The following is a 72,089-nucleotide window of genomic DNA, read 5'->3' on the forward strand; positions in this document are numbered from 1 at the left end:
TTCTTGCATGGTGCGTACATGCGTCTCTGTGCTGAGTTACCTAGCCTGTGTACGCGATCGACCGCGAAAAGAAAGGAAAAAAGGATTGACCGAGACGGTAAATGTCGTAAGCTACCACGCACCATGCATGCATGCATGTACTCGCTTCGTTTTTCTTTTAAAAAGCCAGCAAACCCGGTCTTCCCTGCCACATCATCAAATCCACTCCTAAAAAGCGATAAGGTTAAAAACGACCGGAATTATAGAGGACAGGGTACAGACTTCAGGGATGTGGAGGTGAAGGTTCAGTCTCGACAAACTCTACAACCTCAAGGTTTAAATCAGACCTCACTCTTGGTTAGAGGAGCCATCGTTGTCATCACGTCGGTGCTGGGTCATGGGTTGACTCAAGTTCTTTCTCCCAGTCCCTGATTCCAATTTCCCTGCCCGGCCGCCGCCGCTTCCAACCGATCTCCCGTCTCACATCAGCCCCTTCCTCCCTCTCCCCGCTGCCCGGCCGGCCGTCGATGCCCACATGTCCTGGACGCCGTCTCCCAGTAGCGACGCCATCTCCCGCAGCCCCCTCCAACCTTCCAGTAATGCATACTTGGCGGGTCAATAGCTCCTGTGCGACATCTTTGAGGTGCAATGGAAGGAGTGCTACGTAGTTGACGAAAATAGTTGTAGTACTACGTTTCAGAGGCCCAAATAGCCAAGGCCCACTCGGGCAATTAAACTGGTCGTCAACGGGAGTGAGGTTATGTTTAAGACATGTGGGTCCCACTTGGCAGTGCATCTAGTTACGGGCCCCACTTGGCAGTGCATCAGGTGAAACGTGTCCCCGTGCCTGTCTGAACGTGTACTCCTCCCACCCCCTACTCTTTGTTCTCGGCGGTGAGCCGGCGCCGGCGCCGCAGATTTTGTTCTCGGTGATAGCAGTGCGGAGGAGCTTTCGTTCTGGGCGACGGCGGCGGCTGTGGTGAGTGAATCTGGAACCCTGTCTCGTTCCCCTCTGTGTTGAGCTAGATCTCACCGCATCGCCTCTGTTTCCCTCTATTTTTGGTGTTTTTGGTCGATTTGATCCATATTTGGGTGGGTGGGAAGGGGGCTGACCGCGATGGAGCCGCCAGAGACAGCAACATCGACTAGATAATCCCTTAATGTGCATCCTTTCCAAGCTATGCGATTTGTGCCTCGTCTGCTTCCGCTAGCTCACCTCACACTGCCCCGAAACAGGGGGATGTTGCTCGGACGTTTGAATTCACTGTGGAATTCCTTCCTTCTAAGGCGAGGCTAGGTGATGGTAGCATGCGGGACATAGAGAGAGATACAATTGTGAAGTGGGAGATTGATTTTGCAGAGATTGATCCACAAGAATTACAGAGCATGGAAGAGAAGGCCGTGAAGAATGTGGTGGAGAAAATTGGGGAGAGCCTTTTTTGGGGTCCAGAGCAAGAGGTAGCATTGTTACGGTTTGATAATTGGAAAGGAGAGTATGTGAGAATTGAGTATGGTGAAGACATGGTTGATGAAATCGATCGACAAGATGGCTGGACAACCAAACAGACTATGTTTCATGCAGAGCTTGTTGATCTGAAATCAGATTCTAAGGTTGGATATGTGCCCTCAAAGTTAGCTTCACAGATGGTAGATGATGATTGGGCTTCAGAGAGGCGATAATGCCCATGTGTACAGGTGAAGTGACAGTATTACCTGAGGGGGTGATGCAAAAGAGGGCTCTGATGGTGTTGGAAGGGTTGTTTCTGTTGATTGGAATTCAGTAGAATTAAATGACCCAACTGATTTAGTCATTGCACCAATGGATGACACTGAGATGGCCAAAATTTATGGCATTCTAGTAGCTGATGAAGATAAGGAGGAGAAAGATGGTGAATCTAGTATGCCTACTGATACTGATGCTAACAGAGATAGAACTGAAGATGTGGATGGACAGCTGATGGAAGATGCTGCAGATGATGTAGATGATGCACATGATGATGAGTTGGTAAATGTGTATGACAAGGAAAACCCTGTTATTGCAGTGGGGAAGTTGTTCCCAAACATGGATGAGTTTAGAATGTGTTTAAAGACTTATGTAGTCAAACATGAGTTTGATGCCAAGACTAAGTGGACTGATATAAAGAAGTTTTATGCAAGATGTAGAGGTTTTGATGAAAGTGTCAAGCCTTGCAAGTGGTACATATCTGCCAGACGCCAACCTGATGGAAGTACCATTAGGGTGAATCAAATCCCTCACCAACATACTTGTATTACAAGTTCACAGAGAGTATCAACCATGACATCACAGCTTTGGATTGCAGAAAAGATCACTCCTATTCTAGCCAAGAAACCAAACACTACTGCAAAGAAACTTAAAGTAGACTTGGAAAAGGAATACCCCATTAAGGTGAAGTATAACACGGTGTGGAAGGCAAAACAAAGGGCAATGAGACAATTATATGGTGACTGGGCAAATACTTTTAGGATGCTTTATAATTTTAAAGCAGAGGTGGAGAAGAGGTCACCTGGTAGTGTTGTGGAGATAGATACTGAGGTAACAAAGGATGAAAGAGTCCTTTTCTCTAAGTTTTTTATGGCATTAAAGCCTTGCATTGATGGCTTCAAGGCAGGGTGTCGTCCATATTTGAGCATAGACTCATCATTTTTGACTGGCAAGTGGGGCAGCTTGTAATGCTTTGGATGGACACAACTGGATGCTCCCTGTTGCTATTGGCTTATTTCAGTCGGAGACAGAGGTCTCGTGGACATGGTTCATGATGCAGTTGAAAAGATGCATAGGGCCAGTGTCACCTTTGGCAGTCCACACAGATGCATGCAAAGGGCTAGAAAACGCAGTGAAGAATGGTTTCCCCCATTGTGAGCAGAGTGAGTGCTTCGGCCATATGTGGATGAATTTGATCAAAAAATTCAGAGGGGAAGAATTTGGTCGCATGTGGCCAGCAGCAAGATCTTACACTAAACAGACACATTCATATCATCTTGGTAAGATAATGACAGCATGCCCTGAGTTTGGTCCATGGGTGAACACCTACCATTCTCTATTATGCTATAGGTCAGGATTTAACACTGCCATCAAGTGTGATCATATCAACAACAACTTGGCAGAAAGTTTTAACAACAAGGTGAAGCAGTTAAAAAATTTGCCTGTGCATGACATGGTTGACCAAATCAGGATCATGATCATGTGCTTGTGGGAATTGATAAGAAGGATTGGTGATTGTCTACAAGGGGATAAGCTTCCTGCAGTGGTACAACAGGTGGTCAACAGGAGCAGAAATCTTACACATTTATCTGTTGAAAAATCTTCTGTGTGGGGTGCTGAAGTTAGAGATACCAAAGCTGGTAGAAGGCATATTGTTAACACTAAAATGCATGATTGCACTTGTTTGGACTGGCAGCACACTGGGAAACCATGTGATCATGCCATACTTTTCTTGGTCTCCCGACCGAAGATAAAAATGCACCCATATTTGCACGAATATTACTCAGTAGCAAGATTCAAGGCTGCATATGCAACTCCAATTCCAGCACTTACAGATCAGTCTCAGTGGCCTGAAGTGGAAATTGAATTTTCCATATGTCCTCCCCTAACAAAAAGAAAGGTTGGCAGGCCTAAAGAGAGTAGATTCAAGGCATGGTTTGAGAAAGGTGGGAGTAGTAAAAAGGGCAAGGGAAAGAAGGATGCAAAGCCAAAAAGGTCCCAAAAAGGTAACAAAAATAGATGCAAGTTGTGCCAGGAACTTGGGCACCGAGTTGGATCTCCCAAATGTTGTTACACTCCTGAAAGGCCAAAGTATGTGGGCATATGTTTGCATTGTTTACTATTTTGTCGCAATTTTTAATTACTAACCAGTTGACATGCTTTATCTTTTTAGGAGGAAGCGTGCAGGTGAGCCCCTTGTTGTTGAAGAGTGCTGGCCAAATAAAAAGGCAAGAGGCAATGGCTCTAGAAGAAAGAGAAGTTTTGGTGAAACAATACACATTCAACCAGACTTGGATGGTGTGGTGCAAAATGAGCAAGACTTGGATGTGCTGCTGCAAGATGAGCAAAATTTTGATGTTCTGGTGCCAACTGAAGATATGGGTACCTCTGAAGATATTCCAGCTGATGTTGTGCAAGCCGAGCCTATGTTGGAAGTTGAGTTGCCAACTGAAGATATTCCAGCTGATGTGGTGCCAACTAAACCTATATTGGAAGTTGTGTTGCCAATTGGTGATATTGGGTCCGATGATACTGCAACTGTTGTGGTGCGAAATGAAGCTTGTGTTCCAGGCAGTCCAGTGAAGAAAATCAAGAGCTTGAGTGAACTGGGTGTTGTACAACCAAAAACAAGCATTGGTAATAATAAGAAGAAGAAATCGAGTGGTAGGAAGAAGCAGAAGTGAAAATTTGTTGAAACGTGTGCATTGCTACTATGCTGTAGTAATAAAACCTTGCCTGAATTTGTGTAATGGTATTTTTACTTTGATATGATGTGTATTTGTGTAATACTATTCAAGTTTGAGACAAAATTCAAATTTGAGCCAAAATTCAAATTTGAGCCAAAATTCAAATTTGAAGTTATTTGGTCTGTGGTATTGGTGTTACAATGATTTCTGGACTATTATGCATGTTAGTTGATTAATCGGAGCACTTTTATTATGTGAAACTCTGGACATGAAAAATGTGCTCCACATGACCTCCAAAACCCCTCCAAAGCTAGGGAAAACAGACCCATTTGTAAACAAGTATTTTTTTCGACCTTCTCTAAATGAGCCCAAAAAGGAAACTTGACATCTAGTGTGTGTATATAAGAGTCCTTCCTGATATTGGATCGTTTCGATCAAGTATGACATGTTTAACACTAAACCCTAGCTCACTTCTCTTCAAAACCCTACAACCTTGTTCTTGATAGCCATCTTTTGTGAAGGTTTTTTCATGAAAATATCCGTAGTACAAGTTTCTTATTTTTCCTAGATACTTAGTCACATAGAACGATGACCGGCATAAGTTTTATATTTTTTTGATTTTTTTTGAATTAGTTATGCTCAACCCTAACCGTTGAAAACCTCTCAAAACCCCTCAAAACCCCATCAAAACCCAATCGAAACCCCGCACTCCTCTGGGCCATTGGATCACTGTGAATGGACGGTTTGGATCAGGCACTAGGGCTACGTCAGCGATCCGTGGGCTGCACTCTGATTGGCTGATTCAAAGATGCTGAATATTATAACATGCAGCATTCTGGACCATTGGATGGATGTGAACATAAGCAACGGTCTGGATCAGGAGCCACGTCACAGATCCGCATGCTGCGCTTTCATTGGCTGGTCGTTTTAGCCCTTTTTCACGTTGTAAGATTGAGCAGGCCTGCCATGTGTTGTTGGGCTTAATTAAAGCGGCCCACCCATTGGACCGATGGACACGACGCTGCATTAGGCCTGAAAAGCATGCACGCGCTCAGCCCTACCGTGGCCGCCCTTGCAGCGTTCGACGTTGCATGCATGGCATCGAGCACGCCCGCCGACACCCTCGTTGCAATATGGCTATTTACTCATTCTAGATGGGTCTAGATGCCCGACCATCACTAGCCGCTGCATGCATGGCATCGAGCTCATCTCTCGACGCGTTTTTAATTGCTAGAGTGCTACGCGGGTCGTTGGCATTACTACCACAATGCATGCGCGTGTACACACGGGTTGGCTCGGGTGACTCGATGCCACATTGCTCGTTTCCCATGCCATTACGAGGGAGAGGAAAACAAAATGTTAAAACGGTGTACCTCGGCTATTTAAGCACACCCAAGCCTACATCTTCCTCTCACTCTCCTTCATCTCCCATCTTCCCCACAAGCCGTCCCAAGATCCACTCGAAGCTAGCAAGCAAGATGCAGTTCACCGGGGCTACCTACCGTGTGCCGCCCCCCTTCACCGAGAGGCTCTACCCTGCCGGAGTCCGGGTGGAGAACACCCTACGGGTGTGGGCGATCTCGAGGTGGAGGGGGCAAGGGGGCTGACCGAGTTCTTCCTCTCCACCGGCTACCGCCACCCCCCGAGGGGCTCTCCGGCCATGTTCCGTGTCGAAGAGGTCAGTAGCAATGGCCATCCTATCGGGCTCATTGTGAGGTTCACCAACCCCTTCGACGCCTACTACCTCCTCAGCCGCGTTTTTTGGTGTGGATGCGAGTTCATCGCATTCACCATGTACAACATCTTCACCGACTTCGACAGCGCCTTCCCTGCCGATGAGCGCATGCACACCCTCCCGTACCCCACCGGCGACGACGATTGAAGGAGTTGGCCATGGAGAAGAGGAGTTGGCCATGGAGGAGTTGGCCTTGGAGCAAGCAAGCAAGCCGGTGGTGTTTTATTATTGTCGTGTTGGGTTGAACTATGAACTATCTATGTTGTAATGGTACTTATGCTACTATGTTCTATCTGTTTTTTTTCTATCTAGTTGATATTGGTTAGTTGATATATATCGTGCTTGATATTCTATGGGTACCCATGTTCTATATAGTTGATCTATGTCTTACTAATAAAAGGTAGATTCCACTACAGACATGCAAGTGTATGGGTACCCAAATTTTTTTGCAATTTTTTTTCATATCTTGGTGTGCTGCATGTGTGCATGCATGTATCTAGGCCCTGGCTAGTAGGTGTACGGTGCAAATTTTTGTGCAACCATGGACATGCAACTAATTTAGTTCATGCAAATAGGGTCACCCTAGCTAGTAGGTGTACGGTGCAAATTTTTGTGCAACCATGGACATGCAACTAATTTAGTTCATGCAAACAATTATTGGATTAACTCAAATGCACAAAAGAAATATTTCTATGCTCCTAAAAATATTGGTTTGAATTTTACCTCTGGCCAATATTTTGTGCAACCGTGGACAAGCAACAAATATGTAAAGAAAAATCTGGCTAAAGAAAAAACAAGTAAAGAAGTATATGTTTGTTAAAGGTTTATTTGCCGAAGCAACATTTTATTTTGAGTTTTTAGTCGAACATTTTTTTCTAAACATGGGTGCCTCTATGCTATAAAACTGGGCTGATGCCCCTACGCGGGTGGGCTTGTCTCTATTTGGGCCTCGTTATTTTTTTCACAGCCCAACATCTATTCGGCAGCAAGATTTTTTTACTAGAAACTGAATTTGGGGGATGTGCACTCTGTTAACTGAAGAACAAGAACAGAGCATGAACACTGAATATTTCCGCTTTCATTCAGTTACATGAACTTGGCATGGTGCACAGATCGCATCCTCTGCCCTGGCAGACCTAAATGCCCCCTCTAATGACGGATGAACAACAAGTAAAACAAAAATAGAGCAATGACACAACAATAGAACCCCCTGCCATGATATTTGCTTGCTTCTACAAATCGATCATCTCCATTTGATTTTTCTTGATCTTCTTAGTTCCTCGGTTAGTTCAGACTCCAAGTGCAATTCAGCATTGCGCGCATACCTCGCCATCGGCACGACTCCGCCCGCCCCTCTGTCCGAGCTCGACCCCAAATTCTCCATCTGCGGCACCCCACCCCCCAAATTGAGCTCCCAGGTTGCGGCCCCGCTCGAATCAATGTAGCCCTCGAACTGAATCCTCTCAACATAATCATCCATCCACTCGAAATGTGTGCATTTCTTCAGGATCTGAAAACAACAACATGAACCCTAAATTCCAAATTCGAGGGGGGAAAACAAAATATGAAGAAATCAGAGCAAACGGCAATGAAAGAACGGGCTAAAAACTGAGATCTAACCTTGCCATCCCTTCCCGCCATTGTTTTGCTCAAGCACTTCACAAATTCCCGCCGAAGATTTCCATTCTCATCAGTCCTACTGACCCACCGTTTTAGAGGCTCTGGGCGTGGGCAGTCAGGGCACCTTGTGAGCGGCACTGGACCATACTGACGCCATTTTGAGTGCGTGGCGAAGGAGGTGGACATCTGCACTAGCTCGCTAGAGAAGAGGAAGAATGGGGAAAGGGGAAGCAATGGGCGGCGGCGGGCGGATGGGCATGGGCGGTCGTCGCTTCTAGCTGCGAAGAGGTGGGTCCCGCACTTACTGGACAAGTAGTGGGTCCCGCGCTTACGTGGATAAGTTGTGGGTCCAGCCCATAACAGCTAATGAGGGCATCAGTTCAGCTTAAGGGCCATGTCGTGTCTGGGCTATTTTCTCGCTCAAAAGTGTCGCCCCAAAACCATTTTCGTCAACAACGTCGCACTCCGTCCAATTCCCACAAAAGATGTCGCACAGAAGCTATTGCCCCATACTTGGTGGCCACCCCCTTCCAGGCGCATCCGGCTCCACGACAAGCCCATGGATTACTTCGACGACCTCGCCGAGATGTACGTGGGCAGGAACGTATCCCCCTGGCCTCTACGGCTGGGTGTTCCCCAAGTGCGACCACATCGCCATCGAAACCAGCACCATCACAGCGATGTCCGGCCGGCTTGAGCTGCTGCAGGTTTGAAGAAAGCTTTTTAGATCTTTCCCCCTCATTATTGGTGAGAAGTGATACCTAGGATTCAAAATTTAGGGCATTTTAGATATTAATCGATGGGGAAAACAGGATACCTGGCCACTTGCGCATATGGAATCCATTTTCATTGAACAACTCTGAGATATGTCGTTGCTTGGCACAGATTTGGAGAGTTTAATGTTTGTGTTTGCAGGCAGGAGAGAGAAGGAACAAAGGAAGAAGTCAGTGAGCATTCTCTTCTTTCGTTCAGTTTATTTCTCTGATGGGGCTGAAAACTACTATGAAGGGAAAAGCTCATTGTTTCTGCTTTGAAGCGGCATACATTTCTGCATGATTACAACGTGGTTGAACAGGACAGTAGTAACCTCATACTGCTAAAGTTGATTGCTCAGCCCATGACGCCGGTATATGTTTGCAACTAGCTTTACTTAATTGCTGCATACTGAGATTGGGGTGATATATGCAGTCACTTTTCATGTCGCGATATATGTAGTCCATACAGAGTCATGAACGTGGATGTTGTTATCTATACAGTTGGTAAACTAAATTGATATATTGGGTTGTACTCCTAACAGTTCAGGAGGTCAACATTTTTGTCATATTTAGCGGACTTTTAGGATGTTTAATTCGCATTCTCATGGTTGAAATTCTCATACATAATCTGAGGAGAGCATGTGTTTTGTTTGAGTTAAATTTCTCAATAGATGGATGCATGATGTAAATAGCATAGCATCTAACAGTAATATTTGCAGGTTTCAGAAAAATTGCTATTGATAACTGAAAGTCTCAAACTCATTTTGTAGTTTGAGGAGATCGCTAACTGCCAGTGCTCTTAGTTTAAGCCTAAAATCACTCTGAATTCAATGTATTTCTACAAAAATAGATAGTTTCATTTATGATGAATCTTAACAAAACAAATGAGCAGTTTATGCTAAGTCAAAGAGGCTTGCAATAATTAGTTAATTCAGCAAATATGAGTTCAGAGGATTAAATATGACACTTTCTTCTACTGGATGGTACACTTCTCTTCATTGTATTTTTCTGTATCATGCAGACTATTCTTGGTGCCCTCCAGATTTTCTGGTATCAAGAGATATATATGGAGGAAATGACTATGTAATATATTTACAAAAATACTTCCAAAACCATAAGGTGGACTAAAGGTACCTAAATCTTTCGAGGTTTTCATCCAATTCTGCACTCAATGGTTTTTTGAAAAATTGCTCTTTTAGTTTGATCAATTGTTGTCCACAACTGTTCATAATTTGAACCCAAACCATCAATGAAGTGGTGGTTTGCTGCGAACTGCTTATACACAAATTGACCTTATACCTAACATCTATTTAGTTCCCTGTTTTTCCAAATATTCTCTGTGTGACATGTCTGCAAATTAAAATGTCAGATAAAAAAATACGAGATTCTGAATAAATCTTTTTCCAGTTTATCTGAACAAATCTGTATACATGTCCAATTGGAAAACTAAGATTAACCATTTTCTCAGAGTCCTCTGAGATGTATATACCGTTATTTGCTCTTCCAGAGACATGTAGCTCTACCATGGTTTGATTGGAGTTTGAGTAAGTAAATTCTTTTCTATCGCCTGGAGTTCACTTTCCTTATTTTGTCGCATATGTATTGTGTGCAGAGAGATGCAGGGAAGATATAGATACGATCACATGTGAGCACTGATCAAAGTTGAGATTTGATGAGTCACACAGAAATGTATGTGCAAATTTATTTTTCAAAGATATACATGAGAAATACATGTTTCTTGCTTAACAACTCATGCAAACTTCTGTTATTGCTACTACCATTGATTGTTTTAGTTGTTGCAATCCAATGCAGATTATTTTGATAGAAACTCTACAATTTTTCGATCTTTTGCAAGGCGATGTTGGATTGAGTGTTTTGAATTGGAGTGATCCAGACGTCAACAACAGTCGAGGATCTCGAAGATGGGCATGAACAACCTACCACACCGATGGGAGGAAGCTCAAAGAGGCAAAGAAATTTCAGCGATTAAAGACTGGACGTTGGATGCATAGAGATAACTGAGGATTCAGTCATAGGAGTCGACCAATCTCTTGCTTGTTATTGGAAAGAATCCATGATTCCTATAGAAAATATGCTATATGCAAATTTGGTATGAAAATATATTTCATCATGAATCTAATGAAGCAAATTTGGTGTTGTAGATGTTGATATATTTTTATATAGACTTGGTTAAACTTGAGGACAAACATAGAACTTCACTTATTTTGGAATAGAGAGTGCAAGTAACTGAACCATAGACCGGTACTGAGCACAAGAATAAATAAATTTTCTAGTAGGAGCTAGCCAATATATTTGTGAAACAAATTTTGGGCAACGTCAGATACACCTCCCCTCCATCGCTCTTATATTTTACTTTTAATTTTTATTCTGGCCAGTGAGCCCTGAGCCCCTGACCCCTGAAGGCGCTAGTTTGGGCCGTGATTAACATCTTGATACCACACGGAGCAAAGTAATTGACATGCCATTGCAGTCCAAAACATAGATGTACAAACCATATTGGCGCTATTATGTTTGCATTACTCACTTTGGTTGCAAGTGTTATTGCAGTATGTGTTACACACATATATATATAGTTTGGCTAAGGTCCTCCCTTTCGTTACAAGCACGACCACACCTAAACCTAACAGCAGTGAAGTGACATATCATCGTCATCAGTTTCAGTTCTTTGCAAGCAGTCGACGACGAAACTCTCCAAGAGCCCAAATGGGGTACAAGTTGCGATAATTGCCGTAATTAAAGTATATGGAGCAGTTGAAGCATCCAACGTGTTCCTGTCATCAAAGGTGAAAGTTCAGATTGCTTCAGGGCAGTAACCACGGCATGATACTGAAATATATGTATATTAGTATAACAGGTCCAAGTGCTGACAATGTTATCAGAGGATTTGACAGGATCATGGTAGGGTCATTGATTAAGAAATATTATACTACACGGGAACTATGTATAAACTATTGATAATTTAATACTTCTATAGGCCTAAATTTTGTAATACTTACTTGCTGGGGAAACTCTCCCGTCTCTAGTTGCATATTGATCAACTCTTTTGCAGCATGATATAGTGGCGTAGGATCTCGTTCAACCTGAATAGAATGACCATGATGATAACACATGGAAATTAGAACAGTTTAAAATGATATATTAGCTGCTTAGAGTCAATTCAAATTAATGAGGAACAAACATACCTGCCCAGCATAAATTAAAGCCAACATTGCCCAAGCAGTGTTCACAGCATGAGGACTAGTGGCCTCCACATAAGCCTGTCAAATAGCAGAAACCAGACTTGCTTTCACTAAATTTGACTTAGTGGGACAATATATCGATGGGTCAAAAGGAATAGCATTTAACAATTGTGAGTTATAGCTATGCTAATCGGATAAGCATTGTGCGATTAACAGTAGAATCTAAGAACTCAAGTTGGTATCTTATAAAATGAGGGCTTTACAGTGAAACAATCAGGCTGGTAAGTTAAGCCCAATATCGACAACGAAATTAGAATGTAAATATTTTTTGCCACCATTTCCCTATCCTTCTGCCATTACATCAACTGACGTGACTAATTTCTCTGTTCATGTGAACACAGCATTGTTAATTGATTATAGACTAATAATCAGTAAGAATATTATGTGTGCAAACTGGAATTCCTCTGAGAGCATAGGAGTTTTGGGGTGCTGAGTTAGGCATATAGCCATATACAACTAGTACCTACGAGTAAATAAAAATATGCACATAAACCATGACAAAACAGCTAAGTTGGGTTCAAAAAGAGGCAGGCAGTTGAGCCCTAGGTGACCCCCTAGCTAATCTGATTTTAGGGCTCCTTTGTTTCCAAGGATTTTCATAGGAATTTTGGAGAATTAGAATCCTTAGAAAGTTCCCCTGCATGACCTTACCAAACCCTGAATAGAGCCTGCGTTTAATACAAAAAGACACAAGAATTACCTCAGTTTCACTAGAAAGATAAGATTCTCCCCATCCACCTGTACTTAATTGCTTTGACAACAGAAAGATGCATGCTTTCCTTATGGAAGAACTATTTTCGTAAGTTCTTCCAGAAGCAATTAATCCTTTTACACCAAAGAACGTTCCATAAGTGAAACATATACCCCAAGTGCCAAACCTGTTAGATGGTAAATAATCCAGTCATTGACTGCAAATTTTAGAAGGTCAAATAATTAACACCAAAAGACAGTTTTAGATACCATGAGCCATCCTTTCGTTGTTTATCCTCAATAAACTTGGAAGCATTTTTGACACATTTTCCTATCTCTTCTTTGCGGTACCCTGGGTAAAGCTCTTTGAACATAATTAGGGCCTGAAGCACGGATGATGTACATTCGACAGATCTATCAATTAGTTGAAGGACGTGAATTAGCACTTCAAGTATATGAAAGAAAAACAGAAGCAATGATATTTTCTGCAAGAAAGAAGATATTTTCATCCTTACGGATAATCGACAATAATGTTCAGAAAACTTTCAGAAGGGTTGAGAACCTATTGCCAAAAACAATCCAGGTTAGTGTATGTATAGTCACGCAAAACATGTTAAAACAACAATATTATTTGAACATTCTCAATAGATATATGATACACAGGAGGAATAACCGATGAGCGGAGAAATCAAATGTCAAACAAAATGAAGCCTGCACATTGCGAATTTGCAATCTGAAATTGTTTGGCTTGATTGCAAGATTATTTTGTGTACACATGGTTTCTTAAACCTGATCACATGTAGAGTCCCCAAATAATTGGAGTACTTGGTTTTCCATACGATAGAAGTAAAACCATGAAATACTCACCTCTAATAGAGATGTAGTTCTCTTACACTCATATGTAGAAAATGTGCCATCTTTATTCTTCAAAGGAGAAAAAAGTATGATCAGCGATGACTGATGTGAAGTAAAACTTAATCATTCTGACAGATCGGATAAACCATAGATAAGAATTGCAAAACAGAAGTACAACTATTTCAGTAGAATAAGAAGATGGTGATGTAAGACAGCAGAGAAACTTATAAAACATACATAAGCAGAAAGAAAAAAACAGTTTCAGTAGATAATAATAATTTATAAAGGACTGATTATGATTCATATGATTGTATTTTATGCAGTTGACGATCTCTGCATCTGTCACAAATGATTCATAATACAAACCAGAGTGCTGGATGCACAAAAATCCAGGAGAGGAGGAAATTGATAAAAGTCACAGCCCAACCAAGCCTAGCATATAATGCCCCTGTAAACGCTCTTATATTTCTTTACGGAGGGAGTACTTACCAGAATGAACAAAACAATTAGCTGGTGGCTGATGTGGCACTGGTAGGGGCCCTGGGTGACCTCAGACACACAGGAAGGAAGGCACAGGAGGCACTTGCATGGGACAGCGGTAAACCCTATTTGCCGCACACTGCGACAAATTGCCACTCCTCTGCACAGACGCGAGCGACCCAGCGAACGAGATGGGCTGGCCCATTTTAGCAGATAGAGAACATTCTCAGGACCTGATTTTGGGAACTTTCTAGAAGGTTCCTGGCCGCTTTTTCTGTTTTTCTATTGTCCCCAATAGCCAGCGAACATTCGCTGAGAGGGGGTGGCATTTGTGAACGTTTTAGTTCGCAAGTTCAATTATATGGGGTTGGCAATTTCTGGCAACAACAAGAAGAAAGCCTTTAGTCCCAAACAAGTTGGGGTAGGCTAGAGGTGAAACCCATAAGATCTCGCAACCAACTAATGGTTCTGGCACATGAATAGCAAGCTTCCACGCACCCCTGTCCATGTCTAGTTCTTTGGCGATACTCCGGTCCTTCAGATCTTTGTTTACATACTCCTCCCATGTCAAGTTTGGCCTACCACGACCTCTCTTGACACTATCAGGACGCTTTAGCCGTCCGCTATGTACTAGAGCTTCTGGAGGCCTGCGCTGAATATGCCCAAACCATCTCAGACGATGTTGGACAAGCTTCTCTTCAATCAGTGCTACCCCAACTCTATCTCGTATATCATTATTCCGGACCCGGTCCTACCCCCGTCCGACTCTCATCAACTAGCACCACATCATCCGCAAAGAGCATAACCCATGGGATATCTCCTTGTATATCCCTTGTGACCTCATCCATCACTAAAGCAAAAAGATAAGGGCTTAAAGCTGACCCCTGGTGCAGTCCTCTTTTAACTGGAAAGGCATCAGTGTCGCCATCACTTGTACGAACACTTGTCACAACATTATCGTACATGTCGTTGATGAGGGTAATGTACTTTGCTGGGACTTCGTGTTTCTCCAAGGCCCACCACATGGCATTCCGCGGTATCTTATCGTAGACCTTCTCCAAGTCAATGAACACCATATGCAGGTCCTTTTGCTCCATGTATCTCTCCATAAGTTGTCGTGCCAAGAAAATGGCTTCCATGGTCGACCTCCAAGGCATGAAACCAAACTGATTTTTGGTCACGCTTGTCATTCTTCTTAAGCGGTGCTCAATGACTCTCTGGGAAGAAAAAAAATTGCAGCAAAAAAAAGGCAGGATTTGTGATCGCCTACCAGGTAAAGTTGCCACAAAAAAAACGTTCACTTGCCATCCGCCTCCCAGCTGACGTTCGCCAGTTACCATTTCCGTTTTCTTTTTACCTTTTTTGGTTTTTCTTTTCGAACGGTTTTTGATTTTTCCTGGAAAAAATGTTCATGTAGGCAGCCTTGCTGCATAGGCTGGCCCTGTCAGGGTGCGCCCTGTACGAAGGGGCGACCCTTTTTGACGCTTAATGCGTCACATAGGAGTCCCCAGGAAGGCTCTTGGATATGGGTTGTCTAAGCATCCTAGAGGGAAATCCCTAGCGGCATCAGATAAGCAGGCCAAGCCCATCTTTTGCTATTGACCAATGACCATTAGGTGCATTGAGAGCGAGTTTATGACACAGCAACTATAACGCCCTAGCCAAACCCACCGGTTCTTAGCCGGTGCACCTTAGATCTTGACTGGTTCCACAGGCCAACACTAGTCTTTTCTGCGCACTTTGTCCTCACTCGTGCCCACCCGGGATAAACTTTGAGGTTCCTTTTGGATGGGCTTCTGAAAAAGAAGGTGCACCTTGTTGATATGAGTAGTCTATCATTCGTATTAAGCTGGGATGTCACATATACCTCCCCCCCCCCCCTCAAAGGAACTGAGGGCCCCGTGCGTGCCACCGCCAGCATCCACATGCGCCCCATGTACGCATCAAATAGCTCCAAGACAAACATGCTTAACTTTGAGGTTCCTTTCGGATGGGCTACCAAAAAAGAAGGTGCACCTTGTTGTGTTGATATGAGTAGTCTATCATTCCTATTAAGCAAGGATGTCACAGCCATGAGCCCAACACCCGGACTCGACACCAAAGAGCGGCAACGATGTCAAGCAGATATACCTTGATAACCATGATAGAATCATACTATAGTGATGCTTTGAAGAAGAAAAAACTCTACAAGAATTTGCCTCATATTACAAGATAAGCATTTTGGACTATTAGCTGTATATTTTTATCAATGTTTGCTAGTATTAAAAAATGTAATATTGTATCACCGACTTCATAAATTAATTAGGATTAAAGCGTGTCAAATATATTTACAGTACAAGCACACAACAAGAGGTAATGGAACGAGCAACTGAAGAGCACGGTATTGACCACAAGGTCCCAAACACCTTTAGACCCACTTCCGCTACTCTCTCCGATCCATATTACTTTGTTTTTCTTGCACTCTGCCTCTTCTTCTATCAATAAAAATTAGCTCTTCTTCCCGGTTTCTAAAAAGCTAGTTGTATTGTTTGTGTTAGAGGAGCAACTTATTTGTATTGCATGGCCCAATGGGCAAATATATAGTAGAAGGGACTTGGAGTACAAGTAAGAAAATATAGACCAATACAAATACATACAGAGATCATGAGCAATACTAACAGTCTAACACTAGTAATGCCCCTTAACACCCGGCCTCAAATGCAAAGCAATACTAATAGTCTAACACTAGTAATGCCCCTTAACACCTGACCTCAAATGCAAAGCAATACTAATAGTCTAACACTAGTAATGCCCCTTAACACCCAGCCTCAAATGCAAAGCGTAGGTGAAAGAGCATGGTGCCCCCATGTTTGGTTTTGGTAATTAATGACAATCCCTATGGACTAATGGTTGCTTTGAGTTATACTTGAAGGGTTTGTCCATAGGCAATGCTTGAAGACCATTTGTTGGCTTCAAGGTTGAATGTAGAAGATCACTTGATGAACAAGGTGTTATTCAAGGAGTTGGTCATGTGAGAGTTGAGCCTACTGCAAGCATGTCTTGAAGAAGATGACTAGGTGGACATTCATGTTTACCTTGAAGACAATATCTTAATGAAGAGAGAAGAAAAGATACAAGGTTGATCAATACTAAGTGCCAAGAGTGGATTCAAGTTGATCAACACTAAGCGTAGATGCTGTACCAAGTGTGATCAAGTGGTTTCGTGGTATGGTAAGCAATTGTCCATTACACTGTGTACTAACCCATGATCTATGTGTCTGGTGTTTCTATGTGGGGTTAGGTATTTTTCCATGGGCTTGCATCAAAAGGAAGATTTCATATATCCCATGAGAGGATGGCATCAAGTGGTGATCATCGTCAAGGTTGAGTTGTGCAAGTTCAAGAGGAGCAAGAGCATCACGAAGAGATCACATGCTTGTAGGTTGTCGTCCATTTGGTGATAATGTCTTGTGAAGGTGTGCCTAAGAGTGGCTCTTCCATAGTCGATTATGGCGGAGCAATTTGTGAGTCTTCCATGCGAGCTCTATGAAGAAAGGTGTTCCAACTTGAGGAATGATCGTCATCATCTAGCTCAAGTGGATTATGTGCAAGACAAAGGTATAACCTTGATAGGTTTTCTATTTTACCGGTCTCATGGTGTTAGTGGGGGACCGGGTTAGATCGATAGCCGTACTATCAAGTTGAGCTCTCGAGTGAGTAGCTTGATCGTATCATTCATAGGGAGCTCAAGCCTTTGCATACTTGGCATCATATCTCTTGGTGTTTATTTGGCTTTTCTCTAAGTGAGGTTTTAGAGCTTGTGGTCTTCTTCATGACAAGCTCAAGTTCATCGAAAATGGATTTCTTATGCCTCTTCTATTGCGTTTTTGGTATTGGAGATTTTGCCGGTTCTTATTTGAGGAAGGGTTCTCACCGTCCTCTTATTGGTATTTTCCCTCTTGCTAGTTCTTAATATATCCAACAGCTTGAGGTCATTGATATCGGAGTTCATTTGCAAGAGTTATGGCAGTTTTGGTTTTACATGTTTCTGCAGTTTTTACCTGGCCCAATAGTACCGGTCAAGGATCCGGTAGTACCGCCCCTTTCCTTGAAGAGGCACTACCGTTCCTAGTACCAGGCTACTACCATAAGGGGGTCACCCGGCTCTGTTTCTGGTGTGGTACCGGGACGGTTCCACCAGCCGATGCTACCGCTCCTGGATCTTTCGTGTGCATCTGCTTAAATGGCTAGCTGTATCTCAGGCTGCGGTAGTACCGCTCATTGAGCGGTACTACATGAGCGGTACAACCGGTCAGTGCGGAGACTCTGTGTGTAACGGTTGGATTTGTGAGGATCTATTTAAGTGGGTCTTCTTCCCCAATGGTCCTCACGTTTTTTAGCACAGTTTTCTCCGTCATTGTTGACCTCCAAAAGCTTTGCTTTCTCTCTATTCCTCTCATGAATCTTGCATCTTTTTGAGGGAAAAAAGAGAGGAGATCTAGATCTACATTTCCACCAATCCACCTCTCCTCTAACTGAGGGGAACCTTGTGGATCTAGATCTTGGAGCTCTTTTGTGTTCTCCTCCCTTGTTCTTCCTCTCATATTCTTCCATAGCACTAGTTGCTTTGGTGGAGCACTTCGTGTATTCTTGCCATTGCATTAGTTGCATCGGTTTGACTTTTCCACGGTGATTCGTGGAAGTGAAAGTTGAGAAGCTTATTACTCTTGGGTGCTTGGTTGTTCCTCTTGGGTGCTTGGGCACCCTAGATGGTTGGTGTTGTTGCGAAGCTCAATGATTGTGCTATAAAGCTTCTGGCAAGCTTCGGGAGCCTCCAATTAAGTTGTGGAGATTGCCCTGGACAATTTGTACGGGTTCGGTGACCGCCCTCAAGGGCCCCTTAGTGGTTCGAGGCAGCTCCCTTCGGTGGGAAGGCTCGAGGAGAATACACTGAGCCATTGTGGCGTTTGGGGAGCATTGTGCCTCCACACCGCTCCGATGAAGATTAGCATCCGGAAGGGTATGAACTTCGGTATACATCTTCATCTCCATGTGCCTCGGTTATCTCTATACCCGAGCTCGTTTCTTATGCATTTACTTTGTGATAGCCTTCAAGCTTAAAGTTATATATCTTGCTATTACTTATTTGTTGCTTTAGCATAAGTTGTTGGTGCACTTAGTTGAGCCTACCTTATTTAGGTTTTGTGCTTGACAAATAAGCGCTAGTTCTATTCTACATTTATTCAAGCCAAAAACCGTAATTGTTTTAAATCGCCTATTCACCCCCCCCCCCCCCTAGGCAACATCCAGGTCCTTTCAGTAGGCAATAGCATAGCATTTGAATAAGTATAACACTAAATAATAACGAAAATCCAAAATCCTTGTCTTCGTAGTGTCGTTGTAGCATGAAGTCTTCGAAAACTTGTTTAGTCAAGCCAATGGGGGATAGAAGAAGCATGTCCCGAAGATCATAGCACAATAAACCGGTGGTCGAAAAAGCTAAGCGGCAAGAAAATGGGGGTAGATCAACGACAACGCAAAGGAGGCCACGAAAATCATATAGAAAACAACCAGGACCAGAAAGGCCACACAGATTGTATAGAAAGGATCAGGACAAAAAAAGAAGGTAGACAAAATATTTGGACTCGCATGACATCAGAAACATGAAAAAGCAACGAACTTCGTGGACATAACGTAAATAGAAAGCTAGAATCTAGAAAGCACACACGACAATGATGCAGGAGCCACCATGTCTGCAGGGGATGTTGCATAGGAGGTCATGCATATGAGATACCAACAAGTAGCAGCCATGAATTTGTCGACGGAGAACATCAACTAGCGGCCGAGGAGAAGCGCTAGGAGAATAGTACCTATTGTGAGGAAAGAAAAAAGAGGTCGCTCCCGCGGGCGACTCAGGGAGCCAACCCTAGCGCCGCCGCTCCCCAGCCCCCCTCCCCGGCCTCCCTCCCCTCGCCGCCGCCGGTGGCGTCGCCAGCCAAAGGCCGCGCGGCATAGGCGGCGGCGGGGCGTCTTCTTCCCGCGCGCGGGATGCGGCCTTCGGGCGGCGGTCGTCGGCTCATCCACGGGCTCTGCTCCCTCCCCCCGGCGTGCTGGCGTCCCGGCGGTCCTGCCCCCCCCCTTCCCCTCCATGCGGCGGCTCTTGGGGCTCCGGGGGCGGGGGCCTTGCCCAGATCCGGGTGGTGGCGGCGGCGGACGTGCGGGTGGCAGCGGCGACCTGGCTAAGGTGGTGGCGGGGCGGCCGGCGGTCAGGCTGCTCCTTTCGGGGTGGAGGGGCGATGGGCGTCCATGGCCGGGGGGCGGGCTGCGTCTTCGGCGGCGTGTCGCAGCTGCTGCAAAGTGGCTCGGCGCTGCTCCTCGGGGTCTCGGCGTGGATATGGGCTGCCACGGCGTGGTGGTAGCTCATGGTGGTGGTCTGGATCGTTTCATGGCGGCGGCTGGTCTCCTCTGGCGTCGGCCGTCGGTGAGCGGCGTGTTTCGACCTTCGATTACTCCCCTCGTCGTCCGGGCTTTACCCTCGTCATAGGGCTGGACCGCTCCCAGTTGCGGTCCATTGCTCGTCTCGCACCCGTGGCTGCGAGACAGAGCTCGTCTCGCGCCCGCGGCTGCGAGATAGAGCTCGTCTCGCGCCCGGCTGCGGGACCGAGCTCGTCTCGCGCCCGGCAGCATGACCGAGCTTGTCTTGCACCCGGTGCAGCAGGACGGGTGTGCAGCAGGACGGGTGATGGAGGCCAATTTTGGCCGGCCCTTTGGGTCTCGGCGCGGGGGGCCGCCCAGGGGTGTGAAAAGGAGCAGCCTTTCCACTCGTCTCTTTGGTTGGGGTAGCGGCGGGTCCCGGGTGAGGTGGTGTCAAGGTCTTGGATGCCGGGGCGGCGGCCCTGGTGGTGGTAGCGCGGTGCTCATGGGCAGAGCCCATGGCTTGGTGCTGCCCGGTGACCATGGCCGTGTGGGCGGCATGGTGGCAGGGGTGTGGCGTTCGGTGGCGGTGAGTGTTTGCTGGGGTGAAAACCTGTTCTATCTTCGGACGGACCGGCGGCGGCGTAACGTGTTACCTTCTTGAAGGTGTCGTCACGGCTCTCACCGGTCATCATGTCGCTCCAGGGGAAACTCTGACCCCCGGGTCGGGTGGTGGCGGCGCGTTGGCGTCGTAACCTTCTTGGAGGCGCCGCCTTGGAGCTCACGGTTCGTCATATGCGGCTTCATCTCTTCGCGGTGGCGTGTTCACGGTGGAGGTCCCCGATTGCTCTTGTAGTGTTAGGAGTGGTGTTGCTGCGCTCAGCGCCTATGTATCCCGCCTTGGGTGTGTGCGTGTGTTGTCGTGGGGTGCGTTTGTATTTGGGCTGTGGTTGATCTTTGCTTTATATATAAAGCGGGGCGAAAGCCTTTTTCAGTGGAGAAGCCGCTAGGAGAAGAGCGACCACCACTGCCTGTGGAAGCCACTGGAGGAGGTGATGTAGAGCGACCATCAAGGCCCGCGGAAGCCGCCAGAGGAGTCAATGTAGAGCGATCACCACCACCACCCAAGGAAGTTGTCGAAGGAGGCAACTAAGCAGGCGGACAGTGCCCGGACAGCATTGAAGAGAAACAGTGTCCGGACGAATGAAACAGTGCCACACGGGCAGTGGCAGAGCTACAGGAAAAAGGCTAGGCAGGCCAAGACGGGCCGGACTAGGAAATTATGATCAGTAATTGCACTTAAGGTCCATATTTCCTCTCATCCTTCCCTATTTTCTACTAGGTTGGGCGAGCCACAACCCAATTTGGCCCCAACGTAGCTCCGCCCTTGCGCACGGGGGATCAGCACCAGCTGGAGGGGTATAAGGGCCAGCAGGCTGGAACGAGGTGGTGGACAGCGAGGAATCGACGGCGGTAGTCGAGAATGAGGTGGCGGCAACGACCTGAGACGGTCCTGGACTGGTGGGAGGCGGTGACCGGGGCAGCCTGGTAAATAGCGGCAACAACCTTGGGGACGGTGTGCGTCTTGGAGAGAGCCGGCACCATCGTGTGGGGGAAAAGAAGGCGTGTTGGGCGGCAGCCTGCTCGATCTGGTCGAACGCGGGCGGGATCACATGGAGTCGGGGAAACAGACTGACATCAATCTAGAGGCAGGGTTGTGCTCGGGGAATAGCATGTGGAGCCAGTGGTTGGTGCAGGGCATCAGACAAACAAGGAATGGCTGATGGAGGCATCTTGGTGCTGGGCGCTGGGAAGAACTAGTGCAGGGCGCTGACGAAGACAGCGATCCAATTGGAAAGAAGCCGTCGTTGATTTGTGTTGTCATGTGGTGGATCAATCCGAGAAGAGGGGATCAACAGAGACCAATATATTGATTGGAGGACTGAGAAGAGGACACTCAATCGTGGGTTTCGATTAGGAGTATATGAAGTGGGATAGGAATCGATTAGAGAAAGCGATGTTGAGAAGGAGACCGAAATAACGAATCGATCGGAATTGGATCAATTGTGCATCCAGGAGAAAACCCTAGGCTCTAATACCATGTTAGAGGAGCAACTTATTTGTATTGGATAGTCCAATGGTCAAATATATAGTACATGGGACTTGGAGTACAAGTAATGGAATCTAGACTAATATGAATACATATGGAGACCTATACCGATACTAATACTCCTTAATATTTTGTATCTAATCAATGCGTGCATAAAATCAAATATTAGATCTCGAATCTTGGTGGGTTGTTAGTTCATGGTATTAAATTGTGACATAAAAAATTCTAGGTTGCTAGAGATAGATGCTCGATAGTTTGTAGCCAAATGTTGGATTGAATAGTTTTGATTTATTTATAGCATCTCTAGGCATGAGTCATGGCCACACATAAGCTTTATTTAGACGACCACATAAGAGATGAACAAAGTGGACTGGATTAAGTATCATTTGTCTATAGTACCTCACAAAATTGACAAAAGTAAATAAGTTGAGTCATACCATAAAAGAAAGTAAGCAATCCACTGCATCATGCAACCTTTCTCCTTTTATGGGATCCCCCACAAGATTAGGAGAGATCTTCGACAGCAACAACAATGCCTAAAGAAGAGTTATTAAAAAAACAAGTATGTAATTAGTGACCTATCCATGCATTATAAAAGACTGCAAAAAATTTGTGTAGAAGGATGATAATATGCGTAAAAGGGAAAACAAATTAAAACAGTCCATATTGTTTATGTGCATGAGTCTTGGCTCTGTTCTTGTTTCATATGTGTAAACCATAATGTTTGCAAAATGCACCTATTAAGTTGATTACTCCTTCTGTAAACAAATATAAGAGCGTTTAGATCACTAAAGTGGTGATCTAAACGCTCTTATATTTGTTTACATATAAGTGATCACTAAAGTGGTGATCACTAAAGGGAGTACATAATTGTTCCAGTTAGAATCAATGATGAAGTGCATATAAAAAAGGGTATGTCTGGGGCACATCTAGATGTGCCCTAATTATTGCACATCTAAGTGACTAAATCACGCTAGAAAGAGAAAGAAAAAAAGACAAAAGAAAATGTTTGCAGGAATCTTAGCGTAAAATCAATGACATAGGACTTAGATGTGCAATACTTAGAGCACATCTAGATGTGCTTTAGCAAAACTGTATAAAAAAGTACTATGCTCAGTATATCAGTGTTTTAACAGCAAAGAACCTTCACATTTCCAGATTAAAGGGAATATTAGAAGTAACTTGTCTTGACCTTAAGTGCTTCTGCAGTACAATCGGATACAGACCACCCATTATCCGCTGTTGAAAGTGTCCATGAACCTTTTGATCTATGACGGTAATAAGTTTCGCTGTTAGGATGGTTCTCAAGAACCTTCCCGTGAAAGAAATGCATGTCAACATTTAGTATGCAAATAAATATTATTTTGCTTACAGTATATATGGTTATGAGATAGAAGAACATTGAACCTGTGAACTTTTAATGAATTCATGGGCTTTCCGAAGTGTTGGGCCGAGCTCATTGACGAGGTCTGTCGAGCAATATGCTTGAACAATAAAAGCAAGCTCCCAGCTTTGACAACCATCATAAACCTGTTATAAAGTAAGTAGGGGATAAAGGTGTCTAATACACATGCCTCTTCACATAGCCCACAAATACTCGATACTTCTTGAAATTGAATAAAGAAAACATGTATTACACAAGTGTATGGAATGCAATTCTCTTGTCAAAGACAGGGAAAACATCTTCTCGGATATGAACATAGACGTATGGAAGAACCATAAAAGACAATGTTGTGGAGCTTGATGGAAAACTAATTACTAGCGCCCCCCCTCCTCCCGGGTCGCCCCGCGCTCGACCGGGAGGAAACCCTAGCCGCTGCCGGCGGGGTCGCACTCCTCTCCCCCCCCCCTCCCCCCCCGCTGCCGCCAGAGGGTGCGGCCAGGCGAAGCCTGGTCGACACCGGCGGCGGCGGGGAGACCTTGCCCCCTCGCACAGCGGGCTCGGAGCGGGCCGAGGCAGCTGGGCCGGGGTGTCGTGCCGGTGCAATGCACAACGGCAGCGTGGCGGGCGGCGTGCAGGAGGTGCGCGCTTGGGGGCTGGTTGCGGTCACGGCTCTGCTGGATCTGGCCTTCTGAGCGGCGCGGGCCGTGGGCGGCCGCCTCCGTCGTGGCCATCTTGGCTGGTGGAGGGGGCGGCGCAGTGGTGGTGGTGCGACCTTCGCCCCCCGCTGCTCATAGGTCCATGCTCAGCGACTGGTGGAGAGTGCGTGGACAGCCGGTGGTGGCAGGGGTGCTTTGGGGAGGGAGGCAGGGGTGCTTCCTGGCCTTGCCGTCGTGCGCGACGGTGGCCCTGGTCCCCGGTGTGCATCCTGGCTGGTGGCCGCTAACGGTAGTGCCCCCTCCCCCCTCCCTCCCCCCCCCCCCCCCCCCCCGATCTGGCCGGCTCGTCCCCGATTTCGTCAAGGGGCTCGCTTTGGGGGTTGGAAGGAGGGGCCTTCTGCCCCCTCACCGGTCGGTGCTGGCTATGGACCGTGGCGACGGGTGGGGGTGGTCTTGGACACCGGGGCGGCGGCCTCGTTGGTGGGAGCCGTGGTGCCTGTAGGCGGGGCGCGCGGCTCGGGTGCTGGCTGGTGGCCAGGCCGTGAGGGTGGCTGGTTTTCGGCGTTCGGTGGTGGGGGTGGCCGGCCTGTTCATGGTTGCGCTTACCCTGTTCCGGTGGCGGGGGCTTGCCGCGGTGAAAACTTTGTCTACCTTCAGACAGACCGATAGCGACAACATATGTGGGCGTCGTACCCTTCTTGAAGGCTCCGTCGTGGCTGCTCTTGATGCTCCGGGGCGCTCCATTCGAAGACCCCGATCCTTTGAATCAGGCGGTGGCGGCGCTAGGCGTCGTGATCTTCCTGAAGATGCCGCTTTGGAGGCCCCGTTCCGTCGATGTTCAGCTGCTCCTCTTCATGGTGTCACGTTTGAGGGCTCCTTTGAAGTCTAGTGATGATTTATCTTCCTACCTGTAGTGTGCTAGGTTTTGCTTGGAGTTTGTAGTTGTTCCTCGGCACCTCTGTATCCTGCCTCGGGTGTGTGTGTGTGTGTGGGTTGTATACGGTGGGTTGTCGTTGATCGTTGCTTTATATATAAAGCGGGGCGGAAGCCTTTTTCGGTAAAGACAATGTTGTGGTTCTAACTTCTAAGTGCATTTCATGGTATTAATTAAAGTAAATGACGAATAATTATAATGATAATGAAGGTAGGTCAATGCCACATAGCTCAAAAATTTGTTGCTACATTGCTTTGTGAAGTAGAGAATCCGAATTACAATAATATTTCCTATATGGGAACTTGTGTGGCATAAAGTCAATTCAATGCAAGTCAAGATGGGTCAACACGGTCAAGGAGTCAACAAAACAAGAGGGTCAAAGGAATAAGCCCAATAGGAATGATATGGTACACTTATTTTTATGTTTTGTTGAGTTGTAGCCTCATGTTAACGTGCATGCATATAGACATATGGTTCCGTGTTTCTTTATTTTCTTTACTTTCTTTATTTTTAGTTCCTTTAATGGTTTCACTAGTTTTTTTTCCAAAGATTCTGGATCAGTGTTTTATTTTTCTATTATAATTTCCACCGACATAATATTTTGCTCTAGAGAATTTCTAGTTCACATTTTCTATTAGCTATCATAAATTGGTCCACAAATAGTCATCCCTCACTTTCATGTATTGTCCTTAGTAGATAATTTTAATTAACCTTTTTACCTGCAGGCATCATTCTTTCCAACAAGACATATTGTTTCTTATGCAGATATTTGTTAGAAAATAATCAAAGTATTGACTAATTATGTTTACAAAATCTGCAATAGCCTAGTTTGTTTGTCAGTTAGTATGAACGCTACAACTTATGCTCATAGCCACAATTTAAGTCCATGGTTTTCTTTTATGTTTTATTCCATTTATACAACAAAATACAACCACATTGCTTGGGCACTAAATGACCATCTATTCGAATACCGAGCTGGATTAATTGGTACCTAGAAATCATTCAATCTTGATTCACTCGAGGCGTCAAGATAATTCTTAGGCCGAGAGATAAATGGGCATTGGAAGCAGTTTGGACTAACGGGCGGTAAAGAGGTAATGGACTCAAACGATGGAGAGGGGGTGGGGGCGAGTCCCATGCCAAGTTACGAATGAGGCGTCATCTTTCTGTGCAAATAATTAGGTCATGCTCCAATGAGAGGACTACTGATAGCAAGACATTATTTTCTCATAATTACGTCTCACTGATAACAAACTTTCAGGAGATACAAAATGCAGAAACAAATAATCTACCAGCAATAGTTGGATCAACAAGATAAATAACTGAGCTATTTATTTAAAGGTTACAGATAATTGTCCTCAGCAATTCTGACCAAATAAACAAGTGGAGTAAAGGGCAAGCAGGGGACAAGATACAACAAAGATGGTGTTACCTGTGCTTTCATGCCATCTTCCGCAAGCCATAAATAATCATAGATCCTTGGAAGATGCAACTTCAGTGCATCTGAATTTGGATCCTCGATCCAACAACAAATCATGTCTAGTGCCTGGAAATCAACAAATGTTAACAATATGAAATGAATCAGGTCGTGAGATTAATTGCAAGCAACTGGCAAGAAAATAAGAAAAATGGCAATGGGGTTATTTGGATGGTAAAATTGCTAATAGGGATATTAACAAATGAGCTTGACATGTATGAAGGAAAAATCTACAACTGCAATTAGTTTGAGTTCAGGGGTAGAATTTTTTCAGGGGTAGAGTTGTAAGGCAGATCAGAATTGTCCCACTCTAGAAATATACGATGAAATAATACTAAACATCTGTGTGGAGAGAAACAGTATTGAGTATGAGGCTTTTCCCATGGATATTATTAAGATTTCTAGAATACATATTACAGGAAAATGACATACGGACAGGCAAACTTGCAGAGCGTGCATGATATCAAAACAGTCCTATTTAACTTAGGCGTGGCCCCAAATATAAAGCCTGGCCCTTAGTAAAAGAATAAGGTCTGGCCCCAAAAGATTTTCCGTATAAAGCCACAACATCTGCTTCTGTTACCTTGTTAATCGGACATACGCCAATGTATTTAGTGCTTTCGTCTTCATAATGTATATGTTTCATGAGGTTCTTCAGCGCCGTATCTCTTAACTTATTAATTGGCCAACAATTCAACACTGGTTCTACAAATTTATTAAGACAAGTCCAAATAACATTTTGCAGCAACGACCGTGGATACCGAAGGTCTTCCTGGATGCAACAAATCATAACAGATAATCAAGCAGCAAAAGGCATATATCTAGAGAAAGAAAATTAAATAATTGGCAGTTTTAATGCCAGGAAAATACTAGTAAAAGATTCTTAATGAGTAAAAGACGGTGATCTCATCTTTCTTACATTAGAAACTACTGTACCTAAAGTTTAATCAACAGTTTCACCAGTTGCGTAGTGCTTCTTCAACATTGTTTACACGCAGTCATATTTCTCACAAAGTTTTTTGTTTGTTTCATGAGAACACTAGAGGTAACAAGAGTAACAAAAATCGACTCAAAATGAACGTAAACATGCAGTGTATACATACACATAATTTGCAAAGCCGAACTAAGTAACAAATAATGAGGTAACAAGAGATATCCAGTATCATTCTAGTTGGAACTAACACATAATTGAATCATATTATGTCATATATATAACTAGAAGTTATTAAATATACTGTTACTACTACTACGTGTGAGATGGCAAACATAAATAAGCAAATGATGTACGTAGCTGGTTTGCACTTTGCAATATCATACATTTTCGTTATTATCCACTGTATGTGCTTCTAAAATAAGGTTTGCTCTTAGAGAAAGCAATCTCACTAAACGAACCTTAGCACAAGTATCACGCGCTTTGTTCCAATCAATCTCATTGTATGATACACTATAGAGCTCCTCTCTTATTGCCATTATTGTTGGTGTAATTGGGCCAACAAACTTCTTACCGTAAAGATAAGACATTGGCATATAAACCAACCGGCAAAAGCACCAGAATCGTCCTGTGGAAGAGAAAGTTCACCTGAATAAGGAGGATGATTATAAAAAGAAAAGTCGACCAACCAGGTAGTAACACCTGGTGGCATTGTTTAAAGAAGAATGACTAGACACCAGTCACTCCACGTCGCAGAATAAATTCCGCCTCACGCGGGAGTCGAACCCAGGTGGGCGGGTTGGAGCACCCACACAAATCCAGCGATCCTCAGTTTCCAAATGATTAACAAACAATTCAAATGCAGTTTCCATGATCCCCATTACTGAACTCTTTTTTATTTCCTGCCTTTTAGTCACGTAAATAATACAACTTAGCACTAAAATTATAATTTCACAGCTAACAAGCATCTCCTGTTACTTATTAGTTCAGAACCATCATCATCATCCTATGCATGATACCAACTTATATTACTATATTCATAATATCACGAGAAGATAAAGTGGTCTTGAATGATCGAATACATTTCATAAAATTAAATGCTGAGTGTCAAAACAATAAACCTACGAAAATAATTTAGCACTTGATAAACTACATCAAAATCCAACTTATTATTATCTTTTTAATAGTGATATCCCACCAATCAGTGTCATTGCAAAATGGATGCAATGGAGAATGAGTGTATTAAAACATTTTCAAAACTTATCTACAGTGTACAAAAATGCAACTCTTATAATGGCATGTAACTTTCGAAATCTAATCAAAATCAAATAAATAGTTAATAGCCAATACGTATACGCATGGACATGTCAATATGGTCACATATGGTATCAATAAAAACATGCATTTAGTGTAGGATTAACAAGGAAAAGAACAAAAAAGTTAGATAGTAAGAGATAATATGGCGTCCACCACTATGCATTTTTTTCAGGAGGGGCATTACATATATCGAAGATCAATATTGTTTACCCAAACAGCATAAACAAGTACCTGGATGAATCGGAAGAAAATGTGGGACAAGCCATAACTCAGGAACGATCGAATTATTTCCAGACCATTCATACAAACCAACCACCTTCAGTTAAAAAAACATGAATAGCTTGCATTAACCCCTCCTTAGTCAAGAAATAATAATTTGTAGACAAGTAAACAACTGCAACTGGAATTTTGGCAACCAACATTAGATAATTTTAGGTTTCAGAATTCAGACCAGACATATCCTAGAAACTGTGAAGCAAATATATTTTGCTATGACTGCTTCCACTATATTAAAGTAAAGATGAATAATATGCTAAAATCTACTCTAGTAATCGACATAGAAACAACAAGCAGTCATGGAAATACATATTAATCTGAGGAAAAATATTAGCTTGGAACAATACCATTCAATATCAAAGGTTTTAATAAATTTAATCTGTTTGTTGATTTGTTAGCAATCTAGCACATGCATACAAAAAAATCATTTTAAAAGGAATTCTGTTTAAACTTCACTTTAGGATCGTCCAAGCTAGTTAGGGAAGAGGTTCTTAACGTGTAGGGGTTTGGCAGAGAATCCATGCATTATACTTGAAGAGTAACCAATTTTAGATAAGAAAACCCAGGCCCAAAGGAACCCCTTTATTTTCACACACGCAAGCATACATATACTCCATATTACTAATTGTTTATGTTTCCGTGGCATACCGAGAGCCATATTTTCCCCCATTGTGGTATTGCAGTTGCACTTCCACGCAATAGAATCCAAGCACGCCCATTGGTTAAGGCATCATTTTCCACCTCGCCAAGAAGCCTTAAGGTAACATAGTTTAAGCATGATCCAAACATGGTGCTCGGGCCCAACACTTGCGTGCCCCAACCACCATCTTCATTCTACACAGATTACATTGCACATAATTTTGTCATGGTTTTCTGTACCATCGAACAGTAATGCACATTCAGGATATAAAGATTATTGCTACTAAATAGCTGGAATAGAAGTTTGCATGCCTGATGGTTGTAAATATAGCGACAAATCTCACGCCGATGTTCTGTTGATAGGACAGTATTGAGTGATCCAGTAACATGTAGAGCAAATATCTGTGAGAATCGCCAAAAGTTAGTCCAGAGACCAACTATGTTACGCAACTCTTGATAACTAGTCCACAGCTATCTACAACCCAACATCAAGCTGAACTGTCCAACATGTGAAACTATTGGATTATGCTGGTAAAAAGAACTGATGCATCTTGTGTGTGTAGTATAGGTTGCACTATTACTAGATACTCCCTCTGTCCCATAATGTGTCAACAAACGTCTTATATTATGGGACGGAGGGAGTAAGTAGTTCTTAAGCACAACAAGAGGTAATTGAATGACAAACCTCCACAGCAAAGGTAAATTAACTTTTACTATACAATTCCATTTGTCACTGAGGCGCTGCATAGAAGTTATATAAAGGGCAGTAGACAGATACACCCAACTTTTGCGGAAAACTTTAGTAAAATTTTACATAATAATTACTCAAAACAAAATTATGTGGCAAACAATCCGATTCACCATACGACAACAGGGTTTATTCCTTCTCCTAGCAATATCCACCAACAAAATATAAATATATTCCAGGATATAAAGCCAAATATAGTGTCATGAGTAACAAAATGTATACCAAGATAGGCATAATGAACAAAATTCCACTGAAGTCCCCGGCCCAGTGCCCATCGTGTGCTTGTAGAGCAGAATGCTGGCTAAGGCATCGCCTCAATGATGTTAGTAAAGCCTCTTCTGTGACTTGTGCACTGTCTGCAAGCTTGATGGCCGGAAGATCCACCTGAAGATGCTTTTGTTTTGCATACTGCAATACAAAATAGTCCATGGTGAGAACTTTACGGTGGATGCTATAATTACTGAAGCCCACTAGTAGAGCAATAAACTGAAATTTTTGTAAAGAAGTTCGAGCTCTGAAGATTGTCCTTGATCCTAGCCTTCCGGTCATTGTTTAATCATCACAATTGCGTGTACAACAATATGTCGTTTAATTATATCACTGGACAACACCACGTGCTATGTGTAAGATGGTGTCTCTGCTTGATTGGTAAGGACCCTGAACAGAATTAATTAAGAGGGGAAAAGGGAACGACTATATCAGAGAGCGAAATGCGATACCTGGCCCAGCAAGCTCACCGGGACACAGCAAGTAGTGCAGCGTGGCCGCCGCCCGGATGGCTTTCATCGCAGTCGAGAGATCCGCGTCGGCGTCGGCGTCGGCGGCGGCTGGGTTGTGGCACGGGCGGCGGCAAGGGGGGCGGCTGCCGTGGCGTGGGGTGAAGCGCATAAACTGCATCTGTAGGGTGGGCTCGGGAGGTGGACCGCGAGATACTTGACGCCGCGGTGTATGGGGACGGTTGGCCCGTTGGAATGTACTAGCAGAGCACAGTGCTCGTGCTCGCAGGAAGGGGACATGCGGTCATGGTCGTCACTCATTTCTGGGACTGTTCAGCTTGGTCGCTTTTAATATTTCCTCTCGTTATTCAGGAGTAAAACACTGGAGTGCTCCTGTCCCCCATGCCGCTCCCGCGAGCGGCCCGGGTGGAACCCTAAGCGCGCCACCGCCAGGCCTCCCACCCCGCCTCCCCACCCCCTCGCCGCCGCCAAAGGGACGACGCCGGGCAAAGCCCGGGCGTGTCGGCGGCGGGGGGTTTCTCCCCTCCTCTCCAGGCTCCAGGCGGCGCGGGACGCCCAGATCTGTCGCAGAGGCCCTCTCGCCGGGGTGGTCGTCGCGTGCCGGCGGCGGGCGGGGGTGGCTCTAGCGAGGCGTGGCATGCTCGTGGTTCTCGTCTGGGCGGAGTGGCGTGGCCTTGCTTCGGGTGGCGCGGAGTGAGCCGGCGGCGTCTGGGGACGGCGGTGCCCTGCTCCGGGCGGCGCGGCGCGGCCCGGCTCGGCTCGGCGCGCCCTCGTCCGGCCTGTGGTGCCGTGGTGGCGCCCTTGGTCGGCGGCCGGTCGGCCTCCCTTGCGCGGATCCGTGGCTACTCGGGCCAGATCTGGCGCGTCGGGCGGCTCCCAGTCAGGTGCAGCGGGAGGCGGGTTCACGGCGGGATGCACGACGGCGGTCCCCTGGATCTGCATGAGGGGTGCAGCAGGAGAGTGGATGTGGGTGGTGCGCTGAATTCGTCGGAGGCGGCAGCGCATGCGCAGCCATGGAGGCGGCGGTGCTGCGAGGCTCAGCTAGGCAGGACCCTGGCGAGCAGCGGGCGCCCGACCACCTACGTGTGAGGTGCCAGCGGTGATGCCTCGGTGAAGTTGGCGTCGAAGTGTGGTTGATGGTGCGGGTCAGATCCACCGGTGTGGCAGTCCCTAGGTGCGGGTGAAGGCCATCGCGATGGATCTGGTCCCCGCATCGCTTGGTGGTTGCTGCAGTTCCAAGTGTGTTGAAGGTGGTGTTGGAAATATGCCCTAGAGGCAATAATAAATGGTTATTATTATATTTCTGTGTTCATGATAATAGTCTATTATTCATGCTATAATTGTATTGTCCGGAAATCGTAATACATGTGTGAATACATAGACCACAACCTGTCCCTAGTAAGCCTCTAGTTGACTAGCTCGTTGATCAACAGATAGTCATGGTTTCCTGACTATGGACATAGGATGTCACTGATAACGGGATCACATCATTAGGAGAATGATGTGATGGACAAGACCCAACCTAAGCATAGCATAAAAGATCGTGTAGTTTCGTTTGCTAGAGCTTTTCCAATGTCAAGTATCTTTTCCTTAGACCATGAGATCGTGCAACTCCCGGATACCGTAGGAGTGCTTTGGGTGTGCCAAACGTCACAACGTAACTGGGTGACTATAAAGGTGCATTACGGGTATCTCCGAAAGTGTCTGTTGGGTTGGCACGGATCAAGACTGGGATTTGTCACTCCGTGTAAACGGAGAGGTAACTCTGGGCCCACTCAGTAATGCATCATCATAATGAGCTCAATGTGACTAAGGCGTTAGTCACGGGATCATGCATTGCGGTACGAGTAAAGAGACTTGCCGGTAACGAGATTGAACAAGGTATTGGGATACCGACGATCGAATCTCGGGCAAGTAACATACCGATTGACAAAGGGAATTGCATACGGATTGATTGAATCCTCGACACCGTGGTTCACCCGATGATATCATCGTGGAACATGTGGGAGCCAACATGGGTATCCAGATCCCGCTGTTGGTTATTGACCGGAGAGGCGTCTCGGTCATGTCTGCATATCTCCCGAACCCGTAGGGTCTACACACTTAAGGTCCGGTGACGCTAGGGTTGTAGAGATATATGTATGCGGAAACCCAAAAGTTGTTCGGAGTCCCGGATGAGATCCCGGACGTCACGAGAGGTTCCGGAATGGTCCGGAGGTGAAGAATTATATATAGGAAGTCCAGTTTTGGCCACCGGGAAAGTTTCGGGGGTTATCGGTATTGTACCGGGACCACCGGAAGGGTCCCGGGGGTCCACCGGGTGGGGCCACCTGTCCCGGAGGGCCCCGTGGGCTGAAAGTGGAGGGGAACCAGCCCCTAATGGGCTGGGGCGCCACCTTGGGCCTCCCCCCATGCGCCTAGGGTTGGGAACCCTAGGGGGGAGTTCCCCCTTGCCTTGGGGGGCAAGGCAACCCCTTCCCCCCTTGGCCGCCGCCCCCCCCCCCCCTTGGAGATCCCATCTCCTAGGGCTGCGCACCCCCCTTGGGGGCCTATATAAGGGGGGGGGAGGGAGGGCAGCACACTACAGCCTTTGGCGCCTCCCTCCTCCCCTGCAACACCTCTCTCTCTCGCGCAGAAGCTCGGCGAAGCCCTGCCGGAGAGCCGCTACATCCACCACCACGCCGTCGTGCTGTTGGATCTCCATCAACCTCTCCTCCCCCCTTGCTGGATCAAGAAAGGAGGAGACGTCGCTGCACCGTACGTGTGTTGAACGCAGAGGTGCCGTACGTTCGGCACTCGGTCATCGGTGATTTGGATCACGGCGAGTACGACTCCGTCATCCACGTTCATTGGAACGCTTCCGCTCGCGATCTACAACGGTATGTAGATGCACTCCCTTCCCTCGTTGCTAGTAGACTCCATAGATGCATCTTGGTGAGCGTAGGAAAATTTTAAAATTATGCTACGATTCCCAACAGGTGGTGGCTTGAGGCGTGCTTCCTCGGCAGTGTTCTGTGGCTCCGACTGCAAGTGGCTGCGGTGTTGGCGGTGCGAGACAACTTTCGGGGCTGGCCGGAATCTTGGAGGCGTGGATATGTGCAATGCTACGGATGAAAATTCTGTTCCGCCTTGGTCGGACCAGCGTCGATGGCACCCGTGGGTGTCATTCCCCTTCCTGGAGGCGTCGCCGAGTGTAGCGCCATTTTCCACGTTGCCTTGTATCGGCAGCATCTCCGGGGCGAAAGCCTTGATTCGTAGGATCGGCACGATGGCGGCGTCTTCTGACGTTGTTTCTCTGTTGGGAGCATCATGCTGGGAGATAAGAGGCCCTATGTTGCGCTCCTCCGGCGTGCATCGCTGCCCGGATCGTTCTTCTCTGGCGCTATGTTCGGTCGTCGCTGGCTCTATCAAGAAAGCTGGAGTTGCTGTTCTTCGGTGATCACCGGTGTCGGTCGAGACGCGGCGAGGCTATCGGTTTGGGTAGGCTCTTGTATGTCGTAGTTGTGTAGTCGTGTGTGGTTGTCTTTGTATGTGTCGGGTGTGGAGTTGTGCTACGCTCGTTGTTCGCAGCGAGAGGTAGATGTGGTTGTATGGCTATATTTCTCTCCTTCTATAAAGCTAAGGTACGCAATTTGCGTACCCTCGAAAAAAAAGCCTAAAAGACTGTATTGAAATATATATATATATATATATATATATATATATATAGAGAGAGAGAGAGAGAGAGAGAGAGAGACACACACATACACCTACTAATAAAGCAAGGTGCGTTTCGTCAAATTTTTCATCCGTTCACCGTCGAAAATAATTATTTTTCTACCCGAGGTGGTATTAATAAATTCTTATACGTTTGTCTACTAAAAAAAGAATATTCGTATGTGGGCCGCACGCTATGGCCCAGCGAATCCAGTTCACTTATTTTTTTTGCCCACGTAGCTGGATATCCCATTTTCCGCATTGGGCGACAAATACATGGGCCTTCCCTGACGTACGATGACGTAACAAAACTCTTAAATGCCCTCGATCAATTATAATGGAAAAATAGCTGACTGAATCCTTCACATGCGGCGAAACCGAGAAACTAAATATTCCTTTTTCGTGTGCACACAGGGTTTTGCTTGCATATATAATTCTCACTGACTTTAGGCATTTGTGCTAGTCCTTCACAAATACAAAATTCATATGATTTTTTCCAAGAAAAAGTAGTTACTTGTTACACCCTTTTCAGTTTAAACTATCAAAATGGCTTACATTAGTGAACAGAGGTGGTACCTTTCTTAATATTCTCTGAAAGAATTTGGGTACAGGAGCTTCCTTCTCTCCAACCTCTAATATTTTCCTCTTCACTAGCTCGCACGTGAGAAGTTAGTTCAGACTTCCATATTATTATCTAGGGACTGATTTGCTCTTTCAGATTTTTTGCACTTCCAGATATTTTGTTTTACAAGACAACTGTCCATGCATTGTGACATGGACATAATTATTCTACGAGGTTAGCATGTGATTTACCGCTTTGTATTAGCATGATTATGTATAAAAACAAACAAAATTTTACTATTTGATAAACACTTATTTGGTAATTCATTTTTGGGGTACCAAAGAAAACAAAGATTTATTTAATAAATCAATAATAGGTACTCCCTCTCTTCCGATTTATAGGGTTTATATCTGAAATCTCATCAATCAGTGTTGCTGTTGATTGGTTGTGATGAATTAATGTTGTTTGAAAACTGCCCAATTAGATGCATGCGCCCGCAGTAGTGGGCTTACAAACCAGGACGGATTTCTCAAGCCGTTGGACTCCCTAGGCAATAACTCTAGCATCGACGTGATTTATTATATTCCGGCTAAGAGCATGGTTAATAATATAGTCAACTGTTGGCTATATTCCGGCTAAGTGTATTGCCGTGTCATATATAATCAGTATTCATAGTCATTCATGCAACAAGGTTAGCTATAAGATTATTATTTTTCTTCACCTTCTCTCTATCACTTTCTTCATATTTATTGGATTTGCCTAGAAGTACGCATATAGTTAGGCTCTTGCATTGAGAGCTCACCCCCACCATTTTTCCATGTCTCTCCTATTCACATAGTCAAAAGTATCATATAAGCGAGCTATAAGCCCATTATTGTACTCGCTCTAATAGTTGCATGCGCACCCCTCCAAACTTGATTCCCTGGGATGAAAGGATCTAATGACTAGTTTATTGCATGCATGCATCGGAGGAAAGGAAGGGTTAACGACTTCAACATGCGATTTTAATGCTACAAAGCGTTAATCGAGAAGGCCTAAAGGCTGCCCGTAATGGGAATATCATATCTAGTATATCATGCATGTTAACTAGACAAATTGGGTGAGGTGGCATAAAATAAAATGAAGAAAAAAAAAGATGGTTGGGTATTATATCATGATATCATATTAGAATAAATGTTATGCTACTACACTACCTCCGTCCTGGTTTATTGGTCCCTTTGTATTTGTGCCATATTTTGATCAAAGATTAATTAATAAAATGTTAATGCATGTCACAAAAAAAAATTGTTGGATTCGCCCAAAGTTTTCATATCATTGGCCAAATTAATTGACATGTTATCGATGCGACCAATGTTTATTGCACTTTAGGCTGGCCATAGTGGGGGTAACATAAGTAGTATCATGTACTTGGGACTCGCAAACATGCTTATGTGGCAGACAATTAAAGAAGAGAGATGGTTATAGTAACATAGGTAGATACCGTAACATAATAAATGTGGTGCTACTATGTGTCATGCATGGTAATAAATGAGACCACCTATGATACTAATCTATAATACTATGCACTATAGAGGTAGTAACATAAACTAGTAACATATGCATGTTACTAGTCTAAGTTACTTCCACTATGACCAGCCTTATATGGTACTTACATTATGTAATAAATGCGGTCCATGTGTACATCGCAAATGCAAGTTTACAGCACGCAGGCATGTTGCCAGAAAGACACAAATGGGTAAAATTATGTCAAACAGCACGTTCAGTGGACAAAAAAAAGTGAAGCAGACCCATGTGCATGTAAAAACGTTCATGACACCCTAGCTGTATATAAGGACCTTTGTTTGAGAGTTTTTACAGTACCCTGGTACTCCCTAGGGAGAGGAGGGAGTGCCGGATAAATCCAACCATCCATCTACAGGGGTATTTTAGAACTTTCATTTTGACTTTTATTCCAACCGCATCAGGCCGCAGCGATCGCACTGTTTGTTCCCCCATCGTGGTAGCGGCTGGAGACTTCGTCTTGTAGCCATCCGTGAATTCTTATTAATTACAGATTAATAGAACTAAGGCGCTGCAGGAGGACTGCGCTCCTCCCTCATACATCCATGATGCGCCAGTATCCCATGGCGGAGTCATCCCCCGACCAATTCGCGTAGGCGCAACTACCGGCGGCGGCCATTGATATGCCCATCACGGGTGCATAACCTGGATTGTGAACTGATGTGGCCTAATCCTAATCCCCTCAGTGGTGATGACCCTGTGATCAACATGCCCCGCCACGCATGATCATCATCTCGATTTTGAGATTTTTCTTCTTGCGAATGATATTGATTTGGGATTAGGGTTCATGACAAATTTTTGTTTGAAGTCTGCGTTCACACCCTTAGAAGCAAGTTCGTACTAAATTGGAATCTCATTCTATTTAGTATTTCTGTAATAAATTGATATATGATTGAGAAATAAACAAGAGCTCTTTTACGGTACCGCTAAATGAATGTGAGCCATCCATCCATCTTAATTTGACGGATAATCATACATGGTACTCCAATACAGATCCTAGGGAGTACCATCTCAAAAAAATATGGAGTACCTTGATGTTAGGGGTAATACCGTAATCATGGGTGATTTATTTATGAGAGTTTTTACAGTACCCTGGTACTCCCTAGGGAGAGGTGGGAGTGCCGGATAAATCCAACCATCCATCTACAGGGGTATTTTAGAACTTTCGTTTTGACTTTTATTCTAACCGAATCAACCGCATCAGGCCGCAGCGATCGCACTGTTTGTTTCCCCATCGTGGTAGCGGCTGGAGACTTCGTCTTGTAGCCATCCGTGAATTCTTGTTAATTACAGATTAATAGAACTAAGGCGCTGCAGGAGGACTGCGCTCCTCCTCATACATCCATGATGGATTTTATGTAAAAAGCAATTTAACCATACGCATCACAAAAAAGGAAGATTAGTTAAACCCTCTCTCTCATTCTACACCCAAACTCATATGCTTCTACCATGAAAACAGAGAGAGAGAGAGAGAGAGAGAGAGAGAGAGAACGTGTCCATCTAAGATATGTAGGCTAATCAAATGCCCAATCATCTATTTTCGATGCAATTGCGTCTATATTTAGGTTACTACGTATGCATAGTTTATGTCGTTTCGACTTGGTATGGTTGCAAAATGACATGAACTCCCGGCGACGCATATAGTTTATGTCGTTTATCTCAGGTCTCCTATGGATATACATGTGCACCCATGCATATAGCTTGGCATCAGGACATGCAGGATCATCTACGTAAATATACCTGCATGCGCATCAGAAGATCCTGCGACTCCTTCTTCTCGAAACGGCGGTCCGTGAACTCCCGGCGCACCCTTTCCACCTCGGCGCGCTCCTCCGGCGTGCCGTAGTCGGGGTCGAATTCCCACACCGCCCTGCCGAGGAAGTTGTTCACCGACCGCAACCACGGGCCGCCACCCTCGGACACCTTCAGCCTCCACATCTTCGCTGGACTAGCAGAGCTGAGCTATCGATCACTACCCCTAACCCCAAACACTCTACACCTCTGCGGCTATGGACGGAGAGCCATATGCAGCCTGTGGGATTTTATACGGGCAGGCGCCGTACGTTGAAATGAAGCTGCCTCCTGCCCGCCACCTAACTCGATGAAGTGATGTGATGGCCCAGAGAACCATGCACGGGCCATCAAGGGGATTTATTAGGCACGCATTATTTGATGCTGTGGGCACGCTTGAATAACAAGGATGTCGAAAACCGGCTGTTACCCTGTCGCGCTCTGGGGCGAGTGCTACAGGGCCGGGGTTTGGTCACCTCCCGTTGCACTGTAGGTTTGCGGTGTGGCAGCCCAGTTCTGATGAGGTCGACACGCACGGACTGCAATGAATGAACATAATCAACAACCCGATTCTTCCTAATTTTTCCATACATTGCGGCCTGTACTGACAGAAAGCTTCCCGATATAGTATTTTTTTTGCGGCGGCTTCCCGAGATAGTAGCAGTGCACCACCTTTAATTCCGCAGTACGATGACAGGTAGTAGGTGTGTAGGGCGCTCGATGAACTTAATGTGTGGGCCGCCCGGAAATACCCTTGGCTTCCGCATGTATATACACCCTATATGGGGTATTTTTTTAAAATAATTAAACAAAATGTCTAAATAGTTCAAAAGTATTTTTAGATTAAACTTGACTTACTTGCGCACTAGTATATAAATTTTCCAAAAAACAAACCAACGCGAAAAAGACAAAAATTGTTTGCTATTATAGGTTACTATTCATGCTATTTTGACCAAAAATTTGTCTTTTTTGAAAAGAAATCAAAGAGGAATTTTCTTTTTATGAAACTTTTCTCACTACTACAATGAAAGGTCAAGTTTATTTCAAAAATATTTTCAGAAGTTTTTGAGTTTTTGTTGAATTGCTATTTTTTCCCATACAGGGTACATATGTACCCGGGAACCAAACGTTCCCCTCCGTGGACCGCCCGGGTATTATGAGGTGTTGGTTTTTGTGAATGACAGCGTGGCTTGCTTTATTGCTCTTAAATAGTAGTGGTCGTTACAACATCCACACGCAAAGCAAAAAATAAAACCTAGAGGTTCATCAAGCCAAACATGTGATTTATGATCAGCCTCCCACGCTAAACAATGACACGATTGGGTGAACCAAATTTTAGGGGATGTCATGACATAGGAAAAGGCTACGGTGATCGGAGACGCCGGATGATCGGCAGAGCGAAGATCAGCTTATTTGGCAAAAAAATAAAAAATAAATCTTGGAAGGGGGCTCGGGCCCGGGTAGGTCTTGTTTGACACTCTACTACCTATTACAGAAATTAAATCCAACCATACTAAAACGTAGAAGATTGGATACATATCTCTATTTCTAATGAAGCAGTTGGTAGTTTTCGTTCCGGGTTTTTTCGTCCCACCTTTCACTTTCGTCTGATTTTTTCGTCTCCCCTCCCATCACCCTCTCTCACCGGTTTATTTTCGTCTCACCTCCCACACCACGAAAAAAAATCTAAACAGATCAGAACTTTCCATGCGGGCGCAAGTTATTTAGTAATGTATTTATGTGAAACAATTAATCACCATCAATCTCTAAAGATCAAATCTAAATTAATTAACCTTATCATAAATCGCTCAATCACATTTCACATTAGTAATAAATAAGAAATGTACCACATAAGCCTCCCTTAAAAAAAATCTACCACATAAGCCCACGTCGTTTCGTTTTTTTAGTTTCCTCCGCCGACGTCTTCCACCACACTGCGGCTTCGTCGCCGTCCAACAAGATGCCTCCGCCCCGCCCATCTTCCGGACGGCTGTTTAAGTAGCAAAGCATCATCTACTTGTCCTGGTCAGACTTGATCTACCGTAATTATCTTCTTTTAGTTGCTTGCTTCCGCTTGTTGATAGATTTGATTATCTCCGTTTAGTTTGCATGCTAGCGAGCACTCTGTCCATGACGTTTTTATCCCAGCTACTCAGGTTAGTATGAGACCAACACGTTTATGTTCCGGTGGAGCCAAACCCGCCCAGGCCTACCTCCCTGCTGCCGCTGCTCAGAACGCCTACGGCGAGCCGGAGAAGGATGTGGAGGCGGTGACGACTGTCATAGTGTAGTAGAAGGAGAGCATAAACATCGTGAACGTGCTGGGGAGGTAGGCGGTGCTGGTGCATCTTCTGGCCGAGTGGTTTGAGGTCTTGGAGCAGTCTGATTTCACCTGCACGAACATCGGGCGTGATGTTCTCAGGTACGTCTCCTTCCACGATTAAACTGTTGGAGCAATCTTTTTTATATCATCAAGATTTTTTTGTTTGTTCACTTATAGTACCCATATTCTAGCATATAAGCTCTACTCGATTGTGCTATTCTTCAAAATTATGTGTTGATGTGTCAGAATGAGTGTGAGCTATTTTTTTTACTGAAACCTAATGTATACATGTACCTAATGTATTTGATTCTGAAAGGATTTTCTTTTTTGCAGATTGTGTTCTTAGATTGTATCGACATACATATCACACGTGGAAGCAGAGGGCATCCTCCTCGTGACAGCGCCGCTGGGGGGCACTTTTTTTTAGAACGAAGGCTCAAGTCGAGCCTGGCTTTGAACTAACAAAGCCAATAACCGGCCAGTATTACATCATCAACCCACTTACAAGAATATAAAAACAAAACAGCTAAGAGGTATATAGTGCTCTGCACCAGCTAGCTAGCTTCATACAACCTACAAGCAAAGATGAAGAAAACTAAAGCCCAAGAGCAGCTTGAAGAGGATGAAGCCCTCCACCGATCGCAGTCCATCGCTCAGTGACACCAAGAAGGCCTTGAGGAGACACAACTAGCAGATTGGAAGTAATACGTTGTCAGCTCCATGGGCTGCGGCCAAAACGGATACGACCTCCTCCATCTCCGAAAGGGGCTCCCTGCCACATCACCTGGCACGAGGCGCCGATCCGTCGGAAGATACAGACGCTCTCCCAAGAGCTAAGATGAGTAACTGCCACCGTTGCCACCGGGAAGACCAAACCAGAGCACCGCCAACATGCAGCGCCGGGCTCAACAAAGGAGAACCTGGGCACTGAGAGGGAACTGCACACGAGGACAAGCAAATGCACAGCGAGACTGTTGATGACAAAACTGAAATGGAGGAAGCCCATTGCGGAGTAGAGAGGCGCCACCCAGTTTGCAATTAACAGCTCCAAGCTCACACCCCTAACAATGGCCACGGCACACACTGAAGGGGAACCCAATCCCCTGCAAATGGGCTCTGAATGCCGACCGCCGGAGAGATGACCGTGAGCTACCAGACAGTCGGCGAACATAATAAGCAGCGCCCCAAAACACCGCAGAGTCCAATCGCTTAGCCGCCAAACGCCTACCAGCGGAGCGGGCTCGCCATCGCCCCAAAACTCACCAAAGGCGGCACCTTCATGAAGTTGACGACGCCACGGGCGTCGCTGCTGCCCAATCCAGAGGGACTTTGGCTTTCGCTCGGTAACGACCAGGGGAGAAACGCAAAAGGGGGAGGGAAGTACCAAAACGACGCCTACAGGTAGGGGACGGCGCCCGCGGGCATCGCCGCCGTCGTGGCCGGCTGAGTCGGCCTAGATTTCTCCGGGCACTACACCGCCCCCAGCCCTAGCTCCAAACACGGTGCCGGCAGCCTGGGATGACCGAAGACCGGATCTGAAAGGGGACCCGAGCATTGAAGGCGAAGGCGTTAGATCTGGACGGGCGCCCCCACAGCTCGGCGTCCAGCAGCCTCCACTCGCCGCCACCTTGCTGCTCGCGCGGCCAAGGCAGTCAGCAAGCACCCGCGGCCGCCGCTGGCTGAGGACGGCGCGACGCCACCACCCGAGGCTGCCGCCTCAGCTCCGGAGCCCCCCGCGAGCGACGAAGCAGGCAAATCCTTGCCGCCACCTTCCTCAGCGGCCGCGCGGCTTGCCGGCGACCCCCACCGGTGGCGACGAGGTAGAGGAGAAGGGGGAGGGAGGCCGCCGGCGGGCTAGGGTTGGTGCCGCCCGAGTTGCCCCTGCGGGAGCAACGCGGGGGCTGAGGGGGTCGTGGGGACACTTCCTTGAAACGCTCAGGTAAGCACGAGGCTGAGTCATTGTACCAATGCATCTATTTTCTTCCAATGCATCTATTTCTTTGCAATCGAGTTATAAAGTTATTTTTCTCAATACAATTAGAGCGCCCAATCCCATGATCATGCATCTTATGCGAGATTAGGGAGTGATTGGATTAGTGTACCTGATAGGAGTGCTTCCTAGAGTATTGCCAGAATCCCCAACTGTACTCTAATTATCAATGCCTAATAGAGTTCTTTTACCCTAAATAAATCAGTTTTTGAAACTCTGATGTGAGTGTGTGATTGATGCCTAATAGGATTTTTTTAATGCAATGCGTGCGCGTTTATTTCATGAGTACCCTGTTCCCACAAAACGCGGCGCTTCCAGGGCCATGATCTACCACTGCAACAAGCCAACAAGGCTGCGCAGCCTACCTCCGAGCACGGGCCCGAGGTAATGCTTGCCTGTTCCATAGGCATTGTGATGAATGTTTTTTGGTTCAGTTTTCAGGAGGGTGATGCTATGGTATAGCTATTAGTCAGGCAGCTTGTGAGGCTTGACAAACATACTTGTTCGCTATTGGTTTATACTCTCGCCACTAGTGAACAAAGTGCTAGCCATAATTTTTGTTGGTGGCGCGCCATTTCCAACCAATGTCAGCATTTTTTTTTTAAATAATGATGACGTTGGCTTATTTGGTACGAGATTAGTAGGGGCATAGTGGTGGCGTTGAAAAACAGATGAGCGTCAGAAGTATATGGGATCAACAATTTGTACCAAGCGTAATATAGTGCTGGCGTGGAATAGCATGTAACGACAATACTATCATATTTAGTTATGGCGTGCTGTTGGTTCCCACGTCAGTATTGTTATTTTGTCAATGTGAACATTCTTATATTATTATTTTTATAGTATATTGTTGTTTGGGACTTCAAATATGTAGTTTGGCACTTATAATATTGTATTTTACTTTTATTAAATTTCTATTATTTTAAATGGAAATAATGGCATTTTTTAAAATATGTACTAATTTGAGATTTTAAATTTACTTTTTTTTCGTTTTTAGTTTAAGACTTGAAATATATAGTTCTGAGCCTTCAAATATGTAGTTTGACACTTCCAAATTTTTATTCTTTTTAGTTTTTTATGTGGTGATCTTTTTTATAGTATATTATAGTTTACTTTTATTAAATTTATATTATTTTAAATGGAAATACTGACATTTTTTAAAATATGTACTTTGAGACTTCAAATTTACCTTTTTCCTTTTTAGTTTGGAACTTGAAATATGTACTTTTGAGCCTTCAAATATGTAGTTTGACACTTCCAAATTTTTTATTTTTTATTTTCTAGGTGGTGATCTTTTTTATAGTATATTGTAGTTTACTTTTATTAAATTTATATTATTTTAAATGGAAATAGTGACATTTTTTAAAATATGTACTTTGAGACTTCAAATTTACTTTTTTTTTCTTTTTAGTTTGAAACTTGAAATATGTAGTTTTGAGCCTTCAAATATGTAGTTTGACACTTCCAAAATTTTCTTTTTTTATTTTCTAGGTGGTGATCTTTTTTATAGTATATTGTAGTTTGCATTTATCAAATTTATATTATTTTAAATGGAAATACTGATAAATTTATATTTATATTAATTCAAAATTAGCATTGGGCCAAGCCCAAGTATTAGGAGGCCGTGGGGGGTCAAATCCAGGGCAATGGCACCCTCGCCCCACTCCCTCTCTCTCCCCGCTCGTCATCGCCACTCTCCCTCTCTCGCCGGTGGTTAGGTAATCTTACTCTCTCTCCCCTCTCTCCCTCTCTCGCCGCTCGTTGCCCTCCAATTTGATTGGAGTTCATTTAATTTTGAGCTAGGGCTTCTTCGATGGCGGCGGCGGCGAAAGAGATGATGGCGACGGAAGCGATGGCTGCGACGGAAGCGACGGATTGCTAGGGTTCATCGCCTGCATCTTCATCCCTCGGTGAGTTCATCCCCTCCACTTTTTTTATCACTAGAGTTCATCGTGGCTAGTGTGCTTGTATAATATTCTTGTTAAATTGTTATATTAGAACTTGAGGGATTAACAACTTGAGGGATTACTTGAAGTTTGAGATTAATTACAAATAGTTTGTTTCATTTTTAACGTTTGGTCTTTGGTAAAGGAAGAGCGTAAAACAAACTCAAATGTAAGTGTTCCTAATGCTAAAAGGACTTGCTAGTTATCACTGCCAGTATTTGTAGTATATACAATTTCTTTGCTTGTTTATCACTTTCTTAGGTTTCTACAGCATAACTAAAATGAAGCAGAACTAAGGATAAATGAAGATAGCATGTGGTATCATTATCGAGGCCTTTTAGTTGTATATGGTAACATGAATGAACATATGCAGTGGCAGTGGCATTTTGTATCTGCATTTTGCATCAATGATCATCATGTGGATGTTTAGATCGGGGTTCCATTGTTTACTCCCATAAAAGAATATAATTTCCTTTGTTTACTTGACAAGTTGCCATGCCTCTGTATAGATCAGTTAGGTTGTAGAATTTGTGTAAGTATTCGATCAGCAAGGCAATATTCTGGACTCTGAGAATCGGAACACCAAGTCCTCCTTGCTTTTTTGGTCTACAAATCATTTTCCAACTTGCAAGGCAATATCCTTTCTTTGTTTATGTCATTACCATTACCATACCAACCATGAAGGTGCACATAGTAAAGATGGGCATGGATGCAACCACTCCAGATAATCTTTTATCAATTCTTGTTATGATTGGCATTAGATCACTTGCCATACTTCACTACTGGAATCAGCTAATTTGCCATCTGCCAGATCTTTGCCGTCTGCTAGCTGACGGCAAAGAAGCTCTTTGCCATCAGCTACACATAAACAGACGGCAAAGAAAAGGCTGACGGCAAACACACTCTTTGCCATCTGCCTGGTCTTTGCCGTCTGCCAGCGGACGGCAAATAATCTTTGCCGTCCGCCCCGCTCGTTTGAAAAAATCCTAACGGCCCACCTCTTTGCCGTCCGCTAGCGGACGGCAAAGAGGCAGAAAGGCGGACGGCAAAGGCTGGCGGACGGCAAAGAGGGCACTTGCCTAACGGCAGGTACCCCCCGCCCGTTACTCACTTCGTCCTCGCCTCGCCCTTCTCCTCCCACCCCGCCGCCGCCGCCGCCGCCCGCCGCGCGCCGCCGCCCCGTCGCCCCCGCCGCCCCGTCGCCCCGCCGCCCCACCGCCCCGTCGCCCCCCCCGCCCTTGCCCCACCGCCGCCCCGCGCCCCAGCGCCGCCACGGCCCCCCGCCGCCTCCTCCACTGCCCCGCCCCGGCCCCCCGCCCCCCATCCCCCCGCCGCCCCGGCCCCCCGCCCCCCATCCCCCCGCCGCCCCGGCCCCCCGCCGGCCGGGCCCCCGCCGCCCCGCCTCCTCCACCGCCCCGCCCCGGCCCCCCGCCGGCCGGGCCCCCGCCGCCCCGCCTCCTCCACCGCCCCGCCCCGGCCCCCCGACCGGCCGGGCCCCCGCCGCCCCGCCCCGGCCCTCCGTCGCCGGCCCCGCCCCGGCCCTCCCCCACAGTGAGCCCCTCCTCCCTTTTTTTCTGTTTTTTTGTTTTTTTTCTGTTTTTTTGTTTTTTTTCTGTTTAAGTTTAGGTTTCATTAGTTTAAATAGTTTAGTTTTAATTAGTTTAGGTTTTTAGTTTAGGTTAGTTTAGGTTTAGGTTAAGTAGAAGGGGGAAGAAGAAGAAGAAGAAGAAGAAGAAGAAGAGGAGGAGGAGGAGGAGGAGGAGGAGGAGGAGGAGGAGAAGAAGAAGAAGAAGAAGAAGAAGAAGAAGAGGAGGAGGAGGAGGAGGAGGAGGAGGAGAAAGAAGAAGAAGAAGAAGAAGAAGAAGAAGAAGAAGAAGAAGAGGAGGAGGAGGAGACACCCCGAAGCCCCGACCCCGAAACAGCACCCCGACCCCGACACGGCACCCCGACACCGACACGGCACCCCGACACCTACACGACACCCCGACCCCCGACACGACACCCCCGACACCCCGACCCCGAGAACCCGACCCCGACCCCGACCCCGACCCCGACACCCCAACCCCGAGCCTGACCCGACACCCCGACCCCGACACCGACACGGCACCCCGACCCCGACCCGGCACCCCGACCCCCGACACCGACACGACACCCCGACCCCCGACACGACACCCCCGACACCCCGACCCCGAGACCCCAACCCCGACCCCGACCCCGACACCCCGACCCCGAGCCTGACCCGACACCCCGACCCCGACCTCGACCCCGACACCCCGACCCCGAGCCTGACCCGACACCCCGACCCCGACACCGACACGGCACCCCGACCCCGACCCGGCACCCCGACCCGACACCCCGACCCCGAGACCCCGACCCTGAAAAGGTGTTCTTTGGCCTTCCAGAAGCCGACGGGGTCATATATTTGTGAATTATTAGTTAGGTCATATATCTTTCGATTTTGTTATGAAAAACATCATATATAATTGTGTTGATCGGGTAGTTTTAAATGTGCAGTTGTTTCATCGCTGCGAGGTTTGGTGTTCGACGACCTCGCCGTGCGTTTGACGAGCTCTGCCCCTTCGTTCGTGGGTGAGCACAAATGACATGTCCTCCTCCCCCATTAATTATTTGATCTATTCCGATGAAACTTGATAGCTAGATATATATGTGTCTTGAATCATCAGTATGCGTAACCAATATGTGTCTCCCGTTCGAAAGCGTCATAGTTATAAATATGCATGCATTTGCATATTTATAACCTTGATTCTTTCGAATTGTCCAACGCTATCCATGGACAGCCCGAGTATGTTTAGATTGGGTTCGTTTTCCCATATGCTTTGCTCCGGATCCGACGCATAAATTTCGTCAGTGCCTCCCCTGTTGTTCTCCGGGTACACATCCTCTCTGTTTATTGCAGAGACGTGTATCAGGAGAACAGCGGGGAGGTGCTGCCGAAATTTTGCGTAGGATCCGGGGCATAGCATGGGAAAATGAACCCAATCTAAACATACTCGGGTGGGATTAGGACCTATCATTACCTATTAGAGTGTAGGTTGCATGGACGTAATAAAATTGACAAAGTAGATCAACTGATGAATACATACATGGTGAATTATATATATATATTTGTTGTGTGTCTAGTAGCTCTGAAAGTCAAGATGAGTGATCGTGCGTGGATGTACACCGGTCACACTGGTCAGAACAAATGGAGCACTGAATGGTTCACAAAAACCAAGGGGTTTGTGCGAGCCGCATTTGCAAATGGCCAGAGGAAAACCTGGTGCCCCTGTTTACGGTGCGGCAATTGGGAAAAGAGGACAGAGGCTGAAATGGGCAAACACCTGCAGAAGAGTGGTTTTACGCCCGATTATACGGTGTGGACATTTCATGGTGAGTCTGCCCAACGTGACCGAGCTGAGGTGGATCGTCGTCGCACCGACGAGCATGGTACCGGTATGGAAAACATGGTGCAAGACTTTGATGATGCTCAGGATTCGGACGAGGAGATGGAGGAATCTGCAAAGGCCTTCAATGAAATGTTGGAGTCTTCAAAACGTCCGCTCCATGAGCACACTGAGCTTTGTCAGTTGGATGCCATCTCACAAGTAATGGCTCTGAAGGCTCAGTTCAACTTGGGCAGAGAATGCTACGATGCAATGATGACAGTATTTGGACGCTTTCTACCCAAAGGCCATGTAATGCCTGCAAACCTGTACCAGTCGGACAAAATCCTCCGTGCACTGAAGATGCCCTATGATAAGATACATGCCTGTGAGAAAGGATGTGTCTTGTTTAGGCTTGACTATGCGGACTTGAACTGTTGTCCCATTTGCAAGTCTTCCAGGTATGTTGTGGTAGACAACGGTATGGGTGAGAAGACACAGACCAAAATCCCCGTTAGTGTTCTTCGGTATATGCCAATCGTACCAAGACTTCAACGTCTTTTCATGGTCGAAGAGACGGCCAGACAGATGACATGGCACAAAACGGGCAAAAGAACCGAACTAGATGCAGATGGGAATCTGATGATTGTACACACATCTGATGGTGTTGCGTGGAAAAAGTTTGATGAATTACATGGTGACAAAGCGGCAGATCCGAGGCATCCTCGAGTCGGCATCAGCACGGATGGGTTCAGTGTGTTTGGTATGACGGCAGCCCAATACAGTTGTTGGCCCGTATTTGTCTTTCCACTCAATCTCCCCCCTGGACAGATTATGCAAAGAAAGAACATTTTCCTGACGTTGATAATTCCAGGGCCCAACTATCCGGGGAAAAATATGAATGTGTACATGCAACCGCTTAAGGACGAATTGCAAGAAGCCTGGGATAATGGGTTCAAGACATACGATGCCTATAGCAAACGGAACTTCATAATGCGTGTCTGGTACATGTACTCGACGCATGACTTGCCGGCGTATGCGCTATTCGTTGGCTGGTGTGTGCATGGAAGGTTCCCGTGCCCCACATGCAAGGGAGCTCTTGAGTTTCGTTGGCTTCAGGCCGGTCGCAAGTTTTCTTGCTTCGACATGCATAGAGAGTTCCTGAATCCTCGCCATAAGTTCAGGAAAGACAAGAAGAACTTCATCAGAGGTAGAGTTGTCAAAAACTCTGCACCACATGCATTGACAGGCCAACAGACCCTGGATCAGTTAAACGCTCTCGAGCCAGATCCCGAGCGTCCAGGGTACTTCAAGGGGTATAATTCTCAGCACGCCTGGACTCACAAAACATGCTTATGGGATCTGCCTTACTTCAAAGACCTCCTTTGCCCACACAACATCGACGTGATGCACACTGAGAAGAATATCGCCGAGGCACTTTTTGGTACATTGTTCGGCATAGATGGGAAGTCAAAGGATAATACTAAGGCTAGAGTCGATCTGGAGGCGCTATGTGATAGGCCGTTACAAAACATGAAAGAACCGAAAGGAAAGCAGAACTGGACGAAGCCAAAGGCATGGTTCAATCTTGGAAGGCCGGCTATGAGGGAAATTATCTTGTGGGTGAAAATGCAGTTGATGTTCCCCGATGGGTATGCAGCGAATCTACAGAGGGGAGCCAGTCTTGATAAATTGAAGATATTTGGTCTCAAGAGTCATGATTGGCACATATGGATTGAGCGGGTAATGCCGGTGATGTTGCGTGGCTTCATCCCTGAGGATGAATGGCTAGTACTGGCAGAACTCAGCTATTTCTTCCGTGTTCTTTGTGCGAAAGAACTATCGCCTAGCGTGCTAGAAGAAATGGAAGAGTTGGCGCCGGAGTTGATCTGCAAGTTAGAGAAGATCTTTCCACCGGGCTTCTTTAATCCAATGCAACATTTGATTTTGCATCTCCCGACCGAGGCAAGATTGGGGGGGCCCGTGCAAAATCGTTGGTGCTACCCAACTGAGAGGATGCAGAAGACGCTTCGACAAAAATGTAAAAATAAACGTAGAATTGAAGCATCGATGGCTGAGGCATTCATCACTGAGGAGGCGGCAAACTTCGTGACAGCACACTACGAAGCCAAAAATCGTCATTTGCATAATCCGAAGCCTCGGTACAATGCTGACGACCCTAAAAAGGGTGGATCCAACCTCAGCCTATTCAAAGGGAATCTCGCACCAGCCAGTGTTTCAAATCCAGTATCTTTGGATAACGAACAATGGCGGACCATTTCGTTGTATATCTTCAACAACCTGATAGAAGTGCGGCCGTACATCGAGTAAGTTCTCGGTACATAGTTTCGCAACTTCTATTTCCTTTGAACTGCTCTTATTCCTGGATATTTCATACAGTCGATACGTCGCCTTATTCTCGTATGGAGCGGTGATCCAAAAGGATTCTGTCGAAGAGTATGAGCTTCTCGCAAAGCAAGGTGGCGGCTATCCCGGTTTCATCTCTTGGTTCAAACAAACGGTAATTTCTATTAGACTTGTAGGCTAATTTGTAGGCGGCTATCCCGGTTTCATTCGCTAATTTGTGTGTAATGCAACAATCCTTTCATATTAAACTTGTAGGCTAATTCAGAGTCTATGGACGCCGAATTGAGACAAGTCGCTAATGGTTTTGACTATAAGGTCCGTTCATTTGACAAATACGACATCAACGGGTATCGCTTTCGTACCTATGGCAAAGAGCTATCTATGGCCGACCGAAAGTCTACAAATTGTTGTGTATCTGCTATCGGCGAAGGAGGTACCGAGTATTATGGGAGAGTTGAAGCAATTTATGAACTTCTATTCTATGGTGAAAACCCACCGAATGTCGTAGTCTTCAAATGTTATTGGTTTCAGCCGAAGGAGACTAGAAGAACTCATGAACATATAGGGCTAGTTGAAATCAACCAAAGCACCCATTTAGATGTTCCTGATGTCTATATTACGGCTCAACAGGCGACCCAAGTATTCTATCTACCGTGGGCCTGCCAAACTAATCCAAATCTGAAAGGTTGGGAAGTCGTTTATGAAGTGCCGCCACGTGCTAGACTATCTCCCCCAAAGGAAGAGGATTATGAACCTCACATTAACCCAGACACATATGAAGGAGAATTCTTCCAAGAGACACGTCTTTCCAAAAAGCGTTTCAAGAACCGCTATACTTCACCCCAAAACATTGAAGTAGACAGTGACAGTGAATCCGACATCACCCCAGAGGAGGAACAAGAAGAGCCGGAACAAGAAGAGGTTACTGCTGCGGATGACCTGTCATTGCTTGACCGATTACGTCAAGGTGGCCTTGCATATGTTGATGCCACTGAACCCTATGAGCCCGTCATTGATTATAGTGATGATGATGATTATGCATTTATTGATGATACTGATCGAGATTATTAGTAGTGTCAGGTATTAAATTTTTTAATGTTGTACTTGATGATGATACACTTAAGTGATACACATATTATTATTCATGTCGGTCTTTTTTTTATGTTGTACTAATTTCGTTTACTGTTTGTCATGGCAGGTGTTGAAAGATGGTGGGCGCTGGTCGGGAGCGCGCCAAGGCCCCTTCTTCCTCGGCGCGTGGTCTGAGGTCTTCGATTCCAGACGTACCTCTTCGCCGAGCGTTGCTGGACAGTATGTCCACACCGCCGGGCCCTTCTTCGTCCACCGCGGTGCCCAGCAGGGGACAAGGTAGGAAGAGAGGAGGTGGGGCACGTGGTCGCGGGAGAGGAGGTAGGGTGACTGCTAGGGAGCCTTCCTCGCCGCCACCCCCAGCTGTTTCACCCGAGCACGTGACTGCTAGGGTGGACTCGTCCGAGGAGGAGGCTACACGGACTCCGGTCCACGAGCCTCCGGTCCACGGGTCTTGGGCCCACGAGCCTCGGGTCGACTGGCCTTCGGCCCACGAGAGTTCGGCCCACGAGACCCCGGAGGAGCACACGTCCGGATGGGGTACCTGGCCGGATCAGCCCGAGGAGCCGAGTGGCCATGCTGATGATGGCGGGGAGCCGACTGATCTTGAGGAGGAGGGTGGCACCGTCTACCAGCGTGGTGCTACACGGCTCCCGTCCGTGCCGGCGACTCGCGAGCAGAGGTGGTTGATCTTCCCTGATGGGGAGAGGTACGTAAGTGCATTTAATATTTTTGTACCTTCTGCATTCACGTTTCTTCAAATAACTAATGCGTTGGCCTTGTCATGCTGCAGGGGTTGGGACCACCATCATAGTGTCCGCCGGCCCAACTCCGTCCTTGGAGTTCTTTGCCGGCAAAACTTCCCGGGGTTTGTCACGTTGCCTGGTGAGGGTCGGCTTCCAGAGCTTGGGTTGAGCTGGGAGCACTACGTGGCTGCCCCGGCCCCGCCGGATGTCATTATCGACGGTGTCGTGTGCGACACGAGGGCAGACATGGTGATCAGGACGTTCTGGGTAATTTCTCCTTTACACATTTCAAAATCTTCAACTAGCTAGTTATTAATTGTACTAATCAATATTGTCTCATTTGATTGCAGACATTCTACAGGTGTGAGGAGGGATACGAGGAGGAGTGCGCAAATGTTATCGAGAACGTCTGCAAGCGCCTACTCCAGAACTTACGGCACGAGGCTCGGGTGCAGGCTGTTCGAGACTACTACGCCTTGCGTGGTATCAAGAAGACCAAGCCGGCGTGCCGCGATAAGTTCCTGAGTAAGGAGCAGTACATGAAGGTAATTCTTAAGGCCTTCTACTTAAGTTCCTTCATTTAGTAATTCTTAGCCGTAGCGCTCAAGTTTCTATTTGCTAACTTAGGCGCCTCCGAGATGGTGTGCGGATCGGATGGATTGTTGGGAGGTGTTGGTCGATGAGTGGTGCTCACAAGAATGGCTAGCCCTCCACAACCAGGCCAAGGACAAACGTGCCCAAATGGAAGGTGTGCCACACCATCAAGGCAGCTCCAACTTATATCAGTTCGGGCGCAACTGGGTATGTGGTTTGCTTCATGATTCATGCAATTCATTCATCATGCTAGCTTGAGCCCTTTAGTTACTAATTTTCATTGTTTCTCTCTTTCAGGCACGCCATAATAAGGCGGATAAGGTGCCAGAGGTGTACGACCTGTATGCCATGGCCCACACTGGCTCTTACAAGAAAGTCAAGGCTTTCTCTCAGTCTGACCTCGATGATGCAAACAACTTCACCAACATCTCCTCCCACAACAAGCTCGTGAGATATAGAGATGAGGGGAAGGCGAGGAAAGGGGAGGACTTTAACCCGAGCCAGGGTCCCATTGATCCAGAGCTGGTGATGATATCTGGTGGCGGGAGGTCCCATGGCTCCATAGCCATTGGAGATGGACTTATCCGTTGTCCTAGCACTCTCCCAGAGATCAAGGCGCGCCAGTCGAGCTCCGCTCCTGAGATAAGGCCTCGTGAACGGCCAGTGCAACTCGCCATCAAGGTTAGTGATACGTACTCAGCTATCTTTCTCCATTACATTGTGTGCGCTTCCATCAATGATTACAAATGGTCATGTGAGTGGTGTTGCAGGCTGCTATACAGAGTGAGAGAGATAGAACGGAGAAACTTCTGGCGGAGGCGGCGGAGAGGCAGCGGGAGTTGGAGGAGAGGACGACAAAGATGATGGAGGAGGAGAGGGCACGGAATGACATGCAGGCAAGGGCCATGTACGAGCTCCTTGTGGTAAGTTTCTTCTGCAGATTAGCCAAAACATTCATGTAGTGTTTGTCTCATTACTAACTAGTATGACTGAGTCGTCAAAACCAAATGTGCAGTCTGTGTGCGAGAAGACCGGTCAGACCGCTCCGCCGATGCCAGTGATTGCTCCTGGGACCACGGTGAGTTTAATTTGAATGGACATTACTTGCTAGTCTTAACATTTGAGTGTCATAATGCTAACGAGACATTGGAAATGATCTTTGGTGCAGCTTAACTCCAGAAACGCATCGCATGATCCTTCTCCAGCTACCGGCACTAGCCAGCCCGCTCCTACACCTCCCTGATCACGGTAAGTTTCTCTAGTGTTTTGCTTAACAAATGCATAAAGACCTAGACTTAGCTTTATTTCCTCCAATATGCTTACCATAATGACCTAGAGTTAGCTTCTTTTCCTCCAAAATGACTTAATAAGCTTACTGACCTCATAAACCATCCATTTTACCTAAGTTAGCTCTAAAACGATATGTACTTAGCTTACTTATGTCAAAAATTGCATAATTAGCTCATAAACGACCCATTTCACCTAGGTTAACTCATAAACGACCCATTTCACCTAGGTTAGCTCATAAACGACCCATTTCACCTAGGTTAGCTCATAAACGACCCATTTCACCTAGGTTAGCTCATAAATGACCCATTTCACCTAAGTTAGCTCAAAAAGATCCATTTCAACTAAATTAGCTCATAAATGATCCATTTCACCTAAGTTAGCTAAAAAACGATCCATTTCAACTAAATTAGCTCAAAAATGATCCATTTCAACAAAGTTAGCTCAAAAACGATCCATTTCAACTAAGTTAGCTCAAAAACGATCCATTTGACCTAAGTGAGCTAAAAAAGATCCATTTCACCTTAGTTACCTCAAAAACGATCCATTTCAACTAAGTTAGCTCAAAAACGATCCATTTCAACTAGGTTAGCTCCAAAATGACCCATTTCACCTTACTTAGCTCAAAAACGATGCCCTTCACCTTAGTTAGCTCATAAACGACCCATTTCAACTAAGTTAGCTCATAAATGATCCATTTCAACTAAGTTAGCTCATAAACAACCCATTTCAACTTAGTTAGCTCATATATGATCCATTTCACCTAAGTTAGCTCATAAATGACATATACTTCTTGTTCTAGTCTTCTTCTTGTTCTAGTCACCTATTTCTAACTTTCTTATTTACCATTTTGCAGATTTCATTCACTTGATGGAAGCTAGCTTGCTATGATGGAGTGCCTTTGATGAAACTTTGCATTGTATCTAGCTTGCTATCTTCATGACACTTTGCATTGTAATATATATATGGATGGAAAAATGTGTATGGATGGAACTTCCTTATGTATGAACAATGTGTATGGATGAAACTGATGTGATATGTGATATGTGCTGGATATGTGATATGTGATATGTGCTGGATATGTGATATGTGATATGTGCTAGATATGTGTTGGATATGTGCTGGATATGAAACTTATATATGTGATATGTGCTGCAAATTGTGGGATTTAATAAAAAACAGAAAAAACAGACAATATGCAGGCTCTTTGCCGTCTGCCACCGACGGCAAAGAGCCTTTGCCGTCTGCCGCGGACAGCAAAGAAGCCACGTGGCAGCCAACTGTGCTTCCTGGGAGCTGACCCATTTGGTCAGTTTGCCTACAGTGGCAGACGGCAAAGACTTTGCCGTCCGTGGCGGACGGCAAAGAACCTGCACTTTGCCATCAGTGGCAGACGGCAAAGAACCTGCCATCTAGTGACGTGTACATGACATCATAAGGCGGACGGCAAAGACCAAAGGCTCTTTGCCGTCTGCGGCGGACGGCAAAGGTCTGCCGTTAGCCACTTAACGGACTGACAGCGCAATTATTGCCGTCCGCCCTCTTTGCCGTCCGCCGCGGACGGCAAAGAGCCTTTGCCGTCCGCCGCCAGGAAGCAGACGGCAAAGCAGCTGTTTACCGTAGCCTTCTTTGCCGGAGCCTTTTGCCGTCCGCGGCTGATGGCAAAGGTCTTTGCCGTCCGCCTTTCGAGCCTTTGCCGTCCGCCATGGCAGACGGCAAAGTAGCTGTTTCCTATAGTGCTTTGACATGTGTGTTTGGTTCTTTTCAGAACTAAGGAAATTTTTTGTTAGGACTAAGGCCCACATGAGAAAGCACAAGTGCTCCCTGGGTGATTTTGGTAATTAATGTCAACATATCTCTTGTTGGATTAATACCTTTACCTAGTGTATTTTAGATAAGTTCAACAATGGCATGGCAAGGACAAGAGGATGTGGAACTCCTTCAAAATGCTAAGGACACATGTTGGAAAAAGCTCAAGACTCTTCATTTCTATTTTAGTGATCCAAGATCACATTGAGTCCATAGGAAAGCCAATACTATTAAAAGGGGATGAGGTGTTGCTTAATGGTCTACTTGCTCCAAGTGCTTAGTGATATTGCCCCAAAAACCCTCAGCCACTTTCTCTTCCAAATATGTCCAAAACTCGAAGTCAAACTCGGCCCCACCGAAATGACCTATCCGGCGCCACCGAGTTCATTTGACCTAGCCACTGCCAAAAACCCTAGACAATTCGTTTAACCGATACGAATCTCGGTCTCACCGAGATGGCCCTGCAAACTATTTGTTGCATGTTGCAATTATTTTGATCTCACCGAAATGTGCAATCGGTCCCACCGAGTTTGCTTGGCCAACTCTCTGTTTGCTCTTTGCTGAAATCGATCTCACCGAGTTCAAGCAATCGGTCTCACCGAGATGAGGTTTTGCCCTAGCCCTAGCACATCGGTCCCACCGAGATTCCTAACGTTCACATTTTGAATTGAATCGGTCTCACCGAGTTCTTCTATTCGGTTCGTCCCAGTTGGGTCAAATGTGTGTAATGGTTGGATTTTGTGTGGAGGCTATATATACCCCTCCACCTCCTTCTCCATTAGTGAGAGAGCCATCAGAATGTGCCTACACTTCCACTACTCATTTTATGAGAGAGAACCACCTACTCATGTGTTGAGACCAAGACATTCCAATCCAACCACAAGAATCTTGATCTCTAGCCTTCCCCAAGTTGCTTTCCACTCAAATCATCTTTCCACCATAGTCAAATCTATGAGAGAGAGTTCAGTGTTGGGGAGACTATCATTTGAAGCACAAGAGCAAGGAGTTCATCATCAACACACCATCTATTACCTTTTGGAGAGTGGTGTCTCCTAGATTGGTTAGGTGTCGCTTCGGAGCCTCCAACAAGATTGTGGAGTTGAACCAAGAAGTTTGTAAGGGGAAGGAGATCGCCTACTTCGTGAAGATCTACCCGAGTGAGGCAAGTCCTTCGTGGGCGATGGCCATGGTGGGATAGACAAGGTTGCTTCTTCATGGACCATTCGTGGGTGGAGCCCTCCGTGGACTCATGCAACTGTTACCCTTCATGGGTTGAAGTCTCCATCAACGTGGACGTACGATAGCACCACCTATCGGAACCACGCTAAAAATCTCCGTGTCTTCATTGTGTTTGCACACTCCAATCCATCCCTTTACTTTCTTGCAACTAGCATGCTTTACTCTTTTCACTGCTCATTATCTTGCCATGCTTGCTCAAAATGTATTGTGAATGCTTAATCTTGTGCTAAAACTCCACCTCAACCTGAAGAACTTAAAAACTGTCACTTTTGCTTGTTGAGGGTCTAATCACCCCCCTCTAGACCCCTCTTCTCGATCCTTTCAATTGGTATCAGAGCATTGATCTCCATTGCTTTGGTTTAATCACCATTGGAGGAAGATCGATGAGTCTACGATTGGGAGTATTAGACGTAGAGTGCCTATGCTTGATGGAGAGTTCTATAGTGCTTGAAAAAATGAGTTGCTTGAGATTTTCAATGAATATAATTTGAAAAAGTATATTACTAGCCCTTGTGCGCCTCCTATTGATCCCTTGCATCCTACCCCGTTGAGTATCTTGACATGACCCGCAGTCTTAGAACTATTGATCTTATCATCAGAGGATTGCCTAGAAATTTGCTTGTAAGCTTACCTACATTTGAATGTGCTTACACTATATGGAGATACCTTGAGGAATGCTTTCCAAACTATTCCTTAAAAATCTAGATGAGATTCTTCAAAAGTCCATTGCTTTTCATAAAATGAATCCTTGTGATCCTAAATTTAGTGATTGCCTATTTGAGCGTCATGACCTTATGCGTGCCAAAGGAGATGTTGGAGTCATTAGTAGCATCATTTCACAAGTCATTAAAATTCATAAAGATGCCCATTGTCATGGTCATAAATCTAATGAATCGCTCTCTCTAGGTGATGATCAATCACATGATGATGTTGAACATGGATATTATGATGAGGATGATGACAGTGACTTTGATCTTGATGAGTCAATGAGACACTTTGGTCTTATGGCTAACCTTCGTGGTTACCTGGCTGGAGGAAAGGAATGGGTTCTTGATAGTGGATGTACCGATCACATGACCGGAGACAAGGACATGTTTCATGAGCTCGCTGAAAATGATGGTCCCCGAAAGTATGCCACTTTTGGTGATAACTCAAAGGGTAAGGTAGTTGGCCTTGGTAAGGTGACCATCTCCCATGATAGCTCCATCTAAAATATTATGCTCGTTGAATCTCTTGGCTACAATTTACTTTTCGTATCTAGACTAGCCAATTTCGTTTCAATGTTCTATTCACCGAAGTAGATTGCCAAGTGTTTCGAAGAGATAATCATAATATCACTACAAAAAAATACACTTCCGTGATGATACGTGTTTGTCATAGTAGGTCACATTTTCTGTCATGCATGTACATCCATGACGATTTTATGACAGAATCAAGATAGTCATACCTGTGCTGTCGTAGAAGTGTTCCATGACATTACCAAAATTATCATCACGGAAGTGTCCATTTCCATGACGATAAATGGCACGTCATGGAAGTGCTTTCGTCAAGGGTGAACGACACATGGCATCCACCGTAACGGGTCGCTGTTAAGCTATCGGGTCTAGTTTTGGATCTGATAACCCGCTAACAGCCCAGACCAATGAGGATTTTCCACGTGTAAAATTCTCATTGGCCGGAGGAAACACGTGTTGGCTTACCGTTGGGAAAGATGTCATCCATTCATTGGACAGGAGGCGCCTATGATACATCGACACGTGGCACGGCCCAACAGAGGCCCATTCCAGTGAAAAGGCGGGCCCGTTTAACTTGGTCAAAGGGTAACGGGCTGGCCCATGGAAAGCCTGTTAACGGCATGTTCGTATATAGCCCATTTACGACCCGCTAACTCACGGCCCGTTGATGTCTACTACGCAACCTTCTCCTTGTAGACGTTGTTGGGCCTCCAAGTGCAGAGGTTTGTAGGATAGTAGCAAATTTCCCTCAAGTGGATGACCTAAGGTTTATCAATCCGTGGGAGGCGTAGGATGAAGATGGTCTCTCTCAAGCAACCCTGCAACCAAATAACAAAGAGTCTCTTGTGTCCCCAACACACCCAATAGAATGGTAAATTGTATAGGTGCACTAGTTCGGCGAAGAGATGGTGATACAAGTGCAATATGGATGGTAGATATAGGTTTTTGTAATCTGAAAATATAAAAACAGCAAGGTAACAAGTGGTAAAAGTGAGCGTAAACGGTATTGCAATGCTAGGAAACAAGGCCTAGGGTTCATACTTTCACTAGTGCAAGTTCTCTCAACAATAATAACATAATTGGATCATATAACTATCCCTCAACATGCAACAAAGAGTCACTCCAAAGTCACTAATAGCGGAGAACAAACGAAGAGATTATTGTAGGGTACGAAACCACCTCAAAGTTATTCTTTCTGATCGATCTATTCAAGAGTCCGTAGTAAAATAACACGAAGCTATTTTTTCCGTTCAATCTATCATAGAGTTCATACTAGAATAACACCTTAAGACACAAATCAACCAAAACCCTAATGTCACCTAGATACTCCAATGTCACCTCAAGTATCCGTGGGCATGATTATACGATATGCATCACACAATCTCAGATTCATCTATTCAACCAACACAAAGTACTTCAAAGAGTGCCCCAAAGTTTCTACCGGAGAGTCAAGACGAAAAGGTGTGCCAACCCCTATGCATAGGTTCATGGGCGGAACCCGCAAGTTGATCACCAAAACATACATCAAGTGGATCACGTGATATCCCATTGTCACCACAGATAAGCACGACAAGACATACATCAAGTGTTCTCAAATCCTTAAAGACTCAATCCGATAAGATAACTTCAAAGGGAGAACTCAATCCATTACAAGAGAGTAGAGGGGAGAAACATCATAAGATCCAACTATAATAGCAAAGCTCGCGATACATCAAGATCGTATCACCTCAAGAACACGAGAGAGAGAGAGAGATCAAACACATAGCTACTGGTACATACCCTCAGCCCCGAGGGTGAACTACTCCCTCCTCGTCATGGAGAGCGTTGGGATGATGAAGATGGCCACCGGAGAGGGATTCCCCCTCCGGCAGGGTGCCGGAACAGGGCCCCGATTGGTTTTTGGTGGCTACAGAGGCTTGCGGCGGCGGAACTCCCGATCTATTCTGTTCCCCGAAGGTTTTAGGGTATATTGGTATATATAGGAGGAAGAAATACGTCAGGGGAGCCACGAGGGGCCCACGAGGGTGGAGGGCGCGCCCAGGGGGGTGGGCACGCCCCTTGCCTCGTGCCTTCCTCGTTGATTCCCTGACGTGCACTCCAAGTCCCCTGGATTGCTTCCGTTCCAAAAATAACTTTCCCGAAGGTTTCATTCCGTTTGGACTCCGTTTGATATTCCTTTTCTGCGAAACACTGAAACAAGGGAAAAAATAGAAACTGGCACTGGGCTCTGGGTCAATAGGTTAGTCCCAAAAGTAATATAAAAGTGCATAATAAATCCCATAAAACATCCAAGATGGATAATATAATAGCATGGAACAATCAAAAATTATAGATACGTTGGAGACGTATCACCCGTTACGGCTTATCGGAATTTAGCCTAGTAGCTTCATTTGGGCCGTCCAATATGATTCCAGCCCGTTGTAACTTCCGGCCCATGTATGGCCCATGATGTCTTTTAGCCCATACGAGGCCATTTGTAACTCTTGGCCCATTAACGGCCCGTGGTGAATCTGGCCCGCAATGAACAATGTACCGCTTTATACCCATTAACGGCCCATTATTCCATTGGACCGTTTCCAACCCATGTTATCTTTCGGCCTTCTCAGGGCCAATTTATTCTTGGGCTCATTTCTAGCATTCGGTTACTTACGGCCCGTTACTGGCCTTTTCTGCTTGTGGGCCAAATTCAGCCCGTGGTTACAATCGGCCCGTTTGCGGCCCGTTAATCCGTTGGGTCTTTTTCATAGCATCATCAAATACGACCGATTAACGACGGCCCGTTATTGTCGGCCCATGAACGGACGACTCCAAATCTAGCATGTTTACGACCCATAATGCGGTCTATTATTGGCCCATGTTTGGCCTATCGATCATACGACCCATAGAAGGCCCATTGTTTCTACGGCCCTTAGAAGGCCCATTGTTTCTATGACACATAGGAGGCCCATGGTAACTACAGTAAATATGTAGCCCATGGTTATTGTGGCCTAGTTTTAAAAAATAGGTTATTGCGGCCACTAGCAAACCACGGAAAAAGAACTGCACTGACTACAAGCAAAGAAATAAACAAGACAACAAGGAAATAAATAAGCAAGCAACTTACGCTAGGCTATCACGACTATTACACATATTACATCCACTGGGCATCAAAGTTCGCCACCAGTGCAAATATAGGGAACAAAGCAGCATATCATATACACTGGTTGTCAAAGTTGGTGACCAGTGCAAATAAACGCCGCAACAAAACAAGTCCAGAACTGAAACCACTTCAGAAGAGCTCAAGAAACAATATCCTGGGTACCCATAATGCTGGCAAGATGCTTAGCAAGCTTATTAACTTTCTCTTGTTTGGCGCTTAAATCCTCCAGCACTTGCTGTTGCACCAGAAAGTATGCATCTGAATTCTGCAGGGACTTCCTCAGTCCTTCGGCTTCCTATCACATAATATCTGATCAATGTCTTTCAACTTGAAGTTGAGACTCAAGAAGCCGAACTGATTCAGGCAGCGAGTTCGAAGAGCTGGTGCCAGCAGTAGTAGCCAGTAACTCGAACACTACATCAAGACAGGACTTTGGGGTTGTCTCAGTGTCTTCAATATAGTTTTTATCAGCTTTCTTGGAGACCAACAGGGATGTCTCACTATCTTGAACCTTATCAGCATTACTTCCTTTACCATTGCATAATGGGGTACTCTTCTCCACTATTTTATCCGCGTTCTAAAAGAGAAACAAACAAACACATCACAGGTTTACCATGTTGTATATGAAACTCATTTTGGTAAACCAGTTCAATAGTAAGGTGGACATGATAACAACATGAAACAAACATATATCTATGTAGTATGGTCACTGTATGGTCTATATCATTCTAGTTTATGTTGCCAAATCAAGATAGAGACAGTTCGAATCATATCTAAGACAAAGCAGCATAGACAGAATATAAGTGTGGGAAACTACACAACAATAACAACACTTGTAATGTGCATGGCATGAGAACATAACTGTTTATTCAATTGAAACAGAAATCAACATAGAGCAAGTTACAACAGCAAACACGTTAAAGAAACGGGTTTAAAAATACCTGTTGCGCCATTGGAGTTTCAATTGCATCCTTCAAATTTGAAATTAGTTGGTATGAGTAAATACAGTGATGCAAGAGAAAAGTGGTATGAACCATAGCTACGGAACCTGACCTGAGAACAATTCTTCTTCTGCTTTAAGCGTTGACTTGGGGTGTGGAGTGGTGGTCCTCATGCTTTGGGCACTGCAGTTGCCTTACTAACTTCTCGTGTTTGGGTGCTCTGTGGTGGAGACGGTGATGTGTCAACTGGAACTGGGTTACTATCTGCTGGGGTTGGGGTTAGAAGGGGTGTATCTGGTTCTCTATCCAACTAGGTAGGGGTACAATATGCGTGAGTCTGGGTTATGTGTGGTGGGGCTGGTTCTTGGGCAAGTACAACAGTGGTTCTATCTGCATCGGCAGGTAGCGTGATCTTTTCTGAAGACCGTGTTATTACTCCCACAGATACTGCCATCACCCGCTCCAATTAAAATGGCTGATAAACAAGAAAAGTAACTGAATGTAGACATTCTAAGATAGACACATGCAATGGATAGTAGGGAAGAAAACAGGGCATGAAATAATTCACATTTATGTTGTCTAACCAAACATAATAGCAGGACATAATTTCACATATGTGATGGCTAATTAAACAGGATAGCATGACACAATTTCACATGTATGATGGCTAACTAAACAGGATAGAATGACATACTTCAAAATATGATGACTATGTAAACAGGATGACATGATATAACTATACGATGTGTCTATTAAAGTGGTTGGCATGCCATAAATCACAAACATGCCGTCGATGGAAACATGATGGCTGATGTCGCTTGAAGCTACATCGGTATTTCCCCAAAGAGGAAGGGATGATGCAGCACAGCGGCGGTAGGTATTTCCCTCAGATATGAAACCAAGGTTATCGAACCAGTAGGAGAACCAAGCAACACAACGTAAACAACCCCTGCACACAGATAACAACTCCGCGCAACCCGACGTGTTAAAGGGGTTGTCAATCCCTTTCGGGGTATGGCGCCTCAAGATAGGCAAACGGACGTGAGATAATTTTGTAGTAGATTGAAAGATAGATCGCAAATAAAATAAATAGAAATAAAACACATGAAGGTATTTTTGTATTTTTTGTTTAATAGATCTGAAAATAAATGCAAGAGAAAAGTAGATCGCAAAGGCAAATATATGAGAAAAAAGACCCGGGGGCCGTAGGTTTCACTAGTGGCTTCTCTCGACAAAAATAGCAAACGGTGGTTGAACAAATTACTGTTGGGCAATTAACAGAACTTCAAATAATTAGGATGATATCTAGGCAATGATCATTATATAGGCATCACGTCCAAGATTAGTAGACCGACTCCTGCCTGCATCTACTACTATTACTCCACACATCGACGGCTATCCAGCATGCATCTAGTGTATTAAGTTCATGGAGAAACGGAGTAATGCAATGAACGATGACATGATGTAGACAAGATCTATCTATGTAGAGATAGACCTCGTCGTTTTATCCTTAGTAGCAACGATACATACACGTCGTTTCCCTTTCTGTCACTGGGATCAAGCACCGTAAGATCGAACCCACTGCAAAGCACCTCTTCCCATTGCAATATAAATAGATCAAGTTGGCCAAACAAAATCCAAATATCGGAGAAGAAATACGAGGCTATAAGAGATCATGCATAAAAGAGATCAAAGAAACTCAAATACTTTCATGGATATAAAAAGATAGATCTGATAATAAACTCAAAGTTTATCGATCCCAACAAACACACACAAAAGAGTTACATCATATGGATCTCCAAGAGACCATTGTATTGAGAATTCAGCGAGAGAGAGAAAGCCATCTAGCGACTAACTACGGACCCGAAGGTCTACAAAGAACTACTCACGCATCATCAGAGAGGCACCAATGGAGGTGGTGAACCCCATCCGAGATGGTGTCTGGATTGGATCTAGTGGTTCTGGACTCTGCGGCGGCTGCATGAATATTTCGTCGACTCCCCTAGGGTTTCTGGAATATTGGGGTATTTATAGAGCAAAGAGGTGGTCCGGGGGGGACCCGAGGTGGGCACAACCCACCAGGGCGCACCTGGGCCTCCTGGCGCGCCCTGGTGGGTTGTGCCCCCTTGGGGCACCCCCCAGGCGCAACCAGGGCCCGTTGTGTTCCTTTTGGACCATAAAAAATCTCCGTGGAGTTTCGTGGAATTTGGACTCCGCCTGATATTGATTTTCTGCGATGTAAAAAACATGGAAAAAATAGCAACTGGCACTTGGCACTATGTCAATAGGTTAGTACCAAAAAATGATTTAAAATGACTATAAAATGATTATAAAACATTCAAGATTGATAATATAACAGCATGGAACAATAAAAAATTATAGATACGTTGGAGACGTATCAGCATCCCCAAGCTTAACTCCTACTCGTCCTCGAGTAGGTAAGTGATAAAAAACAGAATTTTTGATGTGGAATGCTGCCTAACATGTCATATCATATTCTTTTCTTTATAGCATGGACATTTGGACTTTTTATGTGATTCAAAGCAATAGTCTAGTTTTGACACAATAATTTAGATACTCAAGCATATCAACAAGCAACCATGTCTTTCAAAATATCAACGCTAAAATAAGTTATCCCTATCCCATCATGCTCAAACATTGATCCATTCATGAAACACAATCGAATATTAGCTACACCCAATACTTAAGTACGATCATATTGCCTCCTAGTTGGTGCTTTTGTAAGAGAGGATGGAGACTCAAATTCAAAAATAAAAATTGCATAAAGTAAAAGAAAGGCCCTTCGTAGAGGGAAGTAGGGATTTGCAGAGGTGCCAGAGCTCAAAGCGAAAAACTTAGAGATAAAAACATTTTGGGAGGTGTATCCATCCCACCAACGAAAACGACTTAGAGTTCCCAACACTTTCCATGCTAGATATATCATAGGCGGTTCCCAAATAGAAAATAAAGTTTATTCCTTTTTCCACCATACTTTCACTTTCCATGGCTAGCCGTATCCACGGTTGCCCTCCATACTAACACTTTCCAAGGAATTTATTATTTGATAACATAAAGTAAATTCATTTTTGCATTTCGGGACTGGGCATCCCTAAAACCTTTGCCTTACTCTCGTGCAATGACAAGTGAATAAACACTCATCATGAGAATAACACATCTAGCAGGGAAAATATTAGCCACCCTTCACGGCTCTGCGAGCGAAACAAACACACAAAAGAGAAGTTTATTTTGAAAATTAGAGATGGCACATGCAAATTTGCTTAGAACGGCAAAAGAATACCGCATATAGGTAGATATAGTGGACTCATGTGGCAAAACTGGTTTAAAGGATTTTGGATGCACAAGTACAGATCATACTTGGTGCAAAATGAAGGCTAGCAAAAGATTGAGAAGCGACCAACCAAGAAACGGATAATCTCATAAGCAAGCATTAAGCATAAATAACACTGAATAATGCACCACAAGTAGGATATAATTTCATTGCATGACTATTGACTTTCATACTTGCATAGGGAATCACAAACCTTAACACCAATATTCTTACTAAAGCATAATTACTCATCAACATAACTCACATATCACATCATCATATCTCAAAACTATTACTAAGAATCAAGTTTATTTTCTCCAATGATCTTCATGAAAGTTTTTATTATATCCTTCTTGGATATGTATCACTTTGGGACTAATTTTCATGTGTTGCTTTTCATAAGCTCAAACAAATATAAGTGAAGATCATGGGCATAATTCTTTTTCTTTCTCTAAAATTAATTTAAGTGAAGCAAGAGAGAATTTCTTGAAAAATTTACTAACTCTCAAATAAATCTAAGTGAAGCAAGAGAGAATTTCTTCAAAAATACTAAGCACACGGTGCTCAAAAAGATATAAGTGAAGCACTAGAGCAAGTCCATTGCTCATAAAAATTAAGTGAAGCATAGAGAGCAATTCTAACAAGTCATGGCATAATTTTGGCTCTCACAAATAGGTGTGTCCAGCAAGGATTGATGACTTAAAACACAAAATAAAGCAAGCAAAGACTCATATCATACAAGACGCTCCAAGCAAAACACATATCATGTGACAAATAAAAATATAGTTTCGAGTAAAATACCGATGATCGTTGGAAGAAAGCGGGGATGCCACTCGGGGGCATCCCCAAGCTTAGTTGGTTGCTCATTTTTGGATAATAGCTTGGGATGTCGGGGCATCCCCAAGCTTAGGCTCTTCCATCCTTCCTTCATCCATCATAAGACCACCCAAAACTTGAAAACTTCAATCATACAAAACTCAACAAAACCTTCGTGAGATCCGTTAGTATAAGAAAGCAAACCACTACTATAAGTACTGTATCAAACCAATTCATATTTTTTTGTATTATATATATTGTATTCCAACTTTTCTATGGCAAAAACTCATCAAAGAAAACCATAGAGCCATCAAAATAAGCACACAACACAAAGAAAATAGAATCTGTCAAAACAGAACAGTCTGTAGCAATCTGACTTTCTCAAAAACTTCCGGAACTCCAAAAATTCTGAAAAAATAGGACGACCTAGATAATCTGTATATTAATATTCTGCAAAAAGAATCAGGGCAAAATCTCTTTCAGATAAAGAAATGAGAATTTTTTTCGTGAGCACAAAGTTTTTGTCTTTTTGAGCAAGATCAAACAACTATCACCTAAGAAGATCCTATCGGTTCTACTTGGCACAAACACTCACTAAAACACAAAAAACACAATCATAACAGTAGCATAATTGTGCTAGCACTCAAGAACAGAAAGCAAAAAGCAAAAATAAAATTTATTCATTGGGTTGCCTCCCAACAAGCGGTATAGTTTTACGCCCTTAGCTAGGCATAAAGCAAGGATCTAAGTATTGTCATCTTTGGTTCGAGATCCATAAGATGCCCTCATGATTGATTCATAAGGTGGATTAATTCTTGTTCTAGGGAAGTGTTCCATGCCCTTCCTCAAAGGAAATTGGAACTTAATATTGCCTTCTTTCATATCAATCATGACACCGATAGTGCGTAAAAACGGTCTACCAAGAATAATTGGACAAGACGGATTACAATCAATATCAAGAACAATAAAATCTATGGGCACATAATTTCTATTTGCAAGAATAAGAACATCATTAATTCTTCCCATAGGCTTTTTAATAGTAGAATCCGCCAAGTGCAAATTCAAAGAACATTCTTCAAGATTAGTAAGACCAAGCACATCACATAAAGATTTCAGAATTGTAGAAACACTAGCACCCAAGTCACACAAAGCAAAACACTCATAATTTTTAATCTTGACTTTTATAGTAGGTTCCCACTCATCATGCAATTTTCTAGGAATTGATACTTCTAATTCCAAATTTTCCTCAAAAGCTTTCATCATAGCATCAACAATATGTTTAGTAAAAGCTTTATTCTGTTCATAAGCATGGGGTGAATTTATCATGGATTGCAACAAATAAATACAATCAATCAAAGAGCAACTATCATAATTAAAGTATTTGTAATCCAAAAGAGTGGGCACATCACTAGTTAAAGTTTTGACCTCTCCAAACTCACTTTCATCAATTTTCTCAACAAGATTTTGACCCTCCGAAATATTGGGACGCCTTCTAAAGTTGACTCTTCTCCAGTCCCTTTTTAATCAATCTTAAATTTACTAAACAAAGAATCAATAGAGGAAACACCAATCATTTTAAGATCTTCATCACTTTTACGAAAGAAATCACTAGAAAACGCCTTTTCTAAAAATTCTCTTTTAGCTCTAAGCATAGCGGTTCTTTTCTTACTTTCATCCATAGAAACATAAAGAGCTTTAATTGATTCATCTACTTTAGGAACAAAAATTTTCATCTTGAGATTTTCCACATCATGAGCAATTCTATCAACACTTCTAGACAAATCATCAATCTTACTCAACTTTTCTTCTATGGAAGTGTTGGAAACTTTTTGTGTATTGATAAATTCTTTAATATTATTCTCAAGATTAGAGGTGTTCCTATTATTATTGTAAGATTTATTTCCATAGGGATTAGTATAATTATTAGAGGAATTACTAGGAAAAGGCCTAGGATTCAAATTACCTCTATAAGCATTGTTATTGAAATTACTTAGAGAGATAAAATTCACATCTATGGCATCATTATTTTGCTCAATCAAAGTAGACAAAGGCATATCATTGAAATCAATAGGAGGACTTTTACTAGCAACCAATTTCATAAGAGCATCAACTTTTTCACTCAAAGAAGAAATTTCTTCAACCGAGTTAACTTTTTTACTAGTAGGAGCTCTTTCGGTATGCCATTGTGAATAATTTGACATGATATTATCAAGCAATTTGGTGGCTTCACCCAAAGTAATTTCCATAAAAGTACCATCCGCGGTGGAATCTAAAAGATTATGAGAAACAAAATTCAATCCCGCATAAATTTTTTGTATGATCATCCAAAGATTTAACCCATGAGTTGGGCAATTCCTTAGCATCATTTTCATCCTTTCGCATGATTGTGCAACATGCTCATGTTCAAGTTGCTTGAAATTCATGATCTGGGTTCTAAGGGAAATAATTTTTGCGGGAGGAAAATACTTAGTGATAAAAGCATCCTTGCACTTATTCCAAGAATCGATACTATTGCGAGGCAAGGAAGAGAACCAAATTTTTGCAGAATCACGCAAAGAAAACAAAAATAATTTCATCTTAACCACATCATTGTCCACATCTTTTTTCTTTTGCATATCGCATAATTCCACGAAGGAATTAAGATGGGACGCGACATCCTCGTTAGGAGTACTGGAAAATTGATCTTTCATAACAAGATTCAGCAAAGCAGTGTTAATATCACAAGACTCCGCACTAGCGGCGGGAGGAGCAATTGGAGTGCCGATAAAATCATTGTTGTTGGTATTTGAGAAATCACATAACTTGGTGTCCTCTTGAGTCACGATGACCACACAATAAGATTGCACTAGAAAACAGATCCAGCAAGAAAACGGTGAACGGAAAAAGGTAGGCGAATAAAACGACAAATTTTGTGAAGTGGGGGAGAGGAAAACGACAGGAAAATGGCAAATAATGTAAATTGCGAGGAGATAAGGTTTGTGATTAGGAACCTGGTATATGTTGAAGATCCTCCCCGGCAACGGCGCCAGAAATTCCTTTTGATGTGGCTTGAAGCTACGTCGGTATTTCCCCAAGAGGAAGGGATGATGCAGCACAACGGCGGTAGGTAATTCCCTTAGATATGAAACCAAGGTTATCGAACCAGTAGGAAAACCAAGCAACACAACGCAAAAAACCCCTACACACAGGTAACAACTCCTCGCAACCCGACGTGTTAAATGGGTTGTCAATCCCTTTCGAGGTACGACGCCTCAAGATAGGAAAACGGACGTGAGATAATTTTGTAGTAGATTTAAAGATAGATCGCAAATAAAATAAATTGAAATAAAACGCAGCAAGGTATTTTTTGTATTTTTGGTTTAATAGATCTGAAAGTAAATGCAAGAGAAAAGTAGATCGCAAAGGCAAATATATGAGAATAAAGACCCGGGGGGCATAGGTTTCACTAGTGGCTTCTCTCGAGAAAAATAGCAAACGGTGGGTGAAAAAATTACTGTTGGGCAATTGACAGAACTTTAAATAATTATGACGATATCCAGGCAATGATCATTGTATAGGCATCACGTCCAAGATTAGTAGACCGACTCCTGCCTGCATCTTCTACTATTAGTCCACACATCGACGGCTATCCAGCATGCATCTAGTGTATTAAGTTCATGGAGAAATGGAGTAATGCAATAAGAACGATGACATGATGTAGACAAGATCTATCTATGTAGAGATAGACCCCATCGTTTTATCCTTAGTAGCAACGATACATACATGTCGTTTCCCTTTCTGTCACTGGGATGAAGCACCGTAAGATCGAACCCACTACAAAGCACCTCTTCCCATTGCAAGATAAATAGATCAAGTTGGCCAAACAAAACCCAAATATCGGAGAAGAAAATACGAGGCTATAAGAGATCATGCATAAAGAGATCAAAGAAACTCAAATACTTTCATGGATATAAAAAGATAGATCTGATCATAAACTCAAAGTTCATCGATCCTAACAAACACACGCAAAAGAGTTACATCATATGGATCTCCAAGAGACCATTGTATGGAGAATTCAGCGAGAGAGAGAGAAAGCCATCTAGCTACTAACTACGGACCCGAAGGTCTACAAAGAACTACTCGCATCATCGGAGAGGCACCAATGGAGGTGGTGAACCCCATCCGAGATGGTGTCTAGATTGGATCTGGTGGTTCTGGACTCTGCGGCGGCTGGATGAATATTTCGTCGACTCCCCTAGGGTTTCTGGAATATCGGGGTATTTATAGAGCAAAGAGGCGGTCCGGGGGGCACCCGAGGTGGGCACAACCCACCAGGGCGCGCCTGGGCCTCCTGGCGCGCCCTGGTGGGTTGTGCCCCCCTCGGGGCACCCCCCAGGCACAGCCAGGGCCCATTGTGTTCCTTCTGGCCCATAAAAAATCTCCATGGAGTTCCGTGGCATTTGGACTCCGTCTGATATTGATTTTCTGCGATGTAAAAAACATGGAAAAAAGAGCAACTAGCACTTGGCACTATGTCAATTGGTTAGTACCAAAAAATGATATAAAATGACTATAAATTGATTATAAAACATCCAAGATTGATAATATAATAGCATGGAACAATAAAAATTATAGATACGTTGGAGACGTATCAATGGCATGATATAATTCACGGATAGAATGACATAATTCAAAATATGATGACTATGTAAACAGGATGAGATGATATAACTATATTATGTCTTTAGAAAATGGGTTGGCATGCCATAATTCAGATACATGCTGTCTATGTAAATATCATGGCATGATATAATTCAAATATATGATTTGTATACTAAGAAAGTGAGCAGAGGGCAACCACATATATGATGTGTCAACTAAGG

General features: G+C 44.7%; 1 protein-coding gene and 1 long non-coding RNA gene across 3 annotated transcripts; one reads left to right on the forward strand and one right to left on the reverse strand.

Annotated features, from left to right (window-relative positions):
- The first annotated feature begins 8,233 nt into the window (after positions 1-8,233).
- Positions 8,234-10,430, forward strand: LOC109743291 (uncharacterized). Its single transcript, XR_002228043.4, has 5 exons — positions 8,234-8,451; positions 8,660-8,870; positions 9,521-9,629; positions 10,112-10,188; positions 10,312-10,430. It is a non-coding gene; the product is annotated as an uncharacterized lncRNA (long non-coding RNA).
- A 575-nt stretch (positions 10,431-11,005) lies between these two features.
- LOC109743284 (achilleol B synthase) lies at positions 11,006-39,326 on the reverse strand. 2 transcript variants are annotated; one of them, XM_020302361.4, is made up of 18 exons: positions 38,945-39,326; positions 30,872-31,057; positions 30,214-30,303; positions 29,911-30,096; positions 29,218-29,302; positions 28,131-28,297; positions 27,322-27,510; positions 26,694-26,807; positions 23,695-23,817; positions 23,480-23,599; positions 22,725-22,823; positions 13,317-13,373; positions 12,965-13,011; positions 12,720-12,863; positions 12,460-12,637; positions 11,703-11,777; positions 11,517-11,600; positions 11,006-11,291 (listed from the first exon to the last, which is right to left on the reverse strand). In XM_020302361.4, exons 1-18 carry the CDS (start codon positions 39,140-39,142, stop codon positions 11,178-11,180), a joined length of 2,256 nt encoding a protein of 751 aa, XP_020157950.1. In that variant the 5' UTR covers positions 39,143-39,326; the 3' UTR covers positions 11,006-11,177. The 2 variants fall into 2 exon arrangements, with proteins under 2 accessions (XP_020157950.1, XP_020157951.1); XM_020302362.4 differs by lacking the exon at positions 38,945-39,326 and adding an exon at positions 31,369-31,684.
- Positions 39,327-72,089: the final 32,763 nt, after the last annotated feature.

Source organism: Aegilops tauschii, chromosome 7 (genome assembly GCF_002575655.3).
Source record: "Aegilops tauschii subsp. strangulata cultivar AL8/78 chromosome 7, Aet v6.0, whole genome shotgun sequence".
In the NCBI taxonomy this organism is placed as follows: domain Eukaryota; kingdom Viridiplantae; phylum Streptophyta; class Magnoliopsida; order Poales; family Poaceae; genus Aegilops; species Aegilops tauschii.

Bases quoted from the DNA above. Each gene is read 5' to 3' on its own strand.
- LOC109743284 (XM_020302361.4), bottom strand. From the start codon at position 39,142: ATGTGGAGGCTGAAGGTGTCCGAGGGTGGCGGCCCGTGGTTGCGGTCG. The intron at 30,304-30,871 runs GTATACATTTTG...CGATTCTCACAG, and splicing joins TGTTCATTATGCCTATCTTG to ATATTTGCTCTACATGTTAC. The intron at 23,600-23,694 runs GTTCAATGTTCT...TTTCACGGGAAG, and splicing joins AATTCATTAAAAGTTCACAG to GTTCTTGAGAACCATCCTAA.